This window comes from Ipomoea nil, unplaced genomic scaffold (genome assembly GCF_001879475.1).
Source record: "Ipomoea nil cultivar Tokyo-kokei standard unplaced genomic scaffold, Asagao_1.1 scaffold1936, whole genome shotgun sequence".
Classification (NCBI taxonomy): Eukaryota; Viridiplantae; Streptophyta; class Magnoliopsida; order Solanales; family Convolvulaceae; genus Ipomoea; species Ipomoea nil.
In genome coordinates, this window is record NW_017618364.1 from 1,725,001 (window position 1) to 1,778,054 (window position 53,054).

At 39.0% G+C, this 53,054-nt stretch overlaps 6 protein-coding genes across 18 annotated transcripts; 3 read left to right on the forward strand and 3 right to left on the reverse strand.

Annotated features, from left to right (window-relative positions):
* The first annotated feature begins 6,418 nt into the window (after nt 1–6,418).
* Nucleotides 6,419–10,908, forward strand: LOC109146619 (transcription factor bHLH49-like). Of its 2 annotated transcripts, none has more exons than XM_019294269.1 (9): nt 6,419–6,767; nt 7,432–8,257; nt 8,579–8,800; nt 8,890–8,955; nt 9,038–9,106; nt 9,234–9,305; nt 9,401–9,595; nt 10,172–10,256; nt 10,348–10,908. In XM_019294269.1, the coding sequence occupies exons 1-9, from the start codon at nt 6,709–6,711 to the stop codon at nt 10,383–10,385; spliced, it is 1,632 nt and encodes a 543-aa protein (XP_019149814.1). In that variant the 5' UTR covers nt 6,419–6,708; the 3' UTR covers nt 10,386–10,908. The 2 variants fall into 2 exon arrangements, with proteins under 2 accessions (XP_019149814.1, XP_019149816.1); XM_019294271.1 differs by having other exon boundaries at nt 6,420–6,767; nt 7,385–8,257.
* Nucleotides 10,909–16,844: 5,936 nt separating this feature from the next.
* Nucleotides 16,845–21,197, forward strand: LOC109146632 (putative pentatricopeptide repeat-containing protein At1g68930). 3 transcript variants are annotated; one of them, XM_019294287.1, is made up of 3 exons: nt 16,845–19,432; nt 19,858–19,928; nt 21,111–21,197. In XM_019294287.1, the coding sequence occupies exon 1, from the start codon at nt 16,896–16,898 to the stop codon at nt 19,125–19,127; it is 2,232 nt and encodes a 743-aa protein (XP_019149832.1). In that variant the 5' UTR covers nt 16,845–16,895; the 3' UTR covers nt 19,128–19,432; nt 19,858–19,928; nt 21,111–21,197. The 3 variants fall into 3 exon arrangements, with proteins under 3 accessions (XP_019149832.1, XP_019149831.1, XP_019149830.1); XM_019294286.1 differs by lacking the exon at nt 19,858–19,928; XM_019294285.1 differs by lacking the exon at nt 21,111–21,197 and having other exon boundaries at nt 19,858–19,945.
* LOC109146634 lies at nt 19,903–22,351 on the reverse strand. Its single transcript, XM_019294288.1, has 5 exons — nt 22,014–22,351; nt 21,131–21,744; nt 20,606–20,714; nt 20,217–20,537; nt 19,903–20,130 (listed from the first exon to the last, which is right to left on the reverse strand). Exons 1-5 carry the CDS (start codon nt 22,164–22,166, stop codon nt 20,077–20,079), a joined length of 1,251 nt encoding a protein of 416 aa, XP_019149833.1. The 5' UTR covers nt 22,167–22,351; the 3' UTR covers nt 19,903–20,076.
* A 547-nt stretch (nt 22,352–22,898) lies between these two features.
* Nucleotides 22,899–26,648, reverse strand: LOC109146823 (putative U-box domain-containing protein 42). The gene is made up of 4 exons (XM_019294487.1): nt 26,336–26,648; nt 25,120–26,250; nt 24,751–25,057; nt 22,899–24,640 (listed from the first exon to the last, which is right to left on the reverse strand). The coding sequence occupies exons 1-4, from the start codon at nt 26,339–26,341 to the stop codon at nt 23,049–23,051; spliced, it is 3,036 nt and encodes a 1,011-aa protein (XP_019150032.1). The 5' UTR covers nt 26,342–26,648; the 3' UTR covers nt 22,899–23,048.
* Nucleotides 26,649–29,546: 2,898 nt separating this feature from the next.
* LOC109146814 (sodium-coupled neutral amino acid transporter 2-like) lies at nt 29,547–32,667 on the forward strand. Of its 3 annotated transcripts, XR_002048515.1 has the most exons (6): nt 29,549–30,098; nt 30,584–30,736; nt 31,343–31,546; nt 31,644–32,109; nt 32,212–32,508; nt 32,549–32,667. XR_002048515.1 is itself a non-coding variant. In XM_019294470.1 (5 exons), the coding sequence occupies exons 1-5, from the start codon at nt 29,696–29,698 to the stop codon at nt 32,348–32,350; spliced, it is 1,365 nt and encodes a 454-aa protein (XP_019150015.1). In that variant the 5' UTR covers nt 29,549–29,695; the 3' UTR covers nt 32,351–32,517. The 3 variants fall into 3 exon arrangements, 2 of the variants coding, with proteins under 2 accessions (XP_019150017.1, XP_019150015.1); XM_019294470.1 differs by lacking the exon at nt 32,549–32,667 and having other exon boundaries at nt 32,212–32,517; XM_019294472.1 differs by lacking the exons at nt 30,584–30,736; nt 32,549–32,667 and having other exon boundaries at nt 29,547–30,098; nt 32,212–32,517.
* On the reverse strand, nt 31,256–38,699 carry LOC109146812 (putative pentatricopeptide repeat-containing protein At1g13630). Of its 8 annotated transcripts, none has more exons than XM_019294466.1 (8): nt 37,970–38,699; nt 35,583–37,750; nt 33,647–34,571; nt 33,227–33,284; nt 32,977–33,152; nt 32,188–32,355; nt 31,754–32,090; nt 31,256–31,532 (listed from the first exon to the last, which is right to left on the reverse strand). In XM_019294466.1, the coding sequence occupies exons 1-2, from the start codon at nt 38,433–38,435 to the stop codon at nt 35,808–35,810; spliced, it is 2,409 nt and encodes an 802-aa protein (XP_019150011.1). In that variant the 5' UTR covers nt 38,436–38,699; the 3' UTR covers nt 31,256–31,532; nt 31,754–32,090; nt 32,188–32,355; nt 32,977–33,152; nt 33,227–33,284; nt 33,647–34,571; nt 35,583–35,807. The 8 variants fall into 8 exon arrangements, with proteins under 8 accessions (XP_019150011.1, XP_019150007.1, XP_019150010.1 ...); XM_019294462.1 differs by having other exon boundaries at nt 31,754–32,093; XM_019294465.1 differs by having other exon boundaries at nt 31,754–32,093; nt 32,977–33,076; nt 33,202–33,284.
* Nucleotides 38,700–53,054: the final 14,355 nt, after the last annotated feature.

Sequence of the window (53,054 nt, forward strand, 5' to 3'; positions counted from 1 at the left end):
TTATGGATTCTTGTATCCCTCCCTGGGAGGTCGTACCAAGTACGTATATATTATGTTACGAATTTAATTGATTAAACAAGTAATAATAATAATTGAAAAAAAAAAAAAAAAGAATTGTTGAAAGCACATAGTAAAACCAACCCAATCAATACAAATCATTTTTCACCTCTTACATTGCCTAGATTACACACAATCTTTAACGCATAGTATATTAGGAATCTGTAAAGCATGAGATTCCATTACTATGAAGCTTAGATCTCTGTGGACTGTAGTGATTACAATTCCCAAGGCCAACTAATAATGTCATAAGAGAAAGAAAGCAAGAAGGGTCAAGGGTGGACAGTCCATTAACAGTCTAGCATTTTTTGTAACAACTAGCTAGAAAATAATTAAATTATTCTCAACAAAAAAATATCACATTTGACTTGGCATATTGTGATTTGTTGATTGCTAAGTTATATAATTAATTATTTTATTAAACTATTAACTAATTACTTCATATTATGGTAAACAATTTTTACTAAGTGTCGAACTTTAGAATAGAGTGAAATAAGTTATGTCACATATGATTTGTTGTAATTAATTAGTTGTCATCAAATTATATATGATGTTTGATTAGACCGTTAACTTTTTTTTTTTTTTGAAAATACACAGTTAACTAATTATCGTATTAAATAAGATTTTTACTACTCAGTAAATCTTAAAAAAATTTAAAATACATTACACTACATGTGATTTATTGTAATTGATTAGTTGTCAAATCCTATATAATTATTGGTTATACCGTCAATAAGGCTTTATCATCGTTCAACCTTAAATTTAAGTAACTGATTGATGAAATAAAGTTATGAGAAGTGTTCACTTTTAAGTCTCATAAATTTTTTTGAAAACCAAGTCGATCTCATAAATTTTAATTTGATTGCATTTAGTCAAACAACTATGTTGGTATTACCATATTTGATTATAATTATAAATGTTATTTAATTGATGTTATTATTATTATTTTTTTGGATGATGAGGGTAACTATATGCCACCACCCAAATTCCAAAGGTATGTACTATGTAAATTCAATTTTGGTATAATAGTTTGCAAATCACACAGGGAAGATATATAAATTGTAGCCCGCACGAATTTAGCTCACTCGTTCAATAGGCCGTATTTGAGAGAAGAAGAGTAAGAGATATACAATTCGTAGTAGAAATACCTATACGATGAAATAGTGTTTGCAAGAATTGGACTTGTAATATTATGATACGATAATCATGATTTACAATTGATGTTAATTCTTAACACAATTTGACAATATAACAAGTTAAAATTGTAATCTCTATTATAAAAATGTTCAATAAAAGGCAAGTAAAAAAGAGGGAGAGAGATGATGATGATAAGTTTTTTTTTTTTTTTTTTTTTTTAAGAAAATGATGATGATAAGTTGATAAGTGATAATTAAAGAAGAACGTTCAAGTTTCTTGCATTTTGACTCTGTTGGGTGTAGCCAGAATGCCAGCTATGGTATCAAAAGCTTCACTTTCAGTTTTGTTTTCTTACATCTCTAATTACTATTCGTTTTTAGTGAATCAGTTTAAAATAAGTTCATAAAATTTATTTTGCAAGTAATCATAATGTATAAGGCGTGAATTTAAATCTTATCAATAATTTTTTTTTAAAAAAGGTATTTTGTGCTTGTTGTGAGCTAGTTTTTTTTTTTTTTTTTTAAATGCTACTAGCTCTATTACATTGTAGTATCTGTTCATATACTTTCTCAACCTACTGAAACACAAAGAGCTAATAACGCCTCCACTGAGGCTTGAACTCATAACCTTCCAAATGGAAGTCCAACCCGGATACCATTGGACCACATAGTTAGTTGAGGCATATTTACGCAAATTCACAATTTATCACGGCAAAATATCAATAGACGCTTACAAAATTAAAAGTTTATAATACAACTAAGATCCCAGTCATATACATAACAAGGAAAATTCACAGTTTCTTACACCGTAATCTCAAGACACTGCCTTTCAAAAAAAAAAAAAAAAATCTCAGGGACACTGTGCACAAGTCCAACAGTAGCTCAATTGCAAATAACACACTACCAAAAGAAGAGGACAAATATAGTAAAGATATGAAGACAATAACAATGCTACTCAAAAGAGAATTAAGAATACTTAAAAAAATTCAAGCCAAAAGTAGTATTTATTTATATTACTGTATTTAGACTATCGATTTTATAAAGTTGCAAACATTTATTTTAGTGACAATTATAATGAATCTCCTATATTATCTTGTATTCATATATTTTAAAGTACATATTTAAATAAACAAATTCGACATTCAATTACTTATGTATGAACTTCTCATATATATATATATATATATATATATATATATATATATATATATATATATATATATATATATATATATATAATCTTGCATTGATATATTTTCAAATACTTATTTAATTATAAACATTAGGTATTAATTCATTTGTGTAATACGTGTGTAAAACTAATGTATATGTAGATGAAAGGAATTAAACTTATTACATTTGATCAACGACATAGCATATAGTGGAGAAACTCGAATTTGAATATTGTCTAGAAACAAGTATAACTTTGAGTCTTTGAGAGATGTTATAATGTGGTACTTAAAGATGTGGCACTTATTATTATTATTAGGAATAAGGTTCAAATTGGCCACTGAACGTAACCTGAAAATGCAATTAGGCCACTGAACGAAAAAAAAAGTGCAATTAGACCACTGAACACTCCAAAAACGTGCAATTAAGCCACTGAACTCTCCAAATGTATGCAATTTCACCGGATAGCAGGTTACCATCAATTTTAGCAGGTTACCTGCTTACGTGGCAGCTGAGTTGGCATTTTAATAATTTTTAAATAATTTTTAATAATTAATTTTAATAATAAATTTTATAAAAAAATTGAAAAAAATAAATAAAAAATAAAATAAAGGCGTTTTTATTTTTTAAAAAATTTTTTAAATAAAAATTTATTATTAAAATTTATTAAAAAATATTTAAAATTTATTAAAAATGACAACTCAGCTGCCACGTAAGCAGATAACCTGCTAAAATTGAGAGTAACCTGCTGTCAAGTGAAATTGCACATTTTTGGAGCGTTTAGTGACCTAATTGCACTTTTTTTTTCGTTCAGTGACCTAATTGCATTTTCAGGTTACGTTCAGTGGCCAATTTGAACCTTATTCCTTATTATTATTATTTTTTAAAACAATCATAACGTTTGTACCAACCTACAGAGAATCTCAAAGCATGAATAATAATGATATCATAAAAGTTAGTGAAAGAAATCTACATCAGAATTGCAGTCATAAAAGACATTGACTCCATGTCTCTCCATGCTGCAAAATACTGAATGCCATCCCAAACCAGGCAAACCATAAAGACTTATTATGCAACAACCTCTGCATACTTTCATTTTCTTTAAGAGAACATTTTAACCTTATTATATATATATATATATATATATATATATATATATATATATATATATATATATATATCAATTCTCACTCAAGAAAATGGTTAGTTAAACTTTACAATTGTATCAACAGTTTGCTTATCAATTATTTTAAAATTATTAGGTTTATTTGTTAGATATTCTATCCGACCTTAAGAGTAGCTAAACTAAATAAATTATACGAAATTCAAAGCAATGTCATGAAGTTTGGTTTGTAGCAACAAAGTACATGCACATACAAAAGTATGAAATTAAAGTTGATATCTTGCTCGCATGGACAACTCAGTTGGTTATAGAGGTAAAGTTTGGGAACAATGATTTAAGATTGAGTCTCATGGCGACAGTGTGGGAGCACCCTCTCAAAGTGAGGGAGATCATTGTGCGTTGTGAGTTACCATGATTTGTATTTTTCCAAATGTTCTGTCAGACTGGGACGTGGGAGGCCCTTGGGTTAGGGATTCAACCTTTTGACATCTTTTTTTTTAAAAAAAAAAGTAATAAATGTGCACTGATAAGTCTTAGGTGATGGGCTTATTAGTCAAATGAGAATGTGACACTTTGGTACGAAAATCATGTTTTACACACCCAATTAACCACTTCTTTAATGACTTTATACTAATTAATTTGATATATATATATGGTATTAGTTAATCTATTAAATATATGAAGTTAACAATTAAAATTATAAAAAGGGAAGAATTTATTGTGCAGTTAATGCAAAATTAAAAGTGGGAAGGCCAGAGAAACAAGAGGAAGTAAAGGGAAAAAAAGTTACATTCACACCATTTTATTATTATTATTATTATTATTATTTTGCAAAACACATTTTCTTCTACACTAATATTTGTAATTCTCTTGTTGCCAAGATTTTTGGCAAAGTGAATGGTAGCACACAGACCTAATATAATGTAGGCACACATAAGACCTCCACTAGAAGCAACCCAAAATTTCAATTTTCAAGTGGTCATAAAGGCCTAAAGGTGTGAAAACAAGCTATAAACTAGGTGTCTTGACCATTTATACTTATTACCAACATTAATATTACTATAAACTCTTCTCCCTAGGTGCAATATAATGAAGGACCATATCATGAGGATAAAACATTAATGTCTGCATATAGTTGGCATTCCCAGTTGCTACATTTTTTATTTAGCCCATATTACTATATTATTTTCTTCATAGAAAAATTATGTTAACACATAAGTACTTCAATTTCGTCAGACTAATTCTTAAAATTCATTAATCCGCACTCGAGGTTCATGTGAATGTAAATTAAGCTTGTCTAGCTTAAAGACCTAACATCAAATTGTACACTTCTATGCACAAGAAATTTAACTTAATCTCAATCTAAAAGAATTCACGTCCTAGGTCCACAAGTTTTAAATGGTTCTCAACCTCTGGACCACTGCTATGGGGACTTTAATTTATAACAATAGCATTACTTGTTTTGGATGCATACTATTTTGGTCATTCTTTTCACGAGGTGGTAGTTTTGATGGTTTTTGTTCATCAACTTAATTATTAACACAATGTTAACGATTAAAAATTATACTTTTATCAATATATTAATTAATAGGATCCACATATGTAATGCAAATGTGATCGACTTTAATCGTCTCTATTAGTGAATAATAAAAACTTTCATCACCTTATGAAAAATTAGAGGGTAACTAATGTGTATGACGTTAAATGATGGATTATTGAAATTGTAATTTTGTATAAATTTGAAGAAGAAACATCTATTTTCCTTAGTATGTAATAACACCCTCCTCCTCCTCCCTCCCTCCCTCCCTCCCTCCCCCTCTCTCTCTCTCTCTCTCTCTCTCTCTCAATATATATATATATATATATATATATATATATATATATATATATATATATATCATAGAATATTGTAATTAAAATACTTTGGCCCTGTTTGGTAAAATGGCTGTTAGCTAATAGCTGTTTACTGTTAGCTGATTGTGTTAATTAGAGAGTATAAATAGTTGATAACATTAGCTTATTGTAGAAAAGTGTTTGGTAAATTAGCTGTTAGCTGATAGCTGTTTGGTATAATTTCTTTTCTCAAAAAGCTAATTGAAAAAGTTGCTTGGAGTAACTTTTTGAATTTTAGCCTTTTGAAGTTACAAAAAGCTAATTAACCAAACATTTATATTGATATTTTAACTAAATCAAACAATTAATAGTGATCAAAAAGCCAAAATTGGCCTATAGGCTAATTTTTTACCAAACACGGCCATTATTTACCAACCCAACATATAGGCGTAACTAATAGGGATGCACCATGTTAAAGAGTTATGAATCAGATCCCATCTCTCTCTCGTAATTGTCAAATTGTGATTATTCTTTTATATGATTCGTGAGTTATTACATAAGAGTGCAGTTTTATTTAGTACACACTGCACTTTTGCATAGTGACTGCAAGGGTGTGTTTGGTTCAAACTTTGGAATCAAAACGCTAATAAGAATCAAATATTTGGTAATGATAATAACTTTGGGTAGAAGGAATCACTTTGTTTGGTAATAAAAATAGAAATTAAAATAAAAATGAATAAATTAAAAATATTTAATTAATTGGTGCCCATTCACTAGATAAAATTACTGGTTTGAGCTTACTATTTTAATACATCTCATTTAGACATTTTTTTTTTCTGACTTCAATTTAATGAGTTGGTGCCCATTCCCATGATGATTGATGATGTTTAATCTTGAAAAGAAAGATTTGGGTACGGTTTGTAGTTTGTACAGATGCAGTGTGAAAGTACTAAATGGTGAAATACTCTCCAAGTTTTATACTTTATACTTTTGTACAGCAATAAACATATAATTAAAGAGACAAATAAATAAATTAATTCTGCAATATTTAAATTATTGTATGAAATGTTCTACAGACTACAGTTGTAGTAGGCGGTGGTTAATCAAGATTCAAGAGAGCTCTTTTTTGTTATTGCCGGCGTGGGATATAAATGCAGTCTAGACCTTTGTTCTGAAGCTTTCTTCTTCACCTCCTTCAATTTCCCATTTCTCTCTCTCTCTCTCTCTCTTCTTCTCTGTCATCTTTATTACTTTCTTGGGTGTTTATTTTCTTGATAGAGTGACAGGATCTAGCAGAGTATGAACTGTTGTGAACAAAGTCCCCACTCCCCAGAGCCTAAATTCAAGAGATTTTGTTGTATTTTCTCTCCCTTTTTCCCCTTTTCTTGAATGAAACCTTCAAAGAATGTCTTGCAGAGAACCAAAAGTAGCAAACTATCTGAAATAAGGTATCTTTCTTCTTTATTTGTGTTTCAGAAGTTGGATTGGAGGGTTGGTCAGTTTTGCTGTGACTGAGGTTTTATTTTGTGATGAAATTAATGTCACTGCTTCATTTGATTCCCAGTTTCCCTACACTTTCTTCTGCTCTTTTTTGAACTGGGTTTCCATTTTTCTTGCTTGAAACCACTCAAGAACCAACTGAGCTATCCGAACGTTTCGGTTTTCTTGGACTTGAACCAATGGGCTCCTATGATTAAGGATGGGAAACAAATGCTGACACTTGTACAACCTTAAAAACTCAAACTTTGGTGCATGGTTGGTTTACTAAAAAATTTTCTTGAATTTTTAGCTGTAATGGGAGAGGCTATTCTAGGCCATATTGGCTGTTTCCTCTGAGTTGTGTATTGTTGGATTGCTTCAAAAAATCTAGATGACATAGATAATCTGGTTGGGAATAGTGGGTAAAGGTTAAAATTTTGTGCTGTTCAATTTCCCCAACTTGTTGGCTGGGTTTTTTTTTTTTTTTTTTTTTTGGGAAATGCTAAAAAATGGGGACTTTGTTGTTTGTCCTGGAATCTTTAGTTTGATGCCTTGAGGGTTTGTTTTTTTTTTATTGTTTTTATAGCTGCAAGGGAGAGGATTTTGTTTCTGAAATTTGCTACTGTTTTCAAGAATGGATAAGGGTGGCAAGGATGAGGCCATGGCAGCAAAGAGAGGTGATGATGCTATGAGCTTTCAGTCAGCAAATGTGTCATCTGACTGGCAAATCAATGGTTCCGATCTCGCGAACACGCCTATTGGAATGATTCCCAATAGCAACCCGATGGTGGATGCGTTTTGCTTGAATGTTTGGGATCAATCTGCAAGTTCAGCAAGCTTAGGCTTTTGTGATGCTAATGTTCATAGCAATGTTAGCATTTCTAGCCCATTCGGAGGTGGAACGAGTGGCGGGTTCACCACCGCCTTAAGAGGCGGTGTCGATAGAGGTGTTGGTATGGGGTGGCATCCGGCTAACACGATGTTGAAAACGGGGATGCTTCTGCCTACTGCCCCTGCAGTGGTTCCCCCGAACTTGCCTCAGTTCCCGGCTGATTCCGATTTTCTTCAAAGGGCAGCGAGGTTTTCGTGCTTCAGTGGAGGAAACTTGGGCGATATGATGAACCCCTTCAACGTTCCCGAGTCTCTGAGTCCTTATTTTAGAGGCTTAACACCAACTCAAAGGCCTCAACAGGTGTTTGTAGGTAGTAATGGACTAAAACCTGCACCAGCACCAGCACCAGCGGGTGAAATTTCAAACGGGGCTGCTGATGGTAGCCCACTAAATAACGATAGCGCGATTGAATATGCTGTTGGGTCGAGAAATAGTGCAAAAGAAGGCGGAGGAGCCTTTGGAAATGAAGCTAACGAGCCCGAATGTAGTAGCCGTGGTGGCCATGATGTATCTGAGGGTGCAGGGGGAGAGTCTTCGGCCTCAAAGAAAAGGAAAAGAAGCGGGCAGGTATGACAAATCCCGTTATCGATATATGTAATCAGCTAACAAGCTAACAACAAATTTACTAAACATTTTTCTGCAATCAGCTAATGCTACCAACTAGTTAAACTCACTAACCCAATCAGCTAACAGCCATTTACCAGACACCCACCAGTCTTCCAAAACACCAGCTAACAGCTAACAGCTAATTTACCAAACACTTTTCTACAATCAGCTAATGCTACCAACTAGTTAAACTCACTAACCCAATCAGCTAACAGCCATTTACCAAACACCCACCAGTCTTCCAAAACGCCCAATCCAAATGGTAACGTTTTTGCTGTGCAGGACGCTGAAACTGATCAAAACAAGGGAACACCGCAACCAGCTGAAGCAGCAACAGATCAGACTGATAAAAAGGGAGATCAAAACGTGACCGCAACTCCCAGCAAGCCAGGCGGTAAAGGCAGTAAGCCGGGGTCCCAAGCTTCAGATAATCCTAAAGAAGATTACATCCACATTCGGGCTAGGAGAGGCCAGGCCACGAATAGCCACAGTCTTGCAGAAAGAGTAAGGCTGCTTATACATTTCGAGTGGTCGTGAGGATCTTTCATATGTTCTGTGTTCCTTAATTGCACAAATTCGTCTAATAATGATAGGTTAGGAGGGAGAAAATCAGTGAAAGAATGAAATTTCTTCAGGATCTCGTGCCCGGTTGTAACAAGGTTCGTTTTTTGTCTCAATTTCAATCCTACTGTCAGTAGTTAAGGTTCCACGATTCTTAGTAAAAAAATGGCAATCTTGCAGGTCACTGGCAAAGCAGTAATGCTCGATGAAATCATTAATTATGTACAGTCGCTCCAACGACAGGTTGAGGTATGCAAAACTAGATATTGGTTTAAAATTTCGTTTCTTTCCAATCTCTAGAACAAAGTAAACTTCAAACCGGGATGTTATCTTTGAAACGAAGTGATAAGAAGTTAGTGAACTCTGTTGCTTTCAGTTCTTGTCGATGAAGCTTGCAACAGTAAACCCGCGGCTCGAGTTCAACATCGATGGTCTCCTTGCAAAAGATGTAAGAAAACGCCATGTCCAAGAATTGTATGTCACACGAGAATAATGTTTGCCCTTCTAATATAATTCTTGAATACTCGTTTACCTCGATTGCAGATCCTCCAGTCCAGGGCTGGTCCTTCGTCTTTTCCACATGATATGACTATGCCTTATCCACCAGCACACCCTCCACCATCGACACTGATTCAAGCAGGTCTTCCTAGCCTGGGAAGTTCTGCAGATGCAATACGAAGAACCATCAATTCGCACTTGGCAACCGCGAGTGGGAGCTTCAAGGAGCCTACCCCTCAGGTAGCATATATTTTTGGAAATTTTTATGTATTCCACACAGCATATTCTTCCAAATCTGTGCATACTGCAAATGGGCAGTATTAGGGATCAAGCGTTTACCACTACACCAAAAGTTATAGCTAGTAGCAAAAACACAACTTTATATCTTTATACTGCCACATTTTCGAGAGGCAGGGTGCTGGACTTGGCTCTTCAGGCCTCCATGGGTCGAATCCTGGTTTTGATACCACTTGTTAGGATCAAACGCTAGCGAAGTGGTAAACTCTTTATTCTAAAACTATAACGGGTTCGAGTCCCAACAAGAGTAAAAACTATTAAGTCCTAGGAGGGGGAATGGTTGTGTTGGGTGGAGGCCCCCGGTGAACGGTCAAGTCCAACAACACTTGCCTCTAAAAAATGTGACAGTATAAGGAAATAAAGTTGTGTATTCGCTACAAGCTATAGCTTTTGGCATTCTGCTGAGCGCTTGATTCTAATAGTCAGAGAATGAACACTATGCTTCCAAGTTCCCACTGAAGTCTACAAACTATAACTTTGCTTTCTAATCAAACTATGCATACATACACATTAATACAGGTACCTAGTATGTGGGACGATGAGCTCCATAACGTTGTCCAGATGGGCTTCAATCCAAGCGCTCCCCTCGACAGCCAAGATATAGGTACTATTTCACATCAAACGCTTCCTCGTCTTTATCCTGCTTTTACCCCGAGCTGAGCAACAAGCTATAAATCTATTTTCTGCATTTGTAGGCTCTCTACCACCTGGCCATATGAAATCTGAGCCCTGAACTATTTTTCCTGCAATTCTATTAGCTACATACACTTCATTGAATCCCTTTGCACCTAAGTTATCTTCAGGGAATGAATCAACATCAGATAATTTCTTGTGTATACTGAGAGTCACTTAGGAGGTTGAATTGGTTGAAATTTGCTTGATCAGTTTTACATCCCGAGAAGATTATTTTCAAGTTATGATGCAAAGAAACCTTTCTACTCGATTATCCTATATATTGGGCAAACGGGAGTGAAGAATCACAAGGTTTTCATCACGAAAAGAACGTTATGCCCCCGGGACATGTACCCTGGATGCATGGAACATAGAAGAGATACATACTCATGTAAATTTCAGTTGTGAATTTGTCAGAAAAAAACAGGCTTCTTAGCTTCTCCTTCTTCTGATTTTACTTGGAGGAATGAAGATCAATGAGGTTACATCTCCTTTTATTGTCAATACAATAATAGTGTTATTCCTTATGTACTGATTTACTCTTATTGACTAATGCAATTGAAATGGTGTTTGGTGTTTATTCACTTATATGACCCTAACATAAACATAAACTAAGCAAATAATGTAAGTTGATAATGTAATGACAAAGCATTGAAAGGTTGCAAAGTTCTTGGTCACTCTAAGTGAACCAAATAGTGCTTTGTATTCATTTATGCAAAGTTGTGACCCCTTTCTTAGTATTTTTTTTTTTTAATGAGGGAAACCTATAATTATTACTCGAAAACATATTTTCGTAAATTTTATTCGTGTGTAATGATCACAAACATTGAATTAGGAAGATATTGTGCAATGAACCTAATCGAGAGGATGCTGGTAATTATTAAATTCTTTTTTTTAGTACATTGGTATTATATGTAATATGATATAGAGACGCATCTAAATATAATTTCTCTTTGCAGTTATAACGAGTTAAACAAATATAAATCACTTATAACCAAACTCCACACGTCATCGAAGGTGTTAGACAGGTGGGTCGAGGGTCTTGAGCGAAGATAGGTGAGGCATACCACCTTCATTTACGGGGTGTTTGGTGGGAAGTAGGGAATTAAGAGGGGATGAGTTACAATTCCATGTGGGAAGAATAATGTGAAAATAAAGTGAGAATTTAGATTATTATTACAACTGCAGTGTTTGGTTTGCAAGAGTATAATTACAGAGAATTTAAATTTTAAAGTTTGATATACATGAGAATGAAAAGGGGAAAAATAGTATAAAGTCTAAAATGTCATACTTAATGTCCATACAATCGATAATTAATATTTATGTAGTTCTTGAATTTTTCTTTTCTTATGTATAAATAAATAGATATTTTTGTGATTTTTTGTTTTCCGTTTTGCAAAATCTTAAGAGGATGTTTTTGCATTAATTACCCTTACAATCCTTATGTATTGTAAGATTCCCTTAATTAGCCATTTTACTTACTTTGTCCTTTGCTTTATATATATATATATATTCTCCACACCGCAACAATCTTCATATTATCTCAAGTCTCAAATACGACATTAGTCTTCATCTTCTCTCAAGTCTCAATCTAGGTTTCTATCTTCTCGATCTTGCAGGTAGTACTCACATCTCCTTCATCTTTTGTTAACTATCACTTCATAAATTTAAGGATTATGCTAGAATCTCAAAAATATCGTCGCTATTTGGAAACTAATTTTGCCCAAGGGGGAAGGTGATGGTTTCTTCATTTAATTTTTGTAGGCGTCTATTATTTATCTATGGAATGCTCGAGAATTAATCTCTGCACAATATCTAACTTTGTTTTTGTTACCCACCTCCCCTGTTCTCCTCTATTTTTACTCCTTAGAGAAACTGTAGTATTTATATGTTTCTTCATTTGATAGTTGTCAAGAAAGACTATAAATATGGAGTATCTCCCCCCCCCCCCCTCCCCCCCCCCCAAATTCATTCACTAATCATTTGATCATTCTGTTGTAACATTCTAATGCAATGATTAATTGATTTGTTTATGCTTAATTGTGTTTTCCCTTACCTGTTGCACTGGTTTCTATATAGGGATGCATTCATACCATGAAATTCTTGAGCCACACACCATTCAGTTGCCTTGTCATATGTTTCGTTTTTATTAGAATCAATTTTGCATCTCTATTAGTATTGAGTGTCTAGTTTCTACATAGGGGATACACCGCCCTTGCTGCCATCCAAATGTTTAACTCCTATATTTATGTTAGTTGCAAAGATATTATCTGTATTTGATTTTCTTCCAACTATATGTTGCACGGTAATAGACCTATCATATGTTTTGGAAGTAACAATGAAGTGTTATTAAGAACAAGAGTTTATGTTCATAATTGATTTTCTTTCACTTTGTCTTCCTCATAGTTTCTTTTATATTATGTCAGGTATGTTATTATGATAATGATTTCTCAACTTATTTGCAGCAAATATTAGTTTAATTTGTTACACATTTAATTCTTATAGGGTGTTATGATTCGGTTGCCACTAAGGCAAAAGATGATATTGCAAGCTGTTATCTTCATTTTTGCACAAAACACCATGAAAAACATGTTTAATAAGATTATGTTTCTTCCTATGACATTATTATTTTAAAAAGAAGGAAGTTTAGGAAAACTAAAACATATGCTGATGAAATAACATCTAAACATAGTATTATATCTTTGAATTTACATAAAATGGTATTTGAAAGTGATATTGATAATTGTAGAATGGATAGAAGAGCTTTAACTAAATTATGTGATTCGCTAAGGACTCATTATAACTTGAAGAGAGCAGGAATGCAACAACCAATGAGATGTCGAATTCTTTTTTTTTTTTTTTTTTTTTCTTTCATATAGTTGCACATAATATAAAGAATAGAGTATTTAAATGTCAAACATCTAGATCTAATGAGACTGTTAGTAAACAATTTCATATTGTTTTGAACTCTATTTTGAGATTACACAACATACTCCTTAAAAAACCATAACCTATACTAGATAATTCAATAAATGAGAGGTGGAAGTGGTTCAAGGTACCCCTATACTCTTTTCGAAAAAAAAAAAATTAGATAAGTTTCTTATCTAATTACACTAAATCATTTATTAACAAATATTTATATTTCATTGAGATTTAGGCCTGTTTGGATGCATTAAATGAGACATTTCTCATTTATAAAAGTTAATGTTGAAATAGTTGATAGATTTAGGTATCGAACTAGAAAATGGAAAATTGCCACAAATGTCTTAGGTGCTTGCACACTAGACAATGGTTGACTAACTTGTTGAAATAGCAAATGAACCCCACATTAAAGGGGAGAATGAATTCAAGATGGGATACTTGTTGAGCTCGGAAAAGATACTACAATTAAAGTTTTCATGAACAAATTAAATATCAATACTACACCCCACATTAAATCTAGGTATAAATTGTTGAAGAAGCATTTCCTTGCCATTCAAGTGATGCTTAACAATGGTAGTGGATTTGAGTGGAATGATGTTGAGAAATTTGTTACTGTTAAAGTAATGTGAAATTTAAATTATCTTTCTTTTGCTTACTTATATATATGTTCAAATTCTTTAGTTTTATTTTTATTTTTATTTTTTTTGTTTCTTGAACTAGTTGCATTAGGACGACACTAAAGAAAAAATAATGATAATTTAGTTGACAACAATTGTAAAAATTAAACTAAAGAGTTTGCACATATAAGTAAGAAAAAGAAAGATAATTTTGATTTCACTAAATTTTAAACAGTTATTAAAGATATTTTTGCTAACAGTGACACATTTCTCAAAATTATTCCACCCAAATCCACTACCTTTGTTAAGTATCTCCTGAATGGCATGGGAATGTTTCTTGGACAATTTATACCTAGATTAAATGGGGGGAGTAGCATCGATATTTGTTCCTGAAAAGTTTAGTTGTAGCATCTTTTTCAAGCGCAACAAGTATCCCGTCTTGAATCCATTATTATCCCCTTTAAAGTGGAGTCATTTGTTATTTCAACAAGCCAATCAACTATTGTCCGGTATATTTGTGGCAATTTCACATTTTCTGGTTCAATACCTAGGTTTGTCAATTGTATCAACATTACTTTTATGAATGTTCCATCCAATGCACCGCTGCAACCCTAAATCCTAATGAAATATAAATATTTGTTAATAAATGATTTAGTATAATTAGATAAGAAACTTATTAATTTTTTTTTCGAAAAGAGTATATGGGTATCTTAAACTACTTCCACATCCCATTTGTACGTTGAATTATCTAGTATAGGTTCTGGTTTTCTAAGGAGTATATTGTGTAGTCTCAAAATAGAGTTCAAATCAGCATGAAATTGTTTACTAATAGTTTCACACTTTTACCAGATCCAGTTGTTTGTCGTTTAAGTACTGCATTGTGTTCTTTATATTATATGCAACTATATGAAGAAAAGAAATCACCATATCATTGATTGTTGCATTCCTGATATCTTTCAAGTTATGAGTCCTTAGCAAATCACATAATTTAGCAAAAGCTCTCCTATCTATTCTATACTTATCAACACACTGCATACCACTTTCAAATATCATTTTATGTAAATTCAAAGATATAATATTATGTCAAGATGTTATTTTATTAGCATATGTCATAGTTTTCTTAAACTTCGTTCCTTATTCTAAATACATACTAATAATGTTATAGCAAGAAACATAAGCATATTAAACATGATGTCCAAGATCGTCTTTATGTGCAAAATGAGGATAACAACTTGTAATCTCATCCTTTGCCTTAATGGCAATCGAGCCATAACATGCACTTAATGAAATGTGCAAGAAATTAAACTAATATTTATTGCAAATAATTTGATTGATAAATCCTTACCATAATAACATGATAGAATATAAAAGAAAGTAAAAGGAAGACACCGAAAGGAATTGAAATAAAGAATGAACATATGTTTTTGTTCTTAATAACACTTTATTGTTGTTTCCAAAACATATGACATGTCCATTACCGTGCAATGTATAGTTAGAAGAAAATCAAATACAGATAGTAGCTTCGACTAGCATAAATATAGGAGTTGAACATTTAGATAACAACAAGGAGCAATGCATCCTTATATAACAACTAAACACTAATACTAATTGATCTGAGATACAAAATTAACTCTACTAAAAACAAAAAATATTACAGGGCACTGAATGAGTAATGCATGGGCAACATGCCTCACGAATTTCATATATGAATGCATCTCTATCTAGAAACCAGTTCAACCCGTAGGAGAAAACACAATTAAGTATATATAAATTAATTAATTAATCATTGAATTAGAATGATGCAACAAAATGATAAAATGATTAGTGGATGAGAAAACAAAATACTCAATATTTATAATCTTTCTTGACAACTTTTCAAATGAAGAAATTGATAAATACTACACTTTCTTTAACGAGTAAAAATAGAGGGAGCATGGCGTAAACAAATACAAGGTTAGACATTGTGCATAGAGTATGTAATTCTCGAGCATTTTATGGATAACTAGCAGATGCCTACCGGACACCTCCGGTAATCAAATGAAGAAACTCTCGCCCTCTCACCCGAGCAAAATTAGTTTCAGAATAGCGGTAATGTTTTTGAAGTTATAGCATGATCTTCAATTTTAAGAAGCAATATGAAACAAAAGGAGTTGTAAATATTACTTGTGAGATTGAGAAGATAGGAATCCTAGATTGAGACTTAAGAGAAAATGAAGACTGTTATCGTGTGAGGAAGATTAAAATCAAAGGGTAAAATAAGTAACAGGGTCAAGAGAATCTCACAATAATGGAAAATACAATCTGCACTCTTATTTTATACTCTCAACTTTTACTCTCACGCTTAAAATATTGATGTAGACACTTTAGATGTCCACATGAAAAAAAAACCTTTCGGTTACTGAATAAATTTGAGGGAGTATGATTTGGCAATCGTTATGCCATGGAACCAAGTTCACCATCCATGGTGAACACGGTCCCAACGGTAACGGTGCACCGTTATCTTTTTTTTTTTTTCCTTAATTAACTACACGACTTTTCTTCTTCATTTTCACATTTCGCGGTTTTACTTCCTCTTCGCGCAAGTTTCTTCAACATTCATAAATTATGAATGTGCAGGCATGGATTTATGAATGTGCAGTTATGAAATTATGAATTTTCTGTTATGAGATTATGAATTTTCTGTTATGAAATTATAAATTTACAGAAAATTCATAATTACATAACTGTAAATTCATAATCTCATAACAGAAAATTCATAATTTAATAAATGTTTTTCTTTTATGCGATTATGAATTTTCTGTTATGAGATTATGAATGTACAGTACATTCATAATCTTATAACAAAAAAATTCATAATCTAAATAAACGCGCGCCGCTAATAACACATTAACTAATTTTTTTTTTTTCCCGTAAAATCGACACCGTTCCCGGGCATAATTTGCAATGATTTGGAATCACGTGATGCGCCGAAGTCCGGACACTACAAATCGACCAACTTCTTTCCCGCCAAAATAGATTTGCATTGACGCGGTATGTCTCACATTTCTAACCACTACTGTTCTCTTCTGAAGCTCTGCTGCGACACCCAAAACCGCGCACAATTGAAGAAGCTCCACTGCCGGATAATCAAAACCGTATCGAACGTAGAGACATTCTTGCTGAACAACCTCATCAATGCATACAGCAAGCTCGACGACTTCGTGTACGCACGCCGCGTGTTCGATCAAATTCCCAGGCCAAACCAGTTCTCATGGAACACCATTCTCTCCGTTTACTCCAAAGCCGGAAACTTTCTGGAAATGCAGGAAGTATTCCGCATGGTCCCGAGGAAAGATGGGGTTTCTTGGAATTTGGTTATTTCGGGTTATGCCTCTCACGGCTCGGTTGATGAGGCTTTGAGGGCTTTTAAGTTGATGTTGAGGGATGGGAGGGTGAATTTGAACAGAATCACGTTTTCTACCATGCTTATATTGTCTTTGAGCAATGGTTGGATCCAATTGGGGAGGCAAATTCACGGACAGATAGTGAAGTGTGGGTTTGAGTCGTATGTTTTTGTGGGGAGTCCCTTGACGGATATGTATGCGAAACTTGGGTTTATTAGTGAGGCAAAACAGGTTTTTGATGAGTTACCAGAGAGAAATTTGGTTTTGTCTAACACAATGATTATGGGTTTTCTGAGGTGTGGGATGGTGAAAGAGGCGGAGAGATTGTTTATGTGTTTGCCAGAGAGGGATTCTATATCATGGACTACAATGATTACTGGGCTAACACAGAATTGTCTAGATATAAAAGCTTTAGAATTGTTCAGAGAAATGAGACTGGAAGGTTTGGCAATTGACCAGTTTACCTTTGGGAGTATTTTGACTGCTTGTGGAAGTTTACTGGCATTGAAAGAAGGTAAACAGATTCATGCTTATGCAATCAGAAGTTATCATATGGATAACATTTTTGTTGGCAGTGCGCTTGTTGATATGTATTCCAAGTGTAGAAGCATTAACTATGCAGAGAATGTCTTTAGGAGGATGAAAAGCAAAAATGTTGTGTCTTGGACTGCATTGGTAGTGGGTTATGGCCAAAATGGATACAGTGAAGAAGCTGTTCGGACGTTTTGTGAGATGCAACGGAATAGAGTCAAGGCAGATGAATTTACTTTAGGAAGTGTCGTTAGCTCGTGTGCAAACCTAGCAAGCATAGAAGAAGGAGCCCAGTTTCATGGTCAAGCATTAGTTTCAGGCTTGATTTCCTTCATTACAGTTTCCAATGCTCTTGTAACCCTGTATGGTAAGTGTGGAAGTATAGAAGAATCTCATAAACTGTTCAATGAGATGGCGGTTAAGGATGAGGTCACTTGGACTGCATTGGTTTCCGGGTATGCACAGTTTGGAAAAGCCGCTGAAACTATTGACCTTTTTGAGAAAATGCTTGCACAAGGACTGCAACCAGATGGAGTGACTTTTGTTGGGGTTCTAGCTGCTTGCAGTAGGGCAGGACTTGTAGATAAAGGGAAATATTATTTTGATTCAATGGTAAGAGAACATAGAATTATGCCTACTCTTGATCACTATACTTGCATGATTGATCTATTAAGCCGCTCTGGACAGTTAGAAGAAGCAAAACACTTTATACAAAAGATGCCCTGCCATCCTGATGCAATTGGTTGGGCTACACTGCTGAGCTCTTGTAGAACTCGTGGTAATATGGAAATTGGGAAATGGGCAGCTGAGTCTCTTTTGCAAATAGAGCCTCAAAATCCAGCCAGCTATGTCTTGCTTTCAAGCATGCATGCTGCTAAAGGAGACTGGAATGAAGTGGCCCAGTTAAGGAAGGCAATGAGAGATAATGGTGTGAAAAAGGAACCAGGATTTAGTTGGATCAAATATAAAAACAAGCTGCATGTTTTCTCAGCTGATGATAAGTCCAGTCCATATTCAGACAAGATATATGCAGAGCTTGATACGTTGTACTGTAGAATGATAGAGGAGGGCTATATTCCTGATGTAAGCTCTGTCCAGCATAATATTGTGGAATCTGAGAAAGTGAAACTTCTTAACCACCATAGTGAGAAGCTTGCAATTGCCTTTGGTTTGATCTTTGTTCCTCCTGAGCTCCCCATAAAAGTGGTTAAAAATCTTAGGGTATGTGTTGATTGTCACAATGCAACTAAAATAATTTCCAGGATCACTGGAAGAGAAATTTTAGTAAGAGATGCTGTAAGATTCCATTTGTTTAAAGATGGAGAATGTTCTTGTGGAGATTTCTGGTGATATGCTGCCTGTCTTTTGACTATCAGAGAATGACAATCAGCTTCTTTCATGTTTATATGGAACCCATTAGTTGAGATGACAAGTGAATGCTCTGATTTGCTGATGGCATTGAACTTCTTATGATTACTATGGTGCCCTTAGAAAATTTTCTTCCAGTTCATACTATTGGAAGACTAGAAGGTGCCAAGGTGGAATAATTGCCTGTAAGAAATCTTTGTAGGATAGGGTGTTTCTTTTCCCAACAATTGAGTTGAAGTTTCCTAAGGAGAATCCAACCAATCGAGCAGTGAATCCTTCTTGACAAGGTAAGATTTCACTGTAGTTTTAATGTACGAAGTAATATATAAGAGACTCACTTGGTGTAATAGATCCTAGTCTGTCTTACTTGGAAAATTCTTGCCAAGAGGCTTAATTGATTAGTCAATGAACTAACATTCAAAGACTCTGATTGTAGAGCTTGTTGATGCCATTTTTTTGGTAACAAACATGGTTGTCGTCACCTGCTTTCTTCTATTTATAGATGTATACAAGCTCTATGCATTTGTAGATCATTTACTATTTCAGAAAGAAAAAGAAAGTTGCTTGGAAAATACATTTCATTTTTATATCATTATTTTCTTTCTGTTGAATTGTATTTTAGATTTTTAGATCTAAAAGTGAACCTGTGCCGATGCATATTTCACAAATATTATTCTATTGAATTTCTAAATTGAAAATATCTTGGGTGCAGTAACCGAGAGAGGGATGTCTCAAAACTCTCCAAGGAGATACAACCTAGAGATAAAAACACATGCTATTAAGGTATAAGAGTTTTGCCAAGATAGAGGAAGAATTACAACAAAAGGATTCTACTAATGCATATTAAGTACATTCAGAAGAAAACTGCTCAGATTTTTTAAATTTGAAAAGGGAGGCCAGTAATCCAGTATTGCAAGATGGTAATCTGGAGTTAATCATAGTCTTGTACTGATTTCATAGACTCTGATCGACTATGCTTTTGATTCTGCATTAATTGAGAAAGATCTAATTAGTGTTCATCTTGTGCTGGAAACAAGACTTGGGTAATGTAGCAAAGCCAAAGAGGGTTACCTGCATCTGTCTGCAAATTTCAATGATTTCAGCAATTGGCGCCCAGTCTCCAAAGTTTCTTTCAATGAACTGATAAGCGATGCCAGTTTTGCCTTTGCCAACTATAAAGAGACCACCTTTTATCTCTCCTTCTCCTCTGAAGTTCTGATCCAGTCCCATAGCCTTTGCTCGCTTGTAATTTGCAATGGCTCGAGGATTGAGTAGAAATCCTGAGATGAACTTATCCTTTAGCAGCTGCCCTCCACCCAGAGCCTTGAAAAATTCCATGCCCCTGTCGTGAAGTACAGCCCCACCCCAATATCTTGGCCAGAAATCTTTTACCTAATCCGTTAAAGTCAAACTTGAGAGCTGTTTTAAAGAAACATGTCAACTGAAATCAACATACTTACCTCTGATTCTATGTACTCATGAATAACAGCAATCAATTTAATGCCAAGTGAGTCAAATATAGGCTTTTTGGAATATAGTTGGTGGGCTTCAGCTCTGCACATGATGCACCTGTTTCCACATTTATTCACAGATGAAATAAGAATGTAGTTTCACATTTTAATGTTTTAAGATGGACTCTATACATGTATTTGTATTTATGTATGAGCTCTGTGATGTTAAAGCCTTAGTTATAATACGCTTTGACATCAATATGTGCCGTTGCTTGTCTGAGGCCAAGATTAGCCAAGGCATTAACCTTCATGTAGTACATTGAATGCTTCTAAGTCAATGTGACTATGTAAAAGCTATTTTCTTGATCTCAAGGTGTTTTTTTCTTAGTAATTATGGCAATAGAAAGTTTTTTGATACATTTGATTGTTACTTTTTTCGCCCAGTTGATTAGTTAGCCGGTTACATGCATGATTATGCTGAATAAAAAGTAACTAACAAAAATTCTAAACGCAGGATATACTTGGAAGATTTACCCTGGGCGCCGGATACAAAGGAGAAGTGCTGGTTCATCACGCCACAGTTCTGAGGCCTTCATGGGAGGAGTCTTTGTTTTTACCAGACGCTCTATTCCCATCTTATATTCTGGCATTATTTTTTGAACTGAGATGTTCTCAATATCAGTATACGGAGCAACATTCTCAACTACTGGGGGAGCCTGCACACAACCACATGCTCTAGGCTCTGCAGGCATTGCTGCCACAACTCCCTTGAAGACATGTCCTTCTTTGAGCTTGTAATCAGCCATTGACTGCTCCACAGATACCTCGGAAGCTAGAGTGCTTCTCGTCCTGCTCTGCATTTTTCTGGAGTTGATAGATGAAAGTTCCCGCGTGTAAATACTATCATTTCGGGTGGTGGTTCTCCTTCTTGCTGGGAGCATATAGGATTCTGGTAAAGGATTTGCTTCATAGGCATTAGTTCTGTCTATGAAACGGGCAATATGTCCCCTTTTCATTCCAAACTGTGATGAAAGATCTGAACTGCTCAAGTTAAGAAGCTGAGTAAGGGTTTTCCTGGAGGTCTCTAAACTGTCAGCATATTGCATTAGAGCACGACTGTGCAGGTATGACCTGATTTCTAGCGCATCCTTGAGCATAAAAAAAATCAGAGAAATGATTAACTGAATTTTTTTTTGTAATTTTGCAGATTGTAAAGCAAGACAACTTTAAGGTGAACTATGATCTGCCATATCTATACAATAATAGAGATATTTAAATGATAAAAATTCCAAAAATGATCTTGAGGACTGCTAGAGAAAATTGAACTCCTGAGTAATTGCATAGGAGAGTTTGAACACAAATCTCTTGTATCAGGAAAAGAAAATATAGCAAAGTCGATTCTAATAGTTAATTGAACCTTCTGTTGTTGTGTCATGTTTATCTCAGCCATGTCTTCCGAAGTCATAATCTTCAACGTCGGTACATCATCCCAGCCTTCCTCCAGCAGCTTAGGAAGAAGGGTCTTTAGACAGCCGTCTCCAATAAACTCCTCAACCGCAAAAGAAGCCATCTCCTTGTGAAGCAGAGAGAAAAACTAGCAAGCAAAATTTATTGAAGATGCCCACAAAGCTTGGTATATAAAAGAGAAGCACGTGGCTTTTGGTGCTTGTAGTCTGCAAGCTATGTGATTGGGTCTACAATGTTAACCTTAGAACAATTTTATCCCATATGATTTTAATATGATTTTATGACTTTCTTTGTTGGAAGGATTCAAGATTATATTTCTGATTGTCATTGCATACATGTTATGATACTGATATTTTCAGTCAGAATACTTTTACAATTTACACCTTGTTCTCCCTCTCTTTTCTGTTTATTGTTTATCTTGAAGAATTTACCGGTTGAAATGCTTTAAACAAGAATATTGTAATCTTTATAACTGAATGTGGAAAAATATGTACCAGAGACCAGAAGACTGTTACTGCCGGCTAAACATTTTTAGTTTTAAATAACATGTCTAATGTTAGGTGCTGCCGGCAAGACCTTTTCTCAAAGATTAAATTATGGTTAGCCTGCTTTGTTTTTAGTAACATTCAAACTTTAGGAAGTTTTTTACTTGTTAAGTTGGTAAATTCTCCATCGCGGTTGGTGGTATAGTTGACAAAAATGTCTAAGAATTCTATGCCTGCTAAACTGGCTTTTTGTGTGCTGGTCTCTTTGGATTTAGCTTCTCTTCATTTGCGAGAACATCTAAACAAAGTGATTGATAGCCTGATAGGAACTGTATTTTATGCTAGAACTATATCAGAAGATTTGCTGATCTTGGCAAAAGGACTTGAAAAGTTTTGGAAGAAAAGAAATATAAACAATGATAGGCTAATCCACATGTTTACATATGTTGAGTCTTGACTGCCTTCACATGTTTTTGAAACTAATGAGTGCAGAAAGATATTTACATGGTGAACGAGGTGGCGGTGAGCTGGGGCATCTTTTTCAAATGCATCAAGATTTTCTCGGCCATTTGCCTCGTGAGTACATCGCCATGGTGAAATGCTGTGATTAATGTAGCAGGAAACAGCCTGTCTTGTGATATATCTGAGGTAGACTGGTCGCCGCCTTTGGAAAGAATTTTTTCAATCATCCAAAACGATTTATGCCACAGGGCTTCTTCTCTGTGCTCCTTCACCACATTCAGCACGTGCTGGATCGCTTGCTTTTCCATCAACAAGCTCACGCTCTTGTCTATATCGACTTTATCATCCAACAATGTGGATATAGCAGACAGTGATGCTTCAACTACCTCTGCATTCTTGTGTTCCAGACAGGCTAACAGCCTCTCAACTGCCTTTGCATCGACCAAGCAAAATGTTTCCTCTGAAGAACACGTGCCTCTGTGAACCGGGCATAGTGGCACTTTGATGTGTTTGGTTGGATTAAGCGAGAAACATCTCCGCAACAGAGAAGCCTTCAGGTACTTGGCTTTCTTGGTTGGTGGTTTTGATAGATTAACTGATTGTTTTGACAAGTTCCCCAGTGCAGTTGCTGATAATTTCTGGATTTCATCGCTTGATGGTTTCATCAGTAATTCGGAGAAGATTAAAGTGAAGTTGTAGGTCTTCACCAATTGTAGTATTTGATGATCATACAATGTAGAGGTGAATCTGGCAAGAATTCCCACGAGTCCTTCAAAATATGCATTCACATGCCTTCTAGTTCCTGCTCCACCATTCTGGAGCTTGTTGATCTGGTTTATGATTGTGGGGACTGTTTTCCCCTCGACCAACGCGAGATTTAGGGTCAGGTTTTGATGGGGAAGCTTTGCCAAGAAAATGGCAGAAACCGCTTGCTTCTCTGTGATACAATCACCCACGGTTGAAGGCTGGACCAGGCTTACAGGTTGGCCTCTAGTTTTGCACAGTCTGTCTGATAAGGTATGCCCCATAAGTGGAGAGAGCGTGATGAGAAACTTGATCGAAGCAACGGCAAGTTCTTCGTTGGGGTAATTGATAAACTCGATCAGGATATACCCAGCATCTGTCTCCTTCACTGCAGAAACAATGGCAGCTGATGTTTTCTGAATTTTCATCAGGCACTGGAGGATTCTGATGAGGTTGATGTTCAGTTCATCCGGGCTTGAATTTCGTATCATGTGAACGATGTTTTGCACTGTGTACTCTGAATCGAATCTGTGCCCGTGCACGTTTACTTCCAGGCTCTCCAGCTGCAGCCCAAACTCTAGTATATTTGCAAGAATCCCAGCTGCCTCCTTCTTCGAGTCCATTGGTTCGTCGTAGATTTTCCTGTTGAAGATCTCCTCCACCATGACTTGTATGATCCCGGCTTCCACAAGAATGTTACCATTCGTGTGGTGCAGAGATATCTGTTTTAGAGCTTTAAAGGCTGCATTTCTGCTCAGAGAATTCCCAGTGTGCAACATTTTGATCAAAGCTGGAGAGGCTCTTTCTGCCACATAAGTGCTTCTGTCAGGTACAAGAACAATTTCTCCAATGTAGCTTGCCATCTCCATTCTCGTATCTTCATTTCCTGTCGAGTTTTACCAACAAGAACAGAAGAAGAAGACTAGTAACTCTTACGATCAACCAGAAAATTATAACCCAAAATGCATAATCAAACTATTATTTGCATATGCTGACCTTCATTTAGATAGTTTATTAGGGGTTCCCAATATCCGTTTTCTGCCATGTGCTTGATGTTGTGTGAAGATCTTTCCAGGCTCTTTAACACTTTATCAGCTGTTTCTGAAGTGAAATCATCATTCTCTCTGTACTTGGTTGTGATAAGCATCAGGATAGCGCCCGGGACTTCCTTGATGGTATCACAGAAAGATTGGCATTTCGAAAGCACGAGAAGAAGTGAGGCTGATGCATGCTTGACTGGTGAGTGATTACTTGACAGCATCCTTATGATTGTGGCAACGTCGATTTCTCTTGTGATCGTCTCCTGCATTGATACAATTACTTATTTCGATGTTTATGGATTCTTAGAAAGAGTAAAGGAATCACCTTCCCATCATTGTTATCTTCAGCTAACTCGTGCAACAATTCTAGTGTCACACGTCTTACGGTTCTGTTCTTGTAGTCCAGGAACTTGGCAAGTACCGGGATCATTCCTGTGCTGCAGACTTGAACCTGATTGTATGGCTTTCCCCGACAAATGGTTCGAAGATCTTCGATGGCATCCAGTACAATATCCTGTGTTTTGGCTGAAGATAAAGCCTCACGTGCCATCTTGATCCTCACTGCTTCGTTTCTGTCTTTCCATTCGTCTATTGTTGCTTTTAAGGCCATATTCGGGCGTAGGATTCTGGTTTTCAGCTTCTGTCCCGACTTGGGGCAAACGATTTCCTCCCTGCTCCCGAACTTACTGATCCATTCGACGATGGCTCTTCTCTCATAGGTTATTCCACTTTCTGTGGTTACGGGATCATCCATGATCTTCTTTGTCAGAGGGCAAAAGAAAGTCTCATACATAGGCTCCATGGATTGAGCCACTTGAGGGAAATGCAAATCCATTGATAGTTTATGTCTCCTGCTTCTCTCCGTCCATTGATCTCTCCCGTTCGAGCTCAGAGAACTATCCGAGAAGTAGATACTAGTTGTGTCTACTACCTGCAGATTCTCCATCGAAACATCAACATCAATAGAGTAAAGATCTGTTTCTGGTCTCTCAGTTTCTGCTCTTGATAGAACTGCAGGCTCGTTTCGCGTTTTCCCAGGTAAAAACCGTGCGGTTTTGATCTCGATGGACAGCGATTTAGCAGCAATGGCTGCATATTCTTGATCCCCATAGGCTGATGATGGCATGAGAGTTAGTCCTTTCCCTATTTCTTTCACTAAACCTTGAAGCTCTTCCAATTCTAAGCTTGCTTCCCCAGAGCCCCTCCCTGCTTTCTTGATTATATCTTCTGCAAGTCCAAAGCTTCTCCTTAGAGACTGTAGGATCTCTGCAACATGTGTTGGGGTGTTCTTGTTTATCTGCAGCTCCATTAGAACGGACGAGGCCCGGTATAGATAGCTCCCGATCTCCATGAAACTCTCCCTTTCCATCTCTGCGAGTTCTTCTGATTTTGTGAAGTCTGATATGTCTGCTAGCCAGGACTGAACACTCCCAGTTGAATCTTGATCTCCATTAAGCTGGGAAATTCAGAAAAGATTGGTTCAAGTCACTATGGAATTCATCAACTCAAAATGACAATAATCTGTTAGAGAGAATCCATACCGACATCTGTTAGCGCTGCCGCCTGGAATATGGAGTGGGAAGCTTGAGGTTGCTGATACTGAATCATGGGATCTGTTTGGAGGGAGAAAATTAAACACAGTTTAAGGATGAATCATTGAATGAGTCTCCATGATCATTGCTTCTAGATTTGGTGTAGCTTAATGAAGGGGACTAGGGATAGTTTTCATGTGTTACAAAGTCAAGATTATGGCAAAAAAACTCCCAATGGCTAAACTTGTGATGTCAGATTGGTTTGTGTTCTCAGCTGGTTGGTCATCTGATGAAGCAATTTTCAACAGATGGAATAGGTCTCTGCTGTGGTGGGGGATGGCATTTAAAAAATTTCACTTTGTTTAGTTTTAATGTTTCTTTCAACCCTTTTCAATTTTAACAGTGTGTTTACTTGTGGAGGTAAAAATAATAAATGCGGGTGGTCAAGTGGATGGAGCATGATTCTTGTATTTCAAGGTCAAATCTTTAGTTTTTGCCAACATTCTATTGGTTGAGCCAGTCGGTTTTTCTTAGTGTGGTTTACCTTTCTTGTGTGGTTTACGAGTTATTACAAAAAAGTAAGATTTACTCCGTGGATATCTACGAATAGTTGTTGCGATTTCCTTTGTTACCAAAAACAAAGAAGATAAATGCTACTTGACAATGCACAAAACCTTTTATATGGAGTATTAAATTAAAAAATATTATTAATTAGCTTTTTGTAACAGCTTATTGTTTCAAAATGCTAAAATTCAAAAATATACTCAAAATAATTTTTTTCGATCAGTTTTTTGAGAAAGTAATTTTGCATGTAATCAACTATCAGCTAACAGTTAATTTACCAAACACTTTTCTATAATCAGCTAATGCTAACAACTAGTCAAATCCACTAACTCAATCAGCTAAAATATATATCCAATGTCTTTTCAAGATTCATAAACTAGGGAATCAATCACATCTGATATATACCTTTCAGGCTATTAAAATTCAAACCAAATAAGTAAGCATAGATGGACAACATATATTAATAACGTGAACTCTAAGAAGACCTAATCAACAATTTCTATACTATAAATCTATAATTGACTACTTGTAGCATTTTAAAAGATATATATATAGGGGAAATAAGACAATATTATACTTAATAATGTCATATATCTAATAAAACATGATGAGGTATAACTTCATTTTGTATAAGTTATGCAAGTGATTGAACATATATTATTCGTACATTCTATTTTGGAGATATGACATTTAATAATCTACAAGAAAAGAGAAAGAAAGCATTATATGAATATTGTAGACTATATCGAATCAACATCTGAAAAACCAAACACATCAAGTCCGCTAGGGATGATTCAACACATGAAGATTAAGAGAAAATTTAAGACCATATGCATGTGAACTCACACACTGATTTTAAAATAATTGTTTACAATTATTTCAAATAAAAAATATTCGAAAATAAAACTGAATGGTGAAATAAACCTATTCGTGAGAGTGTTGTTTCATTCTAATGTATTCTGTAATCCAAATATACTAGTATTTTAGTTATAAACTTTGATTTTCATGGACCACATAGTATACAATGCTTTGGTATGACCTTTTCTTATCTACTTGCTAGAGCATTTAATGTAATATAGATCAACTTCTTCTTCTCTACTATCAAACTCATATGTTATCCATTAAATACTATCATCTTCCACATGTATTTCTCTTTCCATGTTTTGTCATTGACAAAACTACAAAAGTGCCACTGCAAGTCTGCAAATAGTTTCTTTTAGTAATCTTTGGCTCTTTCCAACCTAATTTCTAAAGTCTACTTAATCTTGCCCATTCTTAAATAGTGAATGGATTAGTGGGAGTTTCTCTTGTTACTTGAATTTTTTATTTTTCATACTCTACTCAAATTTATTTATTTCTTCAATTTACGGCTAGCAAAATAAAACTATTAATTTATTTTGAATTGATTGACCAATTGAGTTGTCCTCCGAGAAAAATGACTATAATTATTTGTATATATTTAGTGCATGTAGATATGTGTACCCTATTAATAACAATAAGATGGTAATGCATGTTTTAATATTTACTCTCGTCTATATTTAGTTATTTACTACTTTTATCTTCTTTTTTTGACTATCTCGAGATAGGGTCAACTTTTAGAAGTAGTAAAATGTAGACAGAGTATCTTAAAAATTATAACAAATTTTACGAAAAAAAAAACATAGATCTTTAGCCATATGAAACATTGAATATTATATTAAGTTTATCCACCTTCCAAGTGGACCATGGTCCATGGTATAACAACTCAATATTCGTCAAATAAATTAAAATTGATTGATAAATTAATAAACTTTGAACTTTCAAGTATAATATTTATCACTTGAGTGGAATGTTATACTGTGAGCACGTGCCCACCTTGTAAGGTGGGCATGGTTTCATATTCATAATTTCTATACTGTAGATTTATAATTTCTATATTGTAGATCCATAATTTCTATATTGTAGATTCATAAAAATTACTTTAGATTCATAATTTCTAAAGCGTAGATTCATAATTTCTATATAGTAGATTCATAATTTTTATACTGCAGATTCATAATATCTGTACTGTAGATTCATAATTTCTGTACTGTAAATTCATAATTTCTAAATTGTATAGTTATCAAATTATGAACATATAGTTCTCTGAATTGTGAAAACAGAATTCAACAATTGGAATCTAAAGTATAAATTTTATGAATCTACCATATAAAAATTATGAATCTACATTATAGAAATTATGAATATGGAACCGAGTCCAATGTGGGCACGTGCTCACAGCATAATTTGCCCACTTGAGTAAAACAGTAAACAAACTCTGAACTTTCAAGTTGCTTATGGGCTCTAGCAGATTTTATAGGCCACCATATGCCCAATCGAAGCCCCTCCAGATCAGCCCAAATCACTTCAGTAGACGACAGACAACCATCTGCATCTGCTACAGTGCTACGATTAGCCGCCGCATCCGACAATGCTGGGACTGGAAAGCACTATCCTAACTTTAAGCAACGAATTTTCAAGAAAATGACAAACTTTCATTTATGGAAACTCCTTAATCCCTACCCTAAGTGGGTTTTGGAGGAAGTAAGCCTTGTAACTTTAATTGACAAAGTTTGTAATGACAAAGAATATTAGTTTAATGGTGTATTATGTGGGAAAATACTTATTAATTGAGATTCTTAAGCTTGCTTCTGGCTTGGGTCACATAGGGATAAGAACGGTGACGATTCTCCAACGTGTAGAATTCATCATTAAACTAATAATTTGCCTTTCTATGTTGCATATAGACAACCTATGAACAGGTGCAGATAAAAAAGATTCTCAGGCATGGCAATTGGAGAAGAGAACCAGCAGGTAGAGAGCAAGAAAGATGATGTTTTGGTTCCCCTACTTGAGGAGGAGAAGAAGAGCTTCAAGAGTGAGTTTAATGGAGGTTCGTTTCTGGGTTCAGTGTTCAACTTGTCAACCACCATCGTCGGCGCCGGAATCATGGCGCTTCCGGCGACCATGAAGGTTCTTGGGCTGGGACTTGGCATTTCCATGATCATTTTCATGGCGGTTTTGGCGAATTTCTCTATAGACATTCTTTTGAGGTTTAGTAGGGGTGGAGGGTCTAACTCCTATGGAGGTGTTATGGGTGATGCGTTTGGGAGTTGGGGAAGAAGATTGCTTCAAGTGTGTGTCTTGATCAATAACATTGGTGTTCTTGTTGTCTACATGATCATCATTGGTATGTTTCACTTGTTCCAAGAATTTGTCAAAAATGGTTTGTCTATATCTATAAATCTATAATTCAACACCTATACCTTTTGTACCATATATACAATCTCGGTACCGATACTGATCTTAAGATTTTTCTCATAAGATTTTTCTCATTTGTCTGGGCAAGACTGCATGAGTGAGTCCTGACTAGTGCATCGTGAGAGTTTCACCTTCTTATGAGGGTGATTCGAGTCTGTGGGCAAGACTGCATGAGTGAGTCTTGACTACTGCATCGTGAGAGTTTCACCTTATGAGGGTGATTCCTTGTCCTCCCACCTAAGGCCCCTCCACCATCATGTCAGGTCGGGGCGTGAGGCCCTTGGTGCGAGAGATTTTTGTGGGCAAGGATTTTCATTGTTTATATATTTGTTAAATTTAATGTTTCTATGGGTATAGATGATGGAACTTGACTAATTTAATGTGGAATTTTTATTGATTGGATTGGGAATGAAGGTGATGTGCTCTCTGGAACAACATCAGATGGGGTTCATCATCCTGGAGTCTTGGAGGGATGGTTTGGAGAACAATGGTGGACTGGACGTCACTTCGTTCTTCTTGCTATTACTCTTATAGTGTTTGTTCCATTGGGGTTCTTCAAGCGTATTGGTAGATATCAATACATGATATTCTAATTAAATGCTTCAGATTTCCTAATCTAGCAATGCAGTTTGAGTGTTTGATTTAAAAGTCATTAAACTGCTTCTATATCAGTCAAGAGTTACAGCTATTAGTTTGATAACCACAAAGTTTCAAGTTCAACATAAATCTATTAGTCTTATTGATTTAAGCTGGTCAACTATGAAATTTTATTGAATTTGAAACTTTGTGGTTATCACACTAGGTTAATTAAATTTGACTAATAGACTATGTTGAACTAGGCTATTAGTCAACCTAGGCTATATCAATCATAGCCTATGATTAACCAGACTGGTTTATCTCTTTGTAGTCTTTTTTATCTCTTTGTAGTCTTTTGTGGGTTAGGATCACAAGGGGAAATTTATTCAATACATATTCTTGAATAATAGCTGCTGGCAAACCTATTGCACACCCTCGGGTAATGGTTGCAGGTTTCCCTCGTCACAAAAAAAAAAAAAAAAAAAAAAAAAAGAAGAAGAAAGAAAGATAAAAAAAAAAAAAGATTTTATTGAACTTCTTCTCTGCATATAGCATTTGTTAACAATCTCTGAATTGTTTCATCCATATGCACTGCAGATTCATTGAGACACACATCTGCATTGGCAGTTGCACTTGCAGTTGTTTTCCTTGTCATTACTGCAGCAATCACCATTTTCAAGTTATTCGCGGGCAGTATTGAAATGCCCAGATTTCTTCCTGATGTTACTGATATTAGTTCAGTCTGGAGACTCTTCACTGTAGTGCCAGTTATTGTCACTGCATATATCTGCCATTTCAATGGTTAGTCATGGAAACTTTCATGTATTGATACTTTGAAGTTTTTAGCAATGGACAAACTGTGCAGAGGTGTTTTTTTTTTTTTTTTTTTTTTCTGCAGTGCATAGTATTGAGAATGAACTGAGAGACCCTTCTCAGATGAGATCAGTTGTGAGGGCATCTTTGTCTCTCTGCTCAATCATTTACATTATGACAAGCTTGTTTGGATACCTTCTGTTTGGCGATTCAACTCTGGACGATGTGCTGGCCAACTTTGACTCTAACCTTGGCGTTCCTTACAGCTATGCGCTGAATGATGCTGTTCGTGTCTCCTATGCGCTTCACCTGATGCTTGTTTTCCCCATCTTGTTCTACCCTCTTCGCGTTAATGTAGATGGCCTCTTTTTTCCCTCCGCAAGGCCCTTGGATTCAGAGAAATGGCGCTTCGCATTCATTAACTTCACGCTCATCTTTGTTGTCTTTGTACTTGCAAATTTTATTCCCAGCATTTGGGATGCATTCCAGTTCAGTGGGGCAACTGCAGCTGTTTCTCTTGGGTTCATTCTCCCTGCTGCCATTGCATTGAAGTAAGCAAACTTCATTAAACTCAGTACTGCATTGCTAATTTCCTATGTTTGTTCCTGATTCAGACTAAGGAAACTTACCGAATTTAAATGTCTCTGCTTCAGGGATGCTCCTGGCATAGCCACAAAGACGGATAAGATCTTGTCGATCTTCATGATATTTTTGGCAGTGTCTTCAAATGCAGTGGCCATATACAGCGATGCCTGTGCTGTGTTCCAGAAAAATGCATCCCCAAAGGAGTGACTTTCCTGGTTATCATCGTAAGAAATCAAGGATGATATGCTCGAAATTTAGAGTGATACAATAGATGAGCAAGATAAGAAGACAATGATGTTTGGACTTAGGAAGCAATCCAAATCCCTTCATTTTCTGGGCTCTGTTGTAAAATTTGCAGTGGAATTATATATATATATATATATATATATATATATATATATATATATATATATATATATAGGAAGTGGGAAAATAAGACTGCTTCAACTCATGCTATAATACAACTCTTAAAAGTAGAAATCAGTCTTTTCCTAATGGAAAACAGTAAACATGTTTCTATTTTTTGGCTATCTTGATTCATGAGTTCATCGTCCCTCAATTGTAAAAATTTGGCTATCTTGATTCATGAGTTGTTTCTGCCTCTGCCATTACACCGAAAATTTCTTTATAACTGCAATGTTAAATATACTAACCACAGCACTGTCAACCTAAACTAACCAAAACGTCACTACTATTTCAAATACAAAATTCTCAACAACTCTCATACTGCCTATACAATTTGGGTTCAAGATGCAATCATATGGACAGTTGTTATAGATGCAGAGGATATATTCACAAATCAAGAAAGAAAAATAAGTATAACAAGATCATACGTGATGACAAAGAAGACCCTGCCTCCAACCGCTGTTCCTTCAGAATCTCCTGTCTGCTTTTGCCATTCTTATAGGACAGCTATTCCACATGGATTGTAATCTGGAACCAGAAAAAGTTTTTTAAAATGGCAAAAATGCAGGTTGGTCATTAAACCTGACATAGGACGAGCTGCAGCCTGCAGAGAAAATGGGAAAAACTTACACTGGGAAATCAAAGGATCTTACACTGCTATTTATCAGCTGTTGCTACCTTAAAATTGTTGAAATCAAAAATACTGCCTCCAATATCCGCCTTGGCACTGCAAAGACTGATGAAAGAATATCATATTTCAAGAGGCAAAGCCACAGAAGGACACCTAAATCTCCTACATTAGATATTTGAAGTCAATTTTCTTTCATCATTTGAAAATTTCAATTGTTTGACTCAGCATTTTTCTGTAGTGATTTTATTCTTTTATTTTGTCACGGAACTAGTTGTACTTTCTTAAAACAGATCTGTATTAGGCATTTCCCCTTAAATGTCTAATGATATTTGATTTTGAACTTGTTTAGTAACTTGTAGTGGAGCTTGTCATTTCAGGAGTTTCTACAAAAAAAAAAACACTTTCCAATTGGGTATAACAGAAAGTCATCTTCATGTATCATAGAAACAGAAAAAACAAAAGCAAACCTGACAATGCAGCTGTGCATACAACAATTCCAAAAGAAGTAGTGGCTGCGGGTTTCCTTGTCACTCAAAGAGAAGTGGCTTTTTACCAAAAGGTTGTTTTTCTGACACATCATTGGCTACTTTTCCAATTGTAGAACATTTAGATCTAAAATGTTTCATCAAGTCCTCTTGGCAGATTCTTTATTGTCATTATCCTCCAAAGATGACATTAGATAATCAGGGGAGAACATTTTGATCCAAAATGCTTCATCAAGTCCTCTAGGTAAAGTATCCTTGGCAGATTCTTTATTGACATTATCCTCCAAAGATGATATTAGATAATCAGGAACCAGTGATTTGATATCATCTTTAACTTTAGCAGCATCCATCTTGGCATCCCGGATTTTTTATGGGTCTCCAGAAAGCATTACCTTTGAACATCTTCACCAGTGTAGAGAAATATGCACCAAAACTACTATTGTTCAAGTTTTCAATCAAAATTTTATCCACTATAGGCACCTCCTGATAGATACAAATATAATTGGCAGCATTACAATTGCTCTATTTGAGGCAAGCTATCAACTCTGGTAATTCAAACTCTGTAATGTTTTTATCAGCACCCAAGTGTGAGAACTCTGAAGCAGATGCTGCACCCGATACGCCACATTGACCTTCATAATCAGCAGAGTCTTCAATCATGGAGCTTTCAAATTCTGGACTATTCCATAATCTATCTCTATCCTGTTCATCAGGTTCTAATGGAACTTCAAAGGTCTTGTGAGCATTAAAATGAAATATCACACCATGATCATCCTTATTGGTGAAACTTCATCTTCATTCTCATTATGCATGAGAGAGTTGTCTATAAATGCAGAGGAGTCAAATTCTGGAACCTTGAGGAATTCAACGCCATCTTTAGTGCCATTAGCTATATAATCGTCCTCTGCTGCAAGGCCAAGTAAATCAAGAATGACTTTCTCCTCAAAGGCAAATACATCAGCATCCCTCTTACTATCGTTTAAATGACATAAAATTCCATGGTTCTTCTTCATGTTAGTTTTTTATTCTGCTGTGTGAAGGGCACAATCATTGCATTCAATCTTCAAATGATTTAAAATCATTCATAGGGAATAGGGTTAAATTAAAAAAACATAGATTCATCGTCAGCATGCTCCCCACTTGACTTCTCAATGCATGTCTACCAAAATTTGAAAACAAAATATATCACCAAAATAAGTATGATATATGTTAATGGTGCAAAGATAATGGGAAATACATAGAAAAAAATGAGAACTTAAAACAAGTATGAAAGTGAAACAAGTCACTTGTAGAGTGAATTAGCTATTGAAGGTGTGGCTATAGGAAGTATCCTAATTCCTAAAGAAGATGAAAGTATTAACTAGTCCTGCTAAATTATCTTGGTATGTCATATATTCCATAAATATTTGATTGTTAAGCCATAGATCTTCATCTTCAGGGTCACTGCAGTTCTATATTCACTTCAAAACAATTGTTCAATGACCTAAGACAGTTAAACTAGAAACTGTGTGTATTAGAGTCATATACTTCTATTTTCACCATTACCTCCAATGAAGAAAAGATAGTTGGGCAGAAACATTTGGAAGAGAATTACTAAAAGAAAGATGTTCAAAGTGATATATCCAAAAGTTTGTAAAGGAGAGATAACTCTTCACGTGCACCTGTAGCTCATGCTCAACACAACTGAGAATTGTTAAAAGACAAATGCAGGACACACAGACCATTTCACAGAATTAATCCACAGCACAAATAAAAGCAGAAGCCCAGTCCAACAAGAAACTGCAGGGCACAAAGATGGTTTTTTTTACCCATAATAATAGATTAAGGAAAATGCAAGCTCATAATATCACAAGAGAGTATTAGTATAGCTTCATAATAAGTCATGTTTGAGAGCACCTAGCTCCTGGAAAGTTTTTACCTCACATGTCTTTTTAATCCAAGTATGGAATATATGCTCTTCCCATAAGCCAGAAGACACACAGGTACACAACACAATCAGACGCAATGCAGCAATTGTGGAACATATGCTCTTCCCACCAGAGCACTTAGTCAGAAGCAATGCAGCAATAGGACTCAGATTCCATCCATCAACAAGTTTCCAAACAGTGAGAACAATAATTTTCCATCACTTGCATACAGAGACTTAGCACTGATCTAAACCACATTTGATCACCAAAGACAATAACTGATATATGGAATCATGGTCATTTCTATGGTGCAAAATTCTTTTAAAACATATTGCTCCATGTATCAAACGGTGCTTACACAACCTATTAATCACAGCAATGTAATCTCTAATTGAAACTTCAAATCCATTCTCTACCATTTGCTGGAATAGCAACATTGCTTTCTTTGCATCACCCTTTGCACAATGTGCTTTTATAAGAGTGGTATAGGCTTGTTTTGACAAACTCATATTCTGATCTCGAAGAAAAGAGAAAAATGTATCAGCAACCCTTAGATCCCAAAACATACATAGACCATTAATGAGAATGTTGTGTGTGACATGACTGGGCTGAAGATTATGCCTTAGCATCTCATTGTATAAAAAAAATGCATTCTTCATATCTCCAGCTTGAGAAAACCCCTGTATGACAGTGTTGAAAGACTGTCCATCAGGTGAAAGTCCCTTGGCAAACATATCCTTTAGTATTTGAACAGATTTCTGCAACCTCCCTATTTTACAGTACGACTTCATAATCACTGTGTAAGTAACACAAGTTGGTTCTATGTGCTTTGCCTCCATTTCCCTAAGCATTTCAAAAACAGCTTTTATGTTTCCTTCTTCATAAAATGCATCCATAAAAGTTGTGTAAGTTACTGCACTTGGCACAAGACCATTTGAGTAAATATTTTTAATCAACTCTCTTGCCTCTAATAGGTTTCTTACCTTTCTAGCCTTGCAAAGCCCATATATCATAGAATTGAATGTGATTGTGCTCGGTGTAATTCCTCTTTTCAATATATATTCATATAGCCGACCAGCTTCTCTAACATCACCACATTTTACATATCTGTTGATCATAATATTATACAAAACAATGTCATCCCTCAATTCATCATTCGTCAACACATCAAAATACTTTCTTGCCTCTTTTATTAATCCATTCTCACAAAGGCCAAACAGAATCGATCTGTGTGCAAAAGAATTTGGATTGATTTTCTTCAAGCACATTTCTTTATACAATTGCACAGCCTCATGAACCCGCCCTTGCTTGCATAGAGCGTGGATGAGAATAGAATACATGACAATATCAGGTTCTAAACCATTGGCTTCAATCTCATGAAACAGATTTAAAGCATCATCCAGAAATCCACTCTTACACAACCTGTGAAGTAACATGCTGTATGTGATTTCAGGAATCTGAATCCCTCGTGAACGCATCTCGTCCATCAACCTAAATGCTTCACTCACATTGCCTATTTGACAATGCCCAGAAATTAATGTTGTGTAAGTGACAATATTGGGAAGTATATCTCTCTGCAACATATGGGTAATTATTTTTGAGCCCTCACTCATCATACCAAGCAAATGAAACCCTTTGGCAATGATGTTATAAGTCACTAGGTCAGGCTCCAACCCATGCACTTCCATGTCACTTGCAAGCTTAAGTCCTTCTTCCATAGAACCATCTATACATAAACCATGAATAAGAATATTATAACTACATACATCTGGATGTATCCCACACTTGAACATCATACAAAAAAATGATGTTGCAACATCCACAAGACCCACTTTACAGAAAGCTGACATGATGGAATTGAAGCAAACAACAGAAGTTCCAGATTCTCTCACCAAGATCGGTCTGCATAGACCATTGATAAGGATAGAATTTGTGTATTCACTTTGGGAAGTTTTTATTTCATTGTAAACATCAGTAAAGCAGAGCAACACACTATTATATGTCCTTATTGAAACTTGAAGATTCAAATCTTTCATCTTGGATAGAACAAAAAGAGCATCAGCAACCATCTCAGATGTCGAATAAGCACAGGCCAGCATATTCCATACCACATTATGAGCAACCCAATAATCGAAGTTATTCTGAAGCAACTCACAGAGTGCAGGTGCAGAACCAGAGCCTGATGGAAATTATAAGAAATCTATAAACAGAAAACAGAAAACAGGCAATATAATGTCAATTTTCCGTTTTAACTTAGAACTTTCTCCCTCTAACTAGATTTCAGATGTTTTCTATCTAGGATAAACACTGAGAATTAGACAATTAGACAATTCTACAGAAGTCATGAAGAATTCCTTAGCGAATAAAAAAATACAATTCCAAATACAAAACTACTTACCTTCTTCTTTAACCATTTCCTGCAAATGGAACTTCAAACCCCTTAATCGCTGCCTTCCCGCCAAAACATGAGCTACGACGAGGTGGCAGGACATGGAATGCTTAAATCCATACTTGTTCTTAGACAAGAAGAAGAAGTCGAGAGCCAGCTGCGGCTTCTTGCGCCTCAGCAACTCAACAATGCCCTCCATTTCGGAGGCATTCACCCCCGACACCCAGGCTTCAAGTGGCCGGTCGCCGCGTAATGTCGTGATAGAGGGAGCCTTGATGGAGACGGTACTGAAAAGGAAGAGGAGTAATTTTGAGACAGCTTCATTTTTAGTTGGGAAAAACTGGGAAGAGGTGGTGGGGTTGGAGGGCTCGTCGTGAGCGACGGCAACGGCGGCGGCGGAGGCGGAATGATTACAGAAGAAGGTAGAGAACGGGAATTGCGATTTGGGGAAGAATCTGATGGTTGATCGAAGCATTTGGCGAATAAGATTTTGTGTTTAAAACTTTCTATGGCAATGAGCATAGTATTTGAACAAAACAGAGGCACGGAGATAATGTGAATCTGAACTGACCAGGCTGCTGAAAGGAAAATACAACAATCAAATTAGCAGAATTTGTGTTATTCTGGCGGGCGGACGGTGACGGAATCGCCGGTGTTTGAGTTCTCCTCGCCGCCGATGAAGACACACGCTGGGTTTAGGGTTTTAGAAGGGGTTTGGAGGAAGTCATTAGTCATTTTTACAATTTACAAACATCACTCCTCACTTCTTCAGTCGGTTTAGAAAACGGTCAAAACCGTCAAAACACTACTCTCTAACTATATCTCAATATACAATTAGACACTTGAATTAAAGAAACTTTTAATTAAACCCTTAAATTAGTTAAAATTATGTAAACAACATATTTAACAAATGTTAATGATCTTGTGATTTAATAGTCCGAAGTGGCTTTTCCATATGGAAGGTTATGGATTTGAGTCTCAATGAGGTGCAGTATTAATAGATAGGAATAAGGTTCAAATTGGCCACTGAACGTAACCTAAAAATGCAATTAGGCCACTGAACGAAAAAAAAAATGCAATTAGGCCACTGAACACTCCAAAAACGTGCAATCAGGCCACTGAACTCTCCAAACGTATGCAATTTCACCGGATAGCAGGTTATCATCAATTTTAGCAGGTTACTTGCTTACGTGGCAGCTGAGTTGGCATTTTTAATAAATTTTAAATAATTTTTAATAATTAATTTTAATAATAAATTTTATAAAAAAATTGAAAAAATTAAATAAAAAATAAAATAAAGTCGTTTTTATTTTTTTTTTTAATTTTTTTAAATAAAAATTTATTATTAAAATTTATTAAAAATTATTTAAAATTTATTAAAAATGCCAACTCAGCTGCCACGTAAGCACATAACCTGCTAAAATTGAGGGTAACCTGCTATCAGGTGAAATTGCACATTTTTTGAGTGTTCAGTGGCCTAATTGCACTTTTTTTTCGTTCAGTGGCCTAATTGCATTTTCAGGTTACGTTCAGTGGCCAATTTGAACCTTATTCCTAATAGATATTGCATTATAACAGAGTTAGTAGAAAAAAACAAACATATTTAACATATTACCAAAAAGTAATCGGTTAATTTTGCTTACATAACATTTAACTTGACATTTCATTCAAAATCTTTTAAAAAAATTAATTTTTTATATTCCACAATCCAAACCAAACACATAAGGTAATCTTACATTCCGATAATCTCACATTACCTTCCTGGAGGTAATCTTATTACCTGGGGTAATTAAAGATTCCGTGAACCAAACGCCCCCTAGATGTAATGTTATCATTATCACGTTATTAATTCAACTGTCTCATGTACAATATGTTATTGGTGATGGTAGGGAATATCCCGACCGACATAGCTTCACCACGACCGAGATGCCTTTGTCCTTTTCTCTTTGTCTTTACAGGTAACAGGTCGGGCTCCTTGTGAAGAACCCGGTCGGGAGTTGCCCGAGCGACGGTGTCGACCGCCGAGCGGTAGCCCTTTGGCAAGAGAGCTGACGAAAGACACGTGGCGACTCTCTACGACGACAGACAGGGCACCCGGGAGGATGACACGTGGTGGCTACGTGGAGGACATGCCGAACGGCTGGAATCCTGTCCCCGGCATAGCGGCTATAAATACCCACAGTAGCTACAGTGTAAAGGACTTTTGGACGATCGATAGGTTGTTGTTAGAGAATCCCGACCGCAGCCAGTCGGTACTTAGAGCAACCAAGTAGATTGTACTTAGGGCCTTTACTGTGATCAATAAAGACATTTACTTGCTTTAATTGGTCTCTAGTTATTTCACATTGCTTACGTATAATTAGCAGTATCATTTTGGCGCCGTCTGTGGGGACCCGTGCAAGAAACCAACGTCTTGACGAGCACCCGGTCTCTATATCAACATGTATCCGTGGGCACACAACAACTTTGCCGACGACCAGGCGGATGCGGCGAGCTCCTCCGACCACTATGCTACCCAACAGCAGGGTCAGACGATGGACCTCAACCTCAACCTCTCGCCACCGCATCCATCCAACACATACCCGGCCGCTCAACAGTCGGTGAATTACATACAACCGGGATATCAGACGCCCGGTCAGCAATACCCGCAACCAATGATGTATCCCGGTCAGTATTCGTACCCGGTCCCACCTCAACCGTATGGGTATTGGCCAGCCCAACCGATGTATTATACTCCTCCGGTTGGTTACCCACCGTTCACGCCTGCGTACACGGCTCCAGCCGCCGCCCCTCCAGTATACCCGGCCGCTCAGGTAGAGCCGCAGCATCAGCCCACTTCCCGGGCTCGACGCTCGGCTCGTTCGCGGTTGGGGTCGGGGGGTGCTGTTGCGATGGAGGCACCACAGCAGGCCCAGCAAGCAGAAGAGGTTCTCGTCCGAGCGGAGGACCCTGAGGAAGTTGCCCGAGCGGTAGCTTTTGACCGTCTTCGACCAGAAATGCGGCAAAGATTGGGACCCCAAGATCCGAATCGCCAACCGGAAGACGTGCACATGCAGGATGCTAGTCAGGAGGCATCATCCGGGCATAGCGGGTCGAGATCAGACCGACGGCGACGTGCTCGGGAAACAGCCCAAGCCGTCCAAACCGCCGAGCTCAGCGAAACCCGAGGATTGCTCTATAACCTCCAGGCGGAAGTTGCGCAGCTCAGGAATGCGTACCCTGCAACACCCCCGGTCAACCAATCGACCCTGCACCAGATGCCTTTCACAGCAGCGGTAATGGCCCAACCTTACCCGCTTGACTTAAAGGTCTCTGGAGAGAAGAGTTATGACGGACGGGCAGACCCTGAGGCCCACGTGAATGATTTTTTCAGCAACATGATGCTGAAGGGCGTTTCGGACGCCGTGATGTGCAGGGCCTTCTACTCGACCCTCACCGGTCGGGCAGCAGAGTGGTTCCGAACCCTGCAACCGGGGTCGATCGATAAATTTGAGACCCTGGCGATCAAATTTGTAGGGAAGTTCATCACTTCCAAAGTGGTGAGAAAGTCCTACATGTATCTTGAGAAGGCCAAGCAGCTAGAAGGGGAAAGCTTGACCGATTTCCTCATCAAATGGAAAGCAGCGGTCGGGGAGGTCGAGCCTATGGACGATGCGACCGCCACCCATATGCTTCACATATCTCTCCGGGCGGGACATTTGTATCAAGACTTCATCCTACACCCCCCGACCAGTTACGAGGAGGCCCTTCGGAGGGTCACAGACTATGCCAACGCCGGCGAGGCGAACGCCGTAAAGCGCTTGCAGGAGGTCGGCTCTTCGTCCCGTAAACCGGCCGGCCGGGCGGAACATCGGTCGGGAGATGGCAATCCCCGATCCCGCACCAGGCCTGGCGAGTTTACGGCCTTGAACCGATCCGCAGCGGAGGCCATGCAGTACGCCCAGTCCTGCAATCTCATCAAACTCCCCCATCCCGATCGAGACGGCCCTGACAAGAGTAAGCACTGCGCTTACCATCGATGCGCCGGGCATGACACCGAGGAGTGTACCCACTTGCGCCAATTGCTGGAAGATCTGCTTAGTTCGGGAAAATTGGACAAGTGTGTGGGGAAGAGAGAGGATACCAAGAGGAATACCGATCGGAGAGATCACAGGCGTTCTCATCACCGCTCCGATCGACCAGGTCAGGACCGAAGAGATGATCGAAGGGACGACCGTCATGATGACCGACGGGACCCTGACCCTCCGTCTGGTAGCCGCCCGTCCGGAATGCCTACCATCCATGTCATTTTTGGTGGACTGGAAGATGCTTCCCGACCGCGGACTAATTGCCCGGTCGCAATAGTGGATTCCCGAGAGACCGGCAAAAGGCAGAAAATGGAACCCATAACCTTCACCCTCGAGGACCAACCTACCAGCAGTGACCACGGCATGGAGGCGCTCGTGGTCACGATTGACGTTAAGGGGACGGACGTCCAAAGGGTTATGGTGGATACGGGCAGCAGCGTGAACGTCCTTTACTTGGACGTCTTTGAGAAGCTTGGCCTCGACAGGAAGGAGCTGACTCCGGTCGGTGTACCACTGTCAGGATTTACCGGGGCTCTTATTTACCCCGAGGGAAAGATAACGCTCCCGGTCGAGATCGGCACACCTCCAAAGTCGATCAAGACGGAGCTGGAATTTGTTGTGGTCAACCTCCATTGCGTCCACAACATTATCTTGGGCCGACCCGCCATTATGAAGATCGGTGGGATAATTTCTATGCCCCACCTGTGCATGAAATTCCCCACCCCAATGGGGTCGGCGTGGTCCGTGGCGATGTCCAATCCGCCCGGAAGTGTTACACCCGAGCGGTCAACAGACGCGATTCCGGACCATCTTCCCGGGTGAACACCATAGCCAAAGAGGAGGCTAAGGAACGGAAAGAGCAGTCTGAGCCTTCCGGAGAAGTAGAAGAAGTTCCCATATCCAAGGACCGCCCGGATAGGAAGATTAAGATTGGCCGAGCCCTCACCCCCGAGCTTCGAGCAGAAGTTTTGGCCATACTCCGGGAGTATGCTGATATCTTTGCGTGGGGGCCCGAAGACATGCCCGGGATCGATCGGTCGGTCATCTGTCACAAGTTAGCCGTCGATCCCGCAGCAAAGCCGGTCGTGCAGAAGACACGACACCTTTCCTCCGATCGCCGCGAATTTGTCAGAGAAGAAGTCAAAAAGATAGCGGCGATCGAGCACATCCGTCCGGTGGTCTATCCCGAGTGGGTGGCAAATATCGTTCTGGTTCCTAAGCCCCCAGCATGGAGGATGTGCATCGATTTTACGGACCTCAACAAGGCCTGTCCGCTCGACCCGTATCCTCTACCGAGCATTCACCAGATGGTCGACGAGACGGCCGGGGCCGAATTAATGAGCTTCATGGATGCCTTCAAGGGGTACCATCAGATCATGATGCACCATGAAGACGAGAGCAAGACAGCCTTCGTGACCCCGGACGGACTGTATTGTTACCGAGTGATGCCGTTCGGCCTCCGGAACGCAGGAGCGACCTACCAGAGGATGGTCAACATGCTCTTTGCCGATCTATTGGGCCAAACGATGGAAGCTTACATCGATGACATGCTGGTCAAGAGTCGGGACCGATCCGACCACACTCGGGACCTCTGGGAGTGTTTCCAGATCATGAGAAAGTACCAGTTGCGGCTGAACCCGACCAAGTGCACATTCGCGGTTCAGACCGGCAAGTTCCTCGGCTATATGATGACCAAGAGAGGAATCGAGCCTAACCCGGCCAAAGTAAAAGCGATTCTGGACATGCAACCACCTTCCACCGTTCGGGAAGTCCAGCAATTGACCGGTCGGTTGGCAGCCCTCAGCCGGTTCCTCTCCAAGCTAGCCGAGCGCGCTTTACCTTTCTTCAAGGTATTGCGGAAGGTTAATGGATTCGTCTGGGACGAAGAATGCCGGGCGGCTTTTGATGAGCTGAAGGAGTATCTCATGTTGCCGATCGTGCTCTCAAAGCCCGAGCTCGGAGAAGAGTTAGACGTGTACCTCGCCGTTTCCGATCGAGCAGTAAGCGCGGTGTTGTGCCGAACCGATCCGGAAGGGGTCCAGCGACCGGTGTACTATGTAAGCCACGCGCTACATGGTCCCGAGCTCCGGTACTCCCGGCTAGAGAAGGTCGTCTACGCCTTATACATTGCCGCGAAGAAGTTGGCTCCCTATTTCCAAGGTCGAGTGATTCGCGTGTTGACCGATCAGCCGATCGGGCCAGTCCTCCGAACTGCTTCATCATCCGGTCGCCTCGTCAAGTGGGCGTTAATGTTGACCCAGTACGCGATCGAATACCGACCGAGACCGGCTATTAAAGGTCAAGCTCTTGCTGACTTCTTGGTCGAGTGCACCGCCCGGGATACCCGGCCTCCTGAGGTTGCGGATCCCGAGGCTGAGTGGTGGTCGCTGGCTACTGATGGGTCAAGTAGCAAGAAAGGGGCAGGAGGAGGAGTGGTGGTCACAAGCCCGGAAGGATTCAAGGTCTATTTTGCTCTCATGTACCAGTTCCACCCGACCAACAACGAAGCCGAGTACGAAGCGTTCATTAACGGCTTACAGTGCGCTCGGGACTTGGGGGCTGAATACATCCGGGCTCAAACCGATTCCGCCCTCGTGGTTGGGCAAGTTCTCGGAGATTATGAAGTCAATGGTGAGCGTTTGCAGTTATACCGAGACCTTGCCATGGAGAAGCTCGCTCAGTTCCGGGGATATACCGTCCGGCACATACCCCGATTGGATAACGCCGATGCAGATATCTTATCCAAATTAGCTCAAGACGCCCCGGAACACATGTCGAAGATAGCTCGGATCTTGGTGATCCCGAGACACAGTATCCATCGCCTACCGGTCAATCCAATCCAACCGGTGGAAGACAACTGGATCACCGATCTGAAAGAATTCCTCGAGCACGGTCGACTCCCAGACGACCCCCAGCGTGCTCGAAAAGCCAAGCTGAGAGCCCCGAGGTTCCAAGTCTTGGACGGTTGTCTATACCGGCGATCGTATGGAGGCCCCCTCATGCGTTGCTTGACCGCATTTGAGGCTGATTTAGTCATGAAGGAGCTTCACTCGGGAATTTGTTCTTCGCACCAAGGAGGCCGATCGCTTGCCCGTCGTATCATGCTGATCGGGTACTACTGGCCGTCCCTCCAGCTAGACTGTGAAAAGTTAGCTCGGGAATGTGAGACGTGCCAATTGTTCGCCCGGATGCCTGGACGACCGGCAACCTTCTATCAGCCTGTCACGACCGCAATTCCTTTCGCAAGGTGGGGGGTAGACATCTTGGGCCCCTTCCCTCAGCTTTCCGGTCGGAGAAAATTTGTGATCCTCGCCATCGGTTACTTCTCCAAGTGGATAGAAGCCGAGCCTTTAGCCACGATCACCTCTCAACAATGTGCTCGTTTCCTTTGGCGAAATGTGATTTCCCGCTTTGGTGTGCCCGTGCATCTCATCAGCGACAACAGCCGTCAATTCGTAAGCCAGTATTTCCAGAACTTTTTGGCCACGATCGGGACAACTCACGTCCGGTCGTCGGTGGCTTACCCGCAGGGAAACGGTCAAGTGGAAAATGCGAACCAGACGATTTTGGAAGGTCTGAAAAAGAAGTTACACTCGACCGGTCGTAGTTGGGCCGATGAGTTGCCATATGTCTTATGGAGTTATCGGACGACCCCGAGGGAAGCTACTTTGGAGACCCCTTTCGCCCTGGTTTATGGAGCTGAAGCCCGACTCCCGATCGAGGCTTGGATCCCGACTGATCGAGAGAGAACCTACAATGCGGAGGAGAATGAGCATGCAATGGCCATAGACCTCGATGCGGTCGAAGAAAAAAGAGAGCTAGCTGCTCGGCGTATGGCCAAATACCAGAAGCGTGTTAAGAGTTCTAAAGACGTTCGGGTCAACCCTCGTTATTTTCAGGTTGGAGATTATGTTCTGCGACGAAGGGAGGCCAGTCAACCTTTAGAGGGCGGAAAGCTAGCTCAAAACTGGGAAGGGCCGTACATCATCAGCGCGATCATACGGCCGGGTACATACCGACTGGAGACGACAACCGGTCGGGTAATCGAGGGGACTTGGAATTCCGAGCACCTCGTCATGTTTAGGCATTAAGCTTATTTTTTGTAATCTTTGGACGAAGAGGGGGCTTGACCTGTGTGTAGGTCCCGGTCGTCGTTTGTAGTTAAATTCCTATGTTTGTAGATATTAACCGCCTGCGAGCGGGAAGGTTTTAATGTATATACGATCGGTGATTGCTTGACCGCTTGCATGCGGCGGCCCGGTCGGTCATTTTCTTTACCTTCGGTGCACGCAGATCAATTTATCTTCAAGCTACACCGACCGGGCGAATTTATCGACCGGTCAGACGCGCTCCACATCGGCGGACATTCGAGTCACGCCACCGGTCGGGGAAGCCAGGAGCACACAGCATAATTCCCCGATCTGATCACTTCTTGTCCACTATTGCACTCACTCGTGCCATGAGAGCACAATAGTGTGGGGGCTGGGATGAAGGAAGTATTTACAGGCCCGTCGTTCGGAAGTATCCCGACCGTAGAGGCTTATTTATTTTCAAAAATTTTGACAAGGCCTGGAGACCGGGTAAACCCGATCAGGTTGGCCAGTTTGATGTCGAAATCTCGGATGCACGACCGGGCCATAAAGCCATAAGGTCGGGCGTCGAACGGATCGAGTAGTGCAGGACCGGGCCAAAAGGCCATGAGGTCGAGCATTAAGGGTCGGCATGTGCATGACTAAAAGTAAAAAGGCAGAAAGAAAGACGAACAATATAAGTTTAACAAAAACGAGTTTCATTGATTGAAAAAGAGTGCCCGGTACAAATTCGGGACCGGGCTCCCGATCAGTGTTTCTCTACAAAAAAGAAGAAGCCTATTCTACTTCTTCACTTCCTGAGCTCCAGCAGCCACTTCCTTCCCGCTTGGAGTGGCCGCAGACGATCCACCGGGCTCGGCCGCCCTTTCTTTCGGAGCGAAGGGAGAGGGACCGGGGTCGGCTAGGTCCGGGGGTAAAGCCGACAGGACCAGCTGAAGATCCTCTCCGTCGAGAGCTTGCTCCAACCGGGTACGGGCCCGCTCCAGCATTTTGGCGTTGCCCGGACTTGAACGCCCATCGGCCGAAGGAGACGATCAGGTCCTCTCCGACCTTAGTTCCCCGGGCCGCCGTGAGAAACGCTGAGCCCGACTCGCTGTCCTTGAAGACAGTCTGCACCAGCTCGCTCGGATTATCGAGCCGGGCCTTTAGCTCTTTCGCCTCCCCGATCGCCCGTTGGGCGACTTTCTCTGCGAGGACCCGGTCTTCCTCGCTCTTTTTCAGGCCCTTCTGGGCCTTCTCCAGCTCGGCCTGGATGTCCTTGATTTCCTTCAAGCGACGAGCGGCCGTTTTCTTGTGGTGGTCGGCTTCTTCGGCCAGCATGGCCCGACCTTGAAGGAGTTGGGCCGCTCGGGAAATCTGCAGTACAAGAAGATGTTCAGCGTTAGCCCGGTCGAAGACATTTGCATAAAAGAGAGAGTTAATGGAAGAGAGCTTACCTCGGCCAGATCGTAGCCAATCTTCTCGGCCACTTGGGTCGGGGTCATCTTCCCCAATCCTCCCTAGCTGGCCCGGCGTTGGGTACTTAGTGGTCGGGCCGAGGGGATCCCCTTTTCCCCGGCGGGCTTCGGCTTCGCCTTCTTCTTGCCGCCAAGGGAGATCTTGGCGGGCGGGGGAAGGGGGGCATCTTCGTCACCGAACTCCGCCATAGCTGCAAACAAAGAAATCAAGTTAGTGTGATCGAGGCATAAAGTTAAGTCGGGAGGATTAGCTCGAGTTAAAACCTTTCTTCCTTCGCCTCGACGGTTTGGCGACCGTCACGCCCATCGGCACGGGCAGATATTTCTCCCGTAGTTCGTATGTAGGGGGCGGGAGTTTAGCCGCCTCAAGACTCTCGGCCGTTCGGAAGATTGTATACTCGTGCAGCTCGCTCGAGATCCGACTGACCGTCTCCTTGAGCGCTTGCGTCTCGTCCGGCACCACTTGTTTCCGAAAGTGGGTGCTCCAAGCGCGGTCAACCGGGAGAATCCAGGGGTCGTATTTGATGGAGAAAAATCGTATTCTTCCACCCCTTGTTGTTCCCGGGCAGGCCTCTGATTGCGCACATGTCGGCTCGGGACTGTAACATCAAGAACCCGCCCCCGTAGCTGCCCGGGAGAACTTTGACCTGGTAGATGTAGTTGAACAACTCCATCGTACAGGCGGCCTCATGCCGAGCGCATATATGCGGAAAGCAGGCGATGATCCGGTGCGAGTTGGGGCAAATCTGGGCCGGGACGACCCGGTAGTAGGCCAAGAAGGCGTTCAGGAGGGGGGTGAAGGGAATGGCGATCGGGGCCATCAGGGAGTCGTAATGCATCCCGATCCACTTGCCCCGATGCCGATCGATGACATTCCCTAGCTTCCGGCTCGTGTCGAACTCTACCCGACCCCTGAGTTTCTCGGCAATCCTGGCCGCCTCACCTTTGGTCAGCCGGCTCATTTGCTGTTCGACGTTCTCGCTGTTCAAGAACTCGAACTCCACGACTGCGGGTGCGGCCGGCCCAGCAGCATCTTCCTCGGCCGACTCGGGAGTACTTTCCCGGGCGCCTCGTCGTTGAACAGCTTCCGGGTGGTCCCCAACCACCCGGGTAGGCGTTTCCCTGACGCCTTCGGTCGGAGGTCCTTGTCTACCCGACGTAATTCCTTCTTCTTCTTCTTCTTCGCCGGAACTCCCCGATCCGCTTGAGCTGGAGCTCGACGACCCGGAGGAGCTGGACGACTTATCTTGTTCGGCGGCCCGCTCGGGGGTTGGAACCGATCGGTAGATAACCTCGGGGGAGTAGGACATGATGTCCACCTCCTCATCGCTGAGATGCTCGACCTCCTCGTCATAATCCGCGATCGAGGCATTCTGACTGTCAGAGTCCGTCATTTCGATCTACCTAGAGGTCGGTCGGGTTAGTAAGGGACTTAAAATGTCCAGGACAGTTAGTTGGCCTAGCAGTTCTACCTAAAATGGAAGCATAAAGAAGAGAGAAGGGTTGAGAACTTACCGAATGGAGGAACTTTGCGGGGGAAAGCTTGAAGGTCCTTGCTCGATTGCCTTACTAAGGTGCACTGGTCGGGGCTCTCTGAGGATACCGACTGAAGCAGAAGAGTGAGGAAAGTTCAAATGAGGGCCTCAAAGGCCTATTTATAGGAGAGCATTTACGCGGGAAACGAGCCCACTTGCTTGACACGACCTGCACTGATTCCGAGGCAACGGTTGCAGTCGCAGAGGCCGGCAGTGGCCGACACGTGGCGAAGAAGGGAGTGACAGCTGGCCGGTCGGTTTAGGGGCCGACGGTTGGGCTTCTTCACCCCGTCCCGTTTTTTCCCGGACGATCAAAAAGGCCCGGGCTGGGGGGCTCTTGGTAGGGAATATCCCGACCGACATAGCTTCACCACGACCGAGATGCCTTTGTCCTTTTCTCTTTGTCTTTACAGGTAACAGGTCGGGCTCCTTGTGAAGAACCCGGTCGGGAGTTGCCCGAGCGACGGTGTCGACCGCCGAGCGGTAGCCCTTTGGCGAGAGAGCTGACGAAAGACACGTGGCGACTCTCTACGACGACAGACAGGGCACCCGGGAGGATGACACGTGGTGGCTACGTGGAGGACATGCCGAACGGCTGGAATCCTGTCCCCGGCATAGCGGCTATAAATACCCACAGTAGCTACAGTGTAAAGGACTTTTGGACGATCGATAGGTTGTTGTTAGAGAATCCCGACCGCAGCCAGTCGGTACTCAGAGCAACCAAGTAGATTGTACTTAGGGCCTTTACTGTGATCAATAAAGACATTTACTTGCTTTAATTGGTCTCTAGTTATTTCACATTGCTTACGTATAATTAGCAGTATCAGGTGATAATGAACCAAAATTGATTTAATATCCCAAAATAATATTTATTTATATACACACAAAATTATATATAAAATATTATTGGATATATATCCGAAATATATATATACACACAAATATATATAAAACGGACCCACAGGTTATATATACATATATATATATATATATATATATATATATATATATATATATATATATATATATATATATATATATATATATATATATATATATATATATATATATATATATATATATATATATATATATATATATATATATATATATATATACATCTACGAAAAAGATATACCAATATATATCAACAAAAAAATGGAACTTATAATCCTCAGATTATAATTCCAATCAAACAAGAAAGAAAGGATTTTTGCTTAGAGCATAATCCAAAACAAGAAAGAAGAAGAAGAAAGGAAGAAGATTAGTACGAGTTAGGCGAAGTTCTTTTTCCTTAAAATCTTATTTGCCACCTCCCAAAAGTGCTAGGAGCGTTGTAGCCTAGGTTTCCCAGGATAAAACGTACAATGGTTCGACGTTTGAGCACCCAAACGAACGAACCCGGCGAACTAGAGCATGGGCAGAACACAGCTTCAAGAATGGTGTAGGAACAGAGTTTTGAAAGAGTAAAACTATGTGTGTGTAGTGTCTCTTTGTTCGTAGTTCTTGACTACTTCACTCTGTAAAAAGTTTGATGTCCCACTCTCTTCTTATATAGAAGGTGAAGAATCAATAACATTCAATTTTGGCATTTAATGCACGATTTATAACACCTGAAACATCCACCATTATTTGAGATTTAATTCAAAAATTCAAAACTGGAATTAATATAAGATTAATTCTATAACAGTCCAGAACCAACGAATGGTTTGCGTTGTTTCAGCTCGGTTACTTTCGTCCAAGGCAGCCACTTTCGGGACGCACGAACTTTCGTGCGTCAGTACATACGAGACTGAACTCTCGTGCCCGCGCACACGAGTTTAGGCTTGACGAATCTACCTTGGCCATTCAGTGTTGGAAAAAATTGGCATAACTTATACCCGCAAGGCCAACCAATTTTCGGACATTTGTGCCCACGCACACGAGTTTAGGCTTGACTCAAGCCTTTTCGATCTCAGTTTCTAGTTCAAATTTTATTTACGGGACGCACGAACTTTCGTGCGTCAGTGCACACGAGACCGAACTCTCGTGCCCGCGCACACGAGTTTAGGCTTGACGAATCTACCTTTTGCCCACGCACACGAGTTTAGGCTTGACTCAAGCCTTTTCGATCTCAGTTTCTACACGAACTTTCGTGCGTCAGTGCACAACCTTGGCCATTTTCCGGAACTTTCGTGCGTCAGTGCACAACCTTGGCCATTTTCCGGACATTCGTGTCCACGTACATGAGTTTAGGCTTGACTCAAGCCTTTTCGATCTCAGTTTCTAGTTTGAATTTGATTTACACCCCCCCCCCCCACCCCACGCGCGAGAAACCTTTATGTTATACAATTCTACAAGTTCCAAAAGAGCTCTTGTATAAAAAGGGAGGCAAATCCTCTTTCCAAACCAATGTGGGACAAAAGCTCAGGGTCCGTTTACCAACAGAAAACTGTTTTCTGTTTTCTATTTTCTAATTTTTTAGTTTTCATTCTCAGTTTTCTGTTTAGAAAACTTGTTTACTAATTGAAAACGGTTCTCTGTTTTCTATTTTCTAATTTTCACCTAAAATTTAGTTTAGATAATATTAATAATTTTTGAGCTAATATTTAAATATTTTTTTGGATATATTAATTTGAATGACATGTATATGAATATATAACTTTTACTTTGAATTCTAATATATGTGATATTTTAATATCCGATATCTGGACTGAACTTGTATTATGATGTAACATAATTAAAAATATTCGAACTAATAATCTATTGAGTTCAATCAAAATCTAAAGCATTATATAGAGTTTAATTATTAATTTTGATAATGTAAAATGTCTAACTTTAAAGTGTAAGCAAATAAATTATCTTTAAATAAGTAAAGTAAGTAGAAAAGATAGAAGATAGTGATAAGTAAAATAAGATGATAATGAATGTAATCATAGTAATGTTGTTATAGTGACATATAACTAAATAGATGATAGATGATTCTGTTTTTTTTCATTTCGAAAACAATTTTTAAGTGTGTTCCAGTTTTCCACAAATTTCCAGAAATTATTTTCAGTTTTCAAAATGGAAACTGTGTTAGTAAACATGTTTTCTGTTTTCTATTTTCCAGTTTTTGAAAATTCCCAGAAATTTCCAGTTAGTAAACGGCCCCTTCCCTTCATTTTTCCAACTCAATGGGTCTACTTTGAGAATCAATATCTCATTCACCCATTATCCGTTTTGAGCGTACAATATATCAATCTCTTCATCTTACTACGAAGAACCCGAATCCACTTTGACACGACCCAAATCGGAAGTGGACCGCACTAATAATTGTACCACAAAATAGCCACTTAACACGTCATTTTAATGTTATTTTTCCAACATATGTCACATGATTAATGTTATGTCAATTTTTATAATACATTATAATATTTTCTTGAATGCTAATACATTATAATATATTTACAAAATATATAAATACACGTTTTACCACTGCACTATATTATCCATTTATTATTTTATTTAATAAAAAGTTTTTGGAATTGTACCGGTTACTACTCGATCCATTATTGCGTGGACTGTAATCTACATAGGCATATAGATCACAATTTAAAAACACATAAAGTACATTATTCTAACTCATAAAATACATTATTCTAACATATAAAGTACATTTTTCTGACTCATAAAATACATTATCTTACTCTAGAAATTTTATTATTTTAACACATAAAATAAAATACATTATTCTAACACAAAATATATATATTATTCTAACACATAAATTACATTATTCTAACTCATAAAATACATTATTCTAACTCATAAAATACATTATCTTACCACAGAAATTTCATTATTCTAACACATAAAAGTACATTATTCTAATTCATAAAATACATTATCTTATCTCAAAATGTTTATTATTCTAACAAGCTAACAAGAAATTTTTAACATAAAATGGCATCATTATATTTTAA

Excerpts from the sequence above, each read along its gene's own strand:
- LOC109146619 (XM_019294269.1), top strand. The coding sequence starts at position 6,709 with ATGAAACCTTCAAAGAATGTCTTGCAGAGAACCAAAAGTAGCAAACTA. Across the intron at positions 8,956-9,037 it reads TCGTGCCCGGTTGTAACAAG|GTCACTGGCAAAGCAGTAAT; the intron begins GTTCGTTTTTTG and ends GCAATCTTGCAG. Across the intron at positions 9,306-9,400 it reads ATGGTCTCCTTGCAAAAGAT|ATCCTCCAGTCCAGGGCTGG; the intron begins GTAAGAAAACGC and ends CCTCGATTGCAG.
- LOC109146632 (XM_019294287.1), top strand. The coding sequence starts at position 16,896 with ATGTCTCACATTTCTAACCACTACTGTTCTCTTCTGAAGCTCTGCTGC.
- LOC109146634 (XM_019294288.1), bottom strand. The coding sequence starts at position 22,166 with ATGGCTTCTTTTGCGGTTGAGGAGTTTATTGGAGACGGCTGTCTAAAG. Across the intron at positions 20,538-20,605 it reads ATGAGTACATAGAATCAGAG|GTAAAAGATTTCTGGCCAAG; the intron begins GTAAGTATGTTG and ends TTAACGGATTAG. Across the intron at positions 20,131-20,216 it reads AAATTTGCAGACAGATGCAG|AATCAAAAGCATAGTCGATC; the intron begins GTAACCCTCTTT and ends CAATTAATGCAG.
- LOC109146823 (XM_019294487.1), bottom strand. Across the intron at positions 25,058-25,119 it reads AAGATAACAATGATGGGAAG|GAGACGATCACAAGAGAAAT; the intron begins GTGATTCCTTTA and ends GTATCAATGCAG. Across the intron at positions 24,641-24,750 it reads AATAAACTATCTAAATGAAG|GAAATGAAGATACGAGAATG; the intron begins GTCAGCATATGC and ends AAAACTCGACAG.
- LOC109146814 (XM_019294470.1), top strand. The coding sequence starts at position 29,696 with ATGGCAATTGGAGAAGAGAACCAGCAGGTAGAGAGCAAGAAAGATGAT. Across the intron at positions 31,547-31,643 it reads ATATATCTGCCATTTCAATG|TGCATAGTATTGAGAATGAA; the intron begins GTTAGTCATGGA and ends TTTTTTCTGCAG. Across the intron at positions 32,110-32,211 it reads CCTGCTGCCATTGCATTGAA|GGATGCTCCTGGCATAGCCA; the intron begins GTAAGCAAACTT and ends TCTCTGCTTCAG.
- LOC109146812 (XM_019294466.1), bottom strand. The coding sequence starts at position 38,435 with ATGCTTCGATCAACCATCAGATTCTTCCCCAAATCGCAATTCCCGTTC. Across the intron at positions 37,751-37,969 it reads GGAAATGGTTAAAGAAGAAG|GCTCTGGTTCTGCACCTGCA; the intron begins GTAAGTAGTTTT and ends AATTTCCATCAG.